General features: G+C 40.3%; 3 protein-coding genes across 12 annotated transcripts in view; 1 reads left to right on the top strand and 2 right to left on the bottom strand.

The window, feature by feature from the left end:
* Positions 1-10,746: 10,746 nt before the first annotated feature.
* On the bottom strand, positions 10,747-25,061 carry ZNF10 (zinc finger protein 10). Of its 4 annotated transcripts, none has more exons than XM_070386398.1 (5): positions 24,875-25,061; positions 21,903-23,728; positions 20,142-20,268; positions 19,780-19,875; positions 10,747-14,894 (listed from the first exon to the last, which is right to left on the bottom strand). In XM_070386398.1, the coding sequence occupies exons 2-5, from the start codon at positions 22,047-22,049 to the stop codon at positions 13,435-13,437; spliced, it is 1,830 nt and encodes a 609-aa protein (XP_070242499.1). In that variant the 5' UTR covers positions 22,050-23,728; positions 24,875-25,061; the 3' UTR covers positions 10,747-13,434. The 4 variants fall into 4 exon arrangements, with proteins under 4 accessions (XP_070242499.1, XP_070242498.1, XP_070242500.1 ...); XM_070386399.1 differs by having other exon boundaries at positions 10,748-14,894; positions 21,903-21,992; XM_070386397.1 differs by lacking the exon at positions 24,875-25,061 and having other exon boundaries at positions 21,903-24,849.
* A 103-nt stretch (positions 25,062-25,164) lies between these two features.
* ZNF891 (zinc finger protein 891) lies at positions 25,165-46,322 on the top strand. The gene is made up of 2 exons (XM_070386401.1): positions 25,165-25,342; positions 34,196-46,322. Exon 2 carries the CDS (start codon positions 34,300-34,302, stop codon positions 35,944-35,946), a length of 1,647 nt encoding a protein of 548 aa, XP_070242502.1. The 5' UTR covers positions 25,165-25,342; positions 34,196-34,299; the 3' UTR covers positions 35,947-46,322.
* A 13,485-nt stretch (positions 46,323-59,807) lies between these two features.
* Positions 59,808-71,548, bottom strand: part of ZNF140 (zinc finger protein 140) — a 12,206-nt gene continuing 465 nt past the window's right edge. For 2 of the 7 annotated variants that reach the window (XM_070386403.1, XM_070386402.1), the window contains exons 2-5: positions 71,274-71,326; positions 69,616-69,742; positions 69,265-69,363; positions 59,808-61,763 (exon numbers count right to left, since the gene is read on the bottom strand). In XM_070386403.1, the coding sequence (XP_070242504.1) occupies positions 60,595-61,763; positions 69,265-69,363; positions 69,616-69,742; positions 71,274-71,282 (1,404 nt within the window). In that variant the 5' untranslated portion in view covers positions 71,283-71,326 and the 3' untranslated portion in view covers positions 59,808-60,594. Of the gene's footprint in view, positions 61,764-62,059; positions 62,120-69,264; positions 69,364-69,615; positions 69,755-71,273; positions 71,327-71,548 lie in introns of those variants that run through there. The other 5 variants (XM_070386406.1, XM_070386404.1, XM_070386405.1 and 2 more) reach the window with 5 other exon arrangements.

Genomic DNA, 71,548 nt, shown 5'->3' on the forward strand with positions numbered 1-71,548 from the left:
GAGAAAGCCAGAGATATATGTATCAGTTCAATGTTTTTAAGATTAAATTTGTATTTTCCATATAAACTAATGAGGTTTAGCATTTCCATTTGAGTCAAATGTCCATTCTTTTTAGGTATCTGTTTCTTATCCATATACAGGCATTTTTATATTTTCTGGATACTACTTCTTTATTGGTTATAATTTTCCCATATTTATTTTTTAGCAGATAACTCGACTTTTCATTTTATTTTGAAGTTTTCGATGCACATAATTTTTAAATTTTAATATAATTAACTATGTCAGTGTCTTCTTTATGATTTATGTTTTGTGTTTTTTAAAATATAAACTTATTTTAAATAGAGGCTAATTACTTTACAATATTGTATTGGTTTTGCCATACATTGACATGAATCTGCCATGGGTGTACATGTGTTCCCCATCCTGAACCCCCTCCCACCCCTCTCCCCATTACATCCCTCTAGGTCATCCCAGTGCACCAGCCCCGAGCACCCTGTCAGTTCAGTTCAGTTCAGTTCAGTTCAGTCGCTCAGTCGTGTCCGACTCTTTGCGACCCCATGAATCGCAGCATGCCAGGCCTCCCTGTCCATCATCAACTCCCAGAATTCACTCAGACTCATGTCCATCGAGTCGGTGATGCCATCCAGCCATCTCATCCTCTGTCGTCCCCTTCTCCTCCTGCCCCCAATCCCTCCCAGCATCAGAGTCTTTTCCAATGAGTCAACTCTTTGCATGAGGTGGCCAAAGTACTGGAGTTTCAGCTTTAGCATCATTCCTTCCAAAGAAGTCCCAGGGCTGATCTCCTTCAGAATGGACTGGTTGGATCTCCTTGCAGTGCCATACATTGACATGAATCCGCCATGGGTGTACATGTGTTCCCCATCCTGAACACCCCTCCCATTCCTCTCCTCATCCCATCCCTCTAGGTCATCCCAGTGCACCAGCCCCGAGCATCATGCTTCAAACCTGGACTGGTGATTCGTTTCACTTAAGATAATATACATGTTTCAATGCCATTCTCCCAAATCATCCCACCCTCGCCCTCTCCCACAGAGTCCAAAAGACTGTTCTATACATCTGTGTCTCTTTTGCTGTCTCGCATACAGGCAAGACATATACAGGCATTTTTATATTTTCTGGATACTACTTCTTTATTGGTTATAATTTTCCCATATTTATTTTTTAGCAGATAACTCGACTTTTCATTTTATTTTGAAGTTTTTGATGCACATAACTTTTAAATTATCATTTAAAGGGTTATCGTTACCATCTTTCTAAATTCCATATATATGCGTTAGTATACTGTATTGGTGTTTTTCTCTCTGGCTTACTTCACTCTATATAATAGGCTCCAGTTTCATCCACCTCATTAGAACTGATTCAAATGTATTCTTTTTAATGGCTGAGTAATACTCCATTGTGTATATGTACCACAGCTTTCTTATCTTTCTGTCTGCTGACGGACATCTAGGTTGCTTCCATGTCCTGGCTATTATAAACAGTGCTGCGATGAACATTGGGGTACACGTGTCTCTTTCAATTCTGGTTTCCTCGGTGTGTATGCCCAGCAGTGGGATTGCTGGGTCATAAGGCAGTTCTATTTCCAGTTTTTTAAGGAATCTCCACACTGTTCTCCATAGTGGCTGTACTAGTTTGCATTCCCACCAACAGTGTAAGAGGGTTCCCTTTTCTCCACACCCTCTCCAGCATTTATTGCTTGTAGACTTTTGGATCGCAGCCATTCTGACTGGTGTGAAACGGTACCTCATTGTGGTTTTGATTTGCATTTCCCTGATAATGAGTGATGTTGAGCATCTTTTCATGTGTTTGTTAGCCGTGTGTATGTCTTCTTTGGAGGAACGTCTGTTTAGTTCCTTGGCCCATTTTTTGATTGGGTCGTTTATTTTTCTGGAATTGAGCTGCAGGAGTTGCTTGTATATTTTTGAGATTAATTCTTTGTCAGTTGCTTCATTTGCTATTATTTCTCCCATTCTGAAGGCTGTCTCTTCACGTTGCTTATAGTTTCCTTTGTTGTGCAGAAGCTTTTAATTTTAATTAGGTCCCATTTATTTATTTTTGCTTTTATTTCAAATATTCTGAGAGGTGGGTCATAGAGGAGCCTGCTGTGATTTGTGTCGGAGTGTTTTGCCTATGTTCTCCTCTAGGAGTTTTATAGTTTCTGGTCTTACGTTTAGATCTTTAATCCATTTTGAGTTTATTTTTGTGTATGGTGTTAGAAAGTGTTCTGAAGTGAAGTGAAGTGAAGTCACTCAGTCGTGTCTGACTCTTTGTGACCCCATAGACAGTAGCTTACCAGGCTCCACTGTCAATGGGATTTTCCAGGCAAGAATACTGGAGTGGGCTGCCATTTCCTTCTCCAGGGGATCTTCCCAACCCAGGAATTGAACCTGTGTCTCCTGCATTGCAGACAGTCACTTTACCATCTGAGCCGCCAGAGAAACCCTGGTGTTCTAGTTTCTAGTTTCATTCTTTTACAAGTGGTTGACCAGTTTTCCCAGCACCACTTGTTAAAGAGATTGTCTTTTCTCCATTGTATATTCTTGCCTCCTTTGTCAAAGATAAGGTGTCCATTGGTGCATGGATTTATCTCTGGGCTTTATATTTGGTTTCATTGATCTATATTTCTGTCTTTGTACCAGTACCATACTGTCTTGATGACTGTGGTTTTGTAGTAGAGCCTAAAGTCAGCAGGTTGATTCCTCCAGTTCCATTCTTCTTTCTCAAGATTTCTTTGGCTATTTGAGATTTTTTGTATTTTCATACAAATTGTGAAATTATTTTTTCTAGCTCTGTGAAAAATACTGTTGGTAGCTTGATAGGGATTGCATTGAATCTATAGATTGCTTTGGGTAGTATACTCATTTTCACTATATTGATTTTTCCAATCCATGAACACGGTATATTTCTCCATCTATTTGTGTCCTCTCTGACTTCTTTCACCAGTGGTTTATAGTTTTCTATATATAGGTCTTTTCTTTCTTTAGGTAGATATATTCCTAAGTATTTTATTATTTTTGTTGCAATAGTGAATGGAATTGTTTCCTTAATTTCTCTTTCTGTTTTCTCATTATTAGTGTATAGGAATGCAAGGGATTTCTGTGTGTTGATTTTATATCCTGCAACTTCACTATATTCATTGATTAGCTCCAGTAATTTTCTGGTGGAGTCTTTAGGGTTTTCTATGTAGAGGATCATGTCATCTGCAAACAGTGAGAGTTTTACTTCTTCTTTTCTAAACTTGATTTATTTCTTTTTCTGCTCTGATTGCTGTGTCCAAAACTTCTAGAACTATGTTGAATAGTAGTGGTGAGAGTTGGCACCCTTGTCTTGTTCCTGACTTTAGGGGGAATGCTTTCAATTTTTCGCCATTGAGGATAATGTTTGCTGAGGGTTTGTCATATATAGCTTTTATTATGTAGAGGTATGTTCCTTCTATTCCTGCTTTCTGGAGAGTTTTTATCATAAACAGGTGTTGAATTTTGTCAAAGGCTTTCTCTGCATCTACTGAGATAATCATATGGTTTTTATTTTTCAATTTGTTAATGTGGTGTATTACATTGATAGATTTGCAGATATTGAAGAATCCTTGCATCCCTGGGATAAAGCCCACTTGGTTATGATGTATGATCTTTTAAATATGTTGCTGGATTCTGTTTGCTAGAATTTTGTTAAGGATTTTTGCATCTATGTTCATCAGTGATATTGGCCTGTAGTTTTCTTTTTTTGTGGCATCTTTGTCAGGTTTTGGTATTAGGTTTGGTATTAGAGGAAAGTTTACTTTCTTCTGTAATTTTCTGGAAAAGTTTGAGTAGGATAGGTGTTTAGATCAGATCAGATCAGTCGCTCAGTCGTGTCCGACTCTGTGCGACCCCATGAATCGCAGCACACCAGGCCTCCCTGTCCATCACCAACTCCCAGAGTTCACTGAGACTCACGTCCATCGAGCCAGTGATGCCATCCAGCCATCTCATCCTCTGTCGTCCCCTTCTCCTCCTGCCCCCAATCCCTCCCAGCATCAGAGTCTTTTCCAATGAGTCAACTCTTCGCATGAGGTGGCCAAAGTACTGGAGTTTCAGCTTTAGCATCATTCCTTCCAAAGAAATCCCAGGGCTGATCTTCAGAATGGACTGGTTGGATCTCCTTGCAGTCCAAGGGACTCTCAAGAGTCTTCTCCAACACCACAGTTCAAAAGCATCAATTCTTCAGCGCTCAGCCTTCTTCACAGTCCAACTCTCACATCCATACATGACCACAGGAAAAACCAAAGCCTTGACTAGACAGCGTTTGTTGGCAAAGTAATGTCTCTGCTTTTGAATATGCTATCTAGGTTGGTCATAACTTTCCTTCCAAGGAGTAAGCATCTTTTAATTTCATGGCTGCAGTCACCATCTGTAGTGATTTTGGAGCCCAGAAAAATAAAGTCTGACACTGTTTCCACTGTTTCCCCATCTATTTCCCATGAAGTGGTGGGACCGGTTGCCATGATCTTTGTTTTCTGAATGTTGAGCTTTAAGCCAACTTTTTCACTCTCCACTTTCACTTTCATCAAGAGGCTTTTTAGTTCCTCTTCACTTTCTGCCATAAGGGTGGTGTCATCTGCATATCTGAGGTTATTGATATTTCTCCCAGCAATCTTGATTCCAGCTTGTGTTTCTTCCAGTCCAGCGTTTCTCATGATGTACTCTGCATATAAGTTAAATAAACAGGGTGACAATATACAGCCCTGATGAACTCCTTTTCCTATTTGGAACCAGTCTGTTGTTCCATGTCCAGTTCTACCTGTTGCTTCCTGACCTGCATACAAATTTCTCAAGAGGCAGATCAGGTGGTCTGGATAGGTGTTAGCTCTTCTCTAAATTTTTGGTAGAATTCAGCTGTGAAGCTGTCTGGTCCTGGGCTTTTGTCTGCTGGAAGATTTCTAATTACAGTTTCAATTTCCATGCTTGTGATGGGTCTGTTAAGATTTTCTATTTCTTCCTGGTTCAGTTTTGGAAAGTTGTACTTTTCTAAGAATTTGTCCATTTCTTCCAGGTTGTCCATTTTATTGGCATATATTTGCTGATAGTAGTCTCTTACTATCCATTGTATTTCTGGGGTGTCTTTTGTGATCTCTCCATTTTCATTTCTAATTTTATTGATTTGATTTTTCTCCCTTTGTTTCTTGATGAGTCTGGCTAATGGTTTGTCAATTTTATTTATCTTCTCAAAGAACCAGCAAACAACCAACAAAACTTCTCAAACCAATAAATCTTCTCAAAGAACCAACAAAGCTTTTGTTTTTGTTGATTTTTGCTATGGTCTTGTTTCTTTTGCATTTATTTCTACCCTAATTTTAAAGATTTCTTTCCTTCTTCTAACCCTGGGGTTCTTCATTTCTTCCTTTTCTAGTTGCTTTAGGTGTAGACTTAGGTTATTTATTTGACTTTTTTCTTGTTTCTTGAGGTATGCCTGTAATGCTATGAACCTTCCCCTTAGCACTGCTTTTACAGTTTCCCACAGGTTTTGGGTTGTTTTCATTTTCATTCATTTCTATGCATATTTTGATTTCTTTTTTGATTTCTTCTGTGATTTTTTGGTTATTCAGCAGTGTGTTGTTTAGCCTCCATATGTTGGAATTTTTAACAGTTTTTCTCCTGTAATTGAGATCTAATCTTACTGCATTGTGGTCAGAAAAGATGCTTGGAATGATTTCTTTTTTTTTTTTTTTTAATTTACCAAGGCTAGATTTATGGCCCAGGATGTGATCTATCCTGGAGAAGGTTCCATGTGCGCTTGAGAAAAAGGTGAAATTGATTGTTTTGGGGTGAAATGTCCTATAGATATCAATTAGGTCTAAACCATCTATTGTATCATTTAAAGTTTGTGTTTCCTTATTAATTTTCTGTTTAGTTGATCTATCCATGGGTGTGAGTGAGGTATTAAAGTCTCCCACTATTATTGTGTTATTGTTAATTTCCCCTTTCATACTTGTTAGCATTTGCCTTACATATTGCAGTGCTCCTATGTTGGGTGCATATATATTTATAATTGTTATATCTTCTTCTTGGATTGATCCTTTGATCATTATGTAGTGTCTTTGTCTCTTTTCACAGCCTTGGTTTTAAAGTCTATTTTATCTGATATGAGTATTGCTACTCCTGGTTTTTTTTGGTCTCTATTTGCATGGAATATCTTTTTTCCAGCCCTTCACTTTCAGTCGTATGTGTCCCTTGTTTCGAGGTGGGTCTCTTGTAGACAACATATATAGGAGTCGTGTTTTTGTATCCATTCAGCCAGTCTTTGTCTTTTGGTTGGGGCATTCAACCCATTTACGTTTAAGGTAATTATTGATAAGTATGATCCCATTGTCATTTACTTTATTGTTTTGGGTTCGAGTTTATACACCCTTTTTGTGTTTCCTGTCTAGAGAAGATCCTTTAGCATTTGTTGGAGAGCTGGTTTGATGGTGCTGAATTCTCTCAGCTTTTGCTTGTCTGTAAAGCTTTTGATTTCTCCTTCATATTTGAATGAGATCCTTGCTGGGTACAGTAATCTGGGCTGTAGGTTATTTTCTTTCATCACTTTAAGTATATCCTGCCATTCCCTCCTGGCCTGAAGAGTTTCTATTGAAAGATTAGCTGTTATCCTTATGGGAATCCCCTTGTGTGTTATTTGTTGTTTTTCCCTTGCTGCTTTTGATATTTGTTCTTTGTGTTTGATCTTTGTTAATTTGATTAATATGTATCTTGGGGTGTTTTGCTTTGGGTTTATCCTGTTTGGGATTCTCTGGGTTTCTTGGACTTGGGTGATTATTTCCTTCCCCATTTTAGGGAATTTTTCAACTATTATCTCAAGTATTTTCTCATGGTCTTTCTTTTTGTCTTCTTTTTCTGGGACTCCTATGATTTGAATGTTGGGGCATTTAACATTGTCCCAGAGGTCTCTGAGGTTGTCCTCATTTCTTTTAATTCGTTTTTCTTTTTTCCTCTCTGTTTCATTTATTTCTACCATTCTATCTTCTGCCTCACATATCCTATCTTCTGCCTCCGTTATTCTACTGTTGGTTTCCTCCAGAGTGTTTTTGATCTCATTTTTTGGATTATTCATTATATTTTGACTCTTTTTTTACTTCTTCTAGGTCCTTGTTAAACCTTTCTTGCATCTTCTTGATCCTTGTCTCCAGGCTGCTACTGCTACTGCTAAGTCACTTCAGTCGTGTCCAACTCTGTGCGACCCCATAGACAGCAGCCCACTAGGCTCCCCTGTCCCTGGGATTCTCCAGGCAAGAACACTGGAGTGGGTTGCCATTTCCTTCTCCAATGCATGAAAGTGAAAAGTGAAAGTGAAGTCGCTCAGTCGTGTCCGACCCTCAGCGACCCCATGGACTGCAGCCCACCAGGCTCCTGCATCCATGGGATTTTCCAGGCAAGAGTACTGGAGTGGGGTGCCATTGCCTTCTCCAGGCTATTTATCTATAACTCCATTTTGTTTTCAAGATTTTGGATCATTTTCATTATCATTAGTCGGAATTCTTTATCAGGTAGATTCCCTATCTCTTCCTCTTTTGTTTGGTTTGGTGGGCATTTATCCTGTTCCTTTACCTGCTGGGTATTTCTCTGCCTTTTCATCTTGTTTATATTGCTGTGTTTGGGGTGGCCTTTCCATATTCTGGCAGTTTGTGGTTCCTCTTTATTGTGGAGGTTTCTTGCTGTGGGTGGGGTTGGATGGGTGGCTTGTCAAGGTTTCCTGGTTAGGGAAGCTTGTGTCGGTGTTCTGGTGGGTGCAGCTGGATTTCTTCTCTCTGGATTGCAATGAAATGTCCAGTAATGAGTTTTGAGATGTCATTGGGTTTGGTTTGACTTTGGGCAGCCTGTATATTGAAGCTCAGGGCTATTTTCCTGTGTTGCTGGAGAACTTGTGTGGTTATGTCTTGCTCTGGAGCTTGTTGGCCCTTGGGTGGCGCTTGGTTTCAGTGTAGGTATGAAGGCATTTGATGAGCTCCTATCAATTAATGTTCCCTGGAGTCAGGAGTTCTTTGGTGTTCTCAGGATTTGGACTTAAGCCTCCTGCCTCTGGTTTTCAGCCTTATTCTTACAGTAGCCTCAAGACTTCTCCATCTATACAGCACCAATGATAAAACATCTAGGTTAAAGATGAAAAGTTTCTCCACAGTGAGGGACACCTAGAGAGGTACACAGAGTTACATGGAGAAGAGAAGAGGGAGGAGGGAGATAGAGGTGACCAGGAGGAGAAGAGGGGAAATCAAAAGAGGAGAGAGCAAGCTAGCTAGTAATCAATTCCCTATGTGCTCTCCACAGTCTGGATCCCTCAGAGGTGTTTATGGTGTTACACAGAGAAGAGAAGAGGGAGGAAAGGGACAGAGGTGGCCAGGAAGATAAAAGGGGGAATCAAAATGAGAGAGACAGATCCAGCCAGTAATCAGTTCCCTAAGTGTTCTCCACAACCCAGAACACACAAAGAGATTCACAGAGTTGGGCAGAGAAGAGAATGGGGAGGGAGGAGATAGAGGCAACCTGGTGGAGAAAAATGAGAGTCCAAAGGGGGAGACAGCAGTCAAGTCAGTAATCTTGCTCCCAAGTAAAAATGGGTAGTGAAGATTGGGTTCTTAAAGGTACAAAATTGATAACAAATAACAAAGAGTAAAGATTAAAAATCTGGAGTAAAGGTTGGATTCTCAAAAATACAATATTAAAGAAAAAAACAAAGTCACAAAAATTATAAAATATATATATATGAAGTTTGCTTTTAAAAAAAGGGTCTTTTTTTTTTTGCAAAGTAATAGTAGGTTATAAAAATGAAAATTAAAGGAGTAATAGAGGACTTAAAATTTAAAAAAAAATTTAATTTAAAAAATGATAATGGTAAAAATATATCTAGGACTTTCTCTGGTGGTGTTGCGGACAATGTGGGGTCAGTTCATTTTCAGATAGTTCCTTGATCCGGCTTATACTTCTCAAGATCTATAGGCCCCTTCCTATGTAGTTGGTGCTAACTACAGGGTTTTAATCTATTACATCTGTCACTTCCAAGGCGGTTCCCTCTGTTTGTTTTAGCTTCTTCTGTTTGCTGGTCTCTTCAGTGTCTAATTTCCACCCTGACAAAAGGGTGCGGTGGTGGTCACTTTTTTAGGCTCACTTGTTCGGTCGTGCTGTGGGGAGGAGGAACACTGCAAACAAATAACACTGGCGTGTGCTTGCAGTGTCTCGGCCCCACTGGGTTTGACCCCGCTCACAGCGTGTGTGCTTTCCGTCTACCCTGCTCAGGCTCTAGGTTGCTCTGCCGGGAACTGTCTGAGGCGGGCCCTGAGTTCTATGCACTTCCCAGGTCTAAGCTGCTCAGGTTCAGGTTCTTGGATACTCCACAGAGGCGCAGACTTGGTTGGGACTGCGTTTTGTGCCCTTCCCCAGTCCGAGCAGCTCAGGTGACCAGGTGCTTGGCAAGCGCAGTTGCCCCCACGTGGGGGCTGCGACTTGTCGCCTCCCCCATCCCTGCCACTTGGTTTTCTGGGTGTACAACTGACGCACCTTCTCAGATGTGCTGTGTGTCTCTTCTGGATAGCTGATCTCTGGATGTGACCCTTCCAGCGGATGTTGACCGTCCAGAATCCCAAGAAGTCTTGGTTAGCAATGAAGCCTGCTTGTAGAGGATGCCTCTCTGTGGCCGCAATTGCCCCCTTCCGGCTCTGGCTGCCCTCACCTGCCTGTCTCCAGCAGGGGATGGGCCGGTCCGCAGCCAGCTAGCTTTGCTCAGTCCTTTGTTCTGTGAGCAGGCCTGGCAGTCTTAGGTTAGGCCTTTTTGCAGGATAGCTATTCCACAGTCTGGGTTGCTATCTCAAGTTACTTCCCTCAGATTGCCCTCGGGGTATTCAGGCCCGGTCCTCACCATAATCAATGCAACCCACGCCTCCGGTCCAGCCCCTGCTTGCTAGTGGCGGATGCTAGCGTCTGCACTGTTTCTCCGCAGGGAGTTGCCATTAGGCATGCAATCTGTGGGTTTTAATTATTTATTTATTTTTCCTCCTGGTTATGTTGCCCTCTGAGGTTCCAAGGCTTGCCACAGACTCGCCAGTGAGAGTGTTTCCTGGTGTTTGGAAACTTCTCTGTTTTTTAAGACTCCCTTTCCAGGACAGATCTCCGTCCCTACCTCTTTTGTCTTTTTATCTTTTACATTTTTTCCTACCTCCTTTCGAAGACAATGGGCTGCTTTTCTGGGTGTCTGATGTCCTCTGCCAGCATTCAGAAGTTATTTTGTGGAATTTACTCAGTGTTCAAACGTTGATGAATTTGTGGGGGAAAAAGTGGTCTCCCCATCCTATTCCTCCACCATCTTAGGACTGTCCCCTAATTTGTCAATTTCTACAAATGCCTCTGAACTTAAAGATCAGTCTGGGGAGAATTACTCTCCTACTATATTGAGTTTTTCCATCCTTGACCACAGTGTATTTTTCCACTTATAATGTGTTTATTACGTGTTTTCTGTGTTCCTGAATGTCTTTCAGCAATGTTTTATACTTTCATTGTATAGATCTTGCTCCATTCATTAAATATACCTAAATATTTCATTTTTGTATCATTGCAAATAGGATGGTATTTCATTTACAAACTGTTCACTGCTTATACAAATCAATTTTTGTATATTGATCTAGTATCCTGCAACATTGCCAATTCCCCGTTTTAAAAGTTCCAGTAGACTATTTGTACATAAGAACTTTTGAAGAAAAAACATTCCATCACTGAAGAGACTGTTTTCCCGATCCTAAAAAGGAATATATATTCTTTGAAGAGACTTTGGAAAGAAAAGTATCAAAAAAAGAGAAAAGCAAACACCAATTCTCCCAATATGTAGGTTAACTGCTATTATCTTTTGACAAATCTCCTGAAAGTTTTGAGTGAGATTCATTTCAGTTGTTTGAAGTTAATTTATTTTACATATCTGAGCTTACTCTATATTGACAATTATTTATCATGCTTTTTTCATAACATCACAACATTTTTCATGTTATCAAGCTTTCTGTTTGTGAAACTTTAATGTCTATAAATAACAACTTTTCTATTATCCATTTTCAATATTGCAAATTTTACATTATTAAAAGTAATGCTTCAGTGATCATCTACAGACGTACATTCCTTAGGGTGTTAATAATAGTAACATTATTATTATTAATAGCTAAACACGTACAGTACTTCCTATGTGCCAGGCACTGCTTCAAGTACTTTACACATTATTTCACTTAATCCACACAACTACCTTCAGAGGTAGATACCAGGAGTATCTCCACTACACAGTTCAAGAAAATTGAGTCATGGGTTATCAGAAATTCTAAGAGGCACAGCTGAGGGGCTCCTCTCTTACACCCACAAAGAACTACTGCTTGCAATCAAAACCATTTCTGGTAGGACTACAATAAACACATGAATGGTGTGTAATCACTGAGGAGTTACTCAGCCATAACTGAGGTGCCAGGAGGTTCTCAAAATGTGAGGCCTGGGCCAACTCACTTCTCCTCAACTGCACCAGGAGGAATGAGCTGTGACCTCTCACTTATGCAGGTCTCAGGTCTCTCAAATCTAAGGAGCATTTCTAGATTTGTCCTGGGAGAGAAAGCAAGGGCGTCGTCCTGTTGTTCTCAATAGTATATCATTCAGCAATCACTGAGCATCTACTATATGTACCAATATGTATCATTTGCTAGAAAATGGCAAATGATGATCAGCCCCTTCTCCCACCTCGGCCCCCTACACACACACACACACACACACACACACACACACACAAAGAGCCAGAATGAAAGAGAATTAAAACAGATTCTCTTTCTAAATCTTTTTTGGGTCATGGACTTAACAGAAAATATGAAGACTAGGATCCTCTCCCTTGAAGGGAAAACCTCTGTATAAAAGAGGTTGCTTTTGCACACAAGATTAAAAGTTGTTTACTGATCCTCATAAATATATCCAAACACCCACTGAGGGTGAGTGATTCCTTGGGTGATAAGTTCTAATGTGGGTAAAAGGGAAGATATGTGTGACTGGAAGGGAAATGGGAACTCAGCCAGTTCTTGCCAGCAATTGAGTCAGTTTAAAGTAAATGACAGACACTTTAGTGGGACAATAAAGTAATATTAATAATCACAGCTAATGTAATGAAGCACTTCATACATGTCAGGCATATTCTGCACTGTTTGTATGTTACTCGTTTACTACTCACCACAATTCCATGAGGTAAGTGATGTCATCCCTAATCTGCAGAGGAGGACATCTGTAATTCAGGCAGAGAGAGGACAAGCAGCATGCCCAAGGTTACACAGCAAGTGATGGACAGAGGTGGGATTTCAACTTGGGAGTCCAGCTCAAATATACACTTTTGACCACTGCTTTCTTTGTAAAGATACGAGACTACTTTGGAAGAAGAGTCGCCTTGGGCAGCACTGTTTAAGAGCATACTTGTGCTAGGTATTGCCCAGGCACCCGCTCTGGATCAAATGGAGACCCTTTCTAGTGTGCCCAAATTTGCCACTCTTTTAGGTCCCAACATCCAGAGAAGCATTGTGTTTAAGCTCCCAGGAGCCTTTGGCAGCTTGTCCCAAGGAGTACAACTTTATGACTCCAAACAACTTAGAAATGATGGGAAAGTTTGCTAGCAGGAGGTTCTCAAGCTTCACTAATAGTGGAATAGAGAAACCAATATCCTTTTTTAATATCTAAAAGTGTCTTCAATCTTTAAATTGTTACAGTGGCACTGGCTAGACTATAAAACTTATTCATAACTCCATTATCTAACAACTCAATTTTGTTCATTTATCCATATACATGTTTTCAGTTCTTGCCCACATGCAAATATATCTAACCTGGGTAGTACTGGTAGTAAACGTGTACTTCCTTCACCATTTTTCATGATAAGATCTTCCCTGCTGCTAGCCAAAGTGTGGTTTATACCAGATGCATAAAACTAACTGAACACTACAAAGTGTCCCAGGAGAAAGGGATGATCACATGAAAAATGGATATTAACTCACTGGAATATAATTTTCTATTGTCTGTTACCATAACTACACCCATTTTTTATTTTCCTCAGCAACAGCTTTCATTTGTCTTTTTGAGGTAGCGCTCTCATTGTTTTACAGCAAACAAAGCTGGATCATTTATCAACAACTCACTTACCTAATGGTTCCTTCTCAGATTTCAGCATTTAAGGTTTGTCCATGAATGCTCCCAGACCAATTACTTTTGTAGGAATTCAGAAAAACAAGACAATCTGACGTACTAAGGTAAAATTTTTGTGTTTTTCCTCCTCCAGGACCAATTCTCTAATGCACAAAAGTGTAGGAACAAGACTGAAAGCAACTTCTCTCCAAAAGGAGCTCTCAAGTGCTAAATAAAGTTATTGCTCTTTGGGAAGTAGTCCATCTTTATGGCCTTAATATGCATTTTCCCTAATAATATTTGTCTGGTATCTAATAACATTAGGGGTATTAACAAGTGCTGTCCCACACTGATTACATGTTAAGAACTGCTCTCCAGTATGAGCTATTTGATACACTATAAGTGGAGAGTTCTGGCTGAAGATGATTCCACACTGATTACATTTATAGGTCTCATCTCCAACATGAACCCTCTGATGCTTAATAAGGTCATTCTTTCTAATGAAGGCTTTCCCACACTGACAACACTCATATGGTTTCTCTCCAGTATGAATTCTCTGGTGCACAATGAGGGCAGAACTCTGGCTGAAGGATTTTCCACAGTCATGGCATTCGTATGGCTTCTCCCCAGTATGGGTTCTCTGATGTGAGAAAAGGTGAGAGCTTCGACTGAAGCATTTTCCACAGTCTTTACACTCAAAGGGTTTCAGCCCAGTGTGAGTTCTGTGATGGACAACAAGGTGAGATCTCTGGCTATAAGACTTCCCACATTCACTGCATTCATAGGGCCTCACTCTAACATGAGTTCTCTGATGCAGAATGAGATGTGTGCTCTGTCTGAAAGATTTCCCACATTCAGGACATTCATAGGGTTTCTCTCCAGTGTGAGTTCTCTGGTGCCTAATAAGCCTAGAGCTGTGAACAAAAGACTTTCCACACTGATTACATGTGTACAGTTTGTCTCCTGTATGAGTTCTCTGATGGGTAACGAGGTGAGAGAACCAGCTGAAGGATTTTCCACATTCTTTACACTCATAGGGTTCTTCACCAGTATGAGTCTTTTGATGTCCTATGAGGTGAGAACTTCGGCTGAAAGATTTTCCACATTCCTTACATTCATAAGGTTTTTCTCCAGTATGAATAAGACGGTGCCTGGTAAGATTAGAACGCCAGCTGAAGAATTTTCCACATTCCTTACATTCATAGGGTTTTTCTCTATGCGCACCCTTTGATATACCAAGGGATGTACCATGAGTAAGAGAATTGTTATCAGGGCATCTGTATGATTTATCTCTTGCTTGAGTTCTTGCAAATTGAATAAGGCGGATGTTCTGACAGAAAGTTTGACTGGATTCATTACCGTTGCTTGCACAGCTTTCCTGATGGCCACTGAAAACCAAATTGTGTTTCAAACCTTTAGGATTTGAGTCATGTTTACAGAAATACTCTTGCAGTACTAGTTGAGAGTGCAGAAAACAGTTTCCCCTGTACTTCCCATTTTCACATACTCTCTCCTGAGGAAGTACTTTCTTTTGGGTGAATGCCACTTGCCTCAGATGTCTCTCCTGGCTGTCCTGGGGCCTGTCCAACTGACCGCCACAAGTCCAGACTTCTTCCAGTGACAAATACCAGAGATCACTCTTTGGCATTCTTTCCATTTTAACATCACAGGAGTATTTATCATTAGAAATGCTCTTATGGGAAGTTGATTTAATTTCAACTGAAGTTTCCAAATCTGAAAGAAATGGAAAAGCTTCTATAACTAAAAGAAGTATTAAGGTCAGAATGGTAGGATGGATGTAGAAAAAAGTATGTTAAGTCCTGTAATGTTGCTTTCAAATATGGTTTTGTAACTGTGATAGAGAAAAAGGGATAGAAGACTCATTGACAGGAAATGTGATGGGCTATAATATGCATATAAAAGGAGCAAAGAGAGTAAGAGAAACCACAGGATTAGCTGTGACATGTGGGATCAAGATATTCAGTGCTGGGGTGGCAGTTTAGGAAACCCACAGAAGGGGCTGCTGCCATTACCTAATTCAACTAATGATGATATAAGAGCCTAATGGGTCTACTTGCTGCCAGGCCCTCCTCTGACATGAATTCTTCACATTCCTAAACCATGAACACAGCTCTGTATCAGGAAATGGTTCTTATGTATATCACCAAAGCAGTGCAGAATAATTCCAGGTGTCTGACATAGTGAACCTTTCAGAAAGGCTGTGTAATAGGCTGGAAGAGCAACTGCACCTAAGTTACCCAGATATGGCTTCTAACCTAAGCTTTGCCACTACTAGCGGTGAATTTAGACAAAGTGCTAAACTTTTCAAAAATCATATTGCTTATCTGTCATCTAAGGACCTATAAGGTTATCCTAAGTATCATATAAGGTGGGAGTTCATCACCAAAGCAGTACAGTTTGTAATGCTCACTGCTGTCATCATTCCTGCCTTCTGCTTTGATTCCTTTGTTCTGAGACATGAAGACTTTATTAAAATTGACAGGACTAACACAGGATATTAACTCAGAACCTGAACCCTAATTCACATTCTCCTGGGCTTTTCACCCTTCTGCTTATACACATGCATACTACTGCAACTTACTTTCCCCGGTTCAGAGCCTGTATTTGTTTCTCAATGCCTTTTGGCAAAAATGTTTGTTTCTGAAATCTAGAAAAAAAGCCACAATTTACCCAATATCACCTCTTCCTATATAAGTGGGGCAATATGTATTCTTACCTGACATACGGGGTGAATTGTGTTCCCCAAAGAAGATATGTTGAAGTCTTAACCCCCAACATTACAGGTTATGATCTTATCTGGAAACAGGATCATTGCAAATGTAATTAGTTAAGATGAAGTATTACTGGAGTAGGAGGACCCTGATCCCATCTGACTGGAGTCCTTACAAGGAAAGGAGAGGAGATACAGAGACAGACACACAGGGGAGCTGACCATGTGAAGATGGAGGTGATGTGTCTATAAGCCAAAGGGCACCTGGGGCACCAAAGTTAGGAGAGGCAGGAAGGATCCTCCCCTGAAGCCTCAGAAGGCACACAGCCCTGCCCACACCTTGGCTTCAGACCTCTAGAACTGTGAGAAAATAAATGTGTTGATTTAAGCCACCTGATTTGTGGAACTAGTTTTAGTTGCCACAGGAAACTAAGACACCTGGCAAATAATCCCTGTGCCAGGCTCCTAACTGCCTTCTTTATACAACCCAATCCCCATTCCCAGTCCTAATTTTCATTCACAACTTTGTTAGTCATTTGTTTCTTCCCCACTCTGATTTCTCTTTTTTTTTTAATTGTGATTAAAAAATACAACATATAATATATGTTATATATATATTATATATATAATATATATACATATAACATATAACATAAAATGTATATATATATAATATATATATATATAACATATAACATAAAATGTGTATATATATATATATAATAATATATATATACATATAATATCTTTATAAAATGTACCTATGGCTGATTCTTGTCGATGTATGAGAGAAAACCACAAAATTCTGTAAAGCAATTATCCTTCAATTAAAAATTTTTTTAAATGCACCATCTTAACCATTTTTAAGTGCATGATTCAAGTATTAAGTATCTTCACATTTTTGTGCAGCCATCACCACCAGCTGTTTTCATCTTGTAAAATGGAAACTCTATACTGTTAAACAATAATGCTACAATCTCCTCTCAACCCAGTGCTCAGCAATTACCAGTATATTTTGTGTCTTTATGATTTTGGCTACTTCAAGTGCCTTATATATGTGGAATGATACACTATTTGTTCTTTTGTGACTGATTTATTTCACCCAGCAGACTGTCCTCAAAGTTCATCCATGTTATAGAAAAGTGCAGTTATTTACTTCCTTTTAAAGGCTTAACAACAGAGTTCATTGGGCTTCCCTGTGGCTCAGTGGTTAAGAATCCACCTGCCAATGCAGGAAATGTGGGTTTGAGCCCAGGTCAGGAAGATCCACCTGGAGAAGAAAGTGGCAACTCACTCCAATCTTTTTGCCTGGAAAATCCCATGGACAGAGGAGTCTGGCAGGCTATAGTCCATCAGGTTGCAAAAGAGCTGGACATGACTAGCAACTAAACAATAAACAGCAACAGAGTCCATTGAGTTGGACTGTGAAGAAAGCTGAGCGCCGAAGAATTGATGTTTTTGAACTGTGGTGTTGGGGAAGACTCTTCAGAGTCCCTTGGACTGCAAGGAGATCCAACCAGTCCATTCTGAAGGAGATCAGCCCTGGGATTTCTTTGGAAGGACTGATGCTAAAGCTGAAACTCCAGTACTTTGGCCACTTCATGCAAAGAGTTGACTCATTGGAAAAGACTCTGATGCTGGGAGGGATTGGGAGCAGGAGGAAAAGGGGACGACAGAGGATGAGATGGCTGGATGGCATCACTGACTTGATTGATGTGAGTTTGAGTGAACTCTGAGAGTTGGTGATGGACAGGGAGGCCTGGCGTTCTGCGATTCATGGGGTCGCAAAGAGTCAGACACGACTGAATGACTGAACTGAACTCAACACTTACAAATACCTCTACCCTGATGAGTTTTGATAGGCACATGCCATCTTTTTCCTCTCCTCTACTTCATGCATCAAAATCCCATGGATAAGTTTTTCAAACTACAAATGCCAGCTGGAAAATTCTAAAATGAACACATATGATGGGGGGTGGAGCTGGGTATGGACAGACAAGTCTGAGTAAAGCAACAGAAAATACAAATGTATTTAAAGTCCTAAAAATATTCCATGTATTCTGTAACATGGGAGATAACCCACGTGAGTTATCTTCAAAATCTGTAGCACCCATTAATGAACTCATTTGAGTTTTTAAAGCCATCACCCATAATACTTTTCATTTTAATAATGAAGTTCCCATGGCTTGTAGATTCCCTCAAATTCCAGGTGATTAAGCACATATATGGAACTTTAGTATTTCTTTGACAATAAATTTTCCACCAAAATGTAAACTGTTGGTTATACAGTTATTTTTGGATACTTGTCAACAGATAGACATCCAGGAAAGCTTGCTAAACTCAACACAGGAATGGAAAAAATACAGACAGGAAAAAATAGGGAAAAAAGAGAAACGGAGAACAGTTTTTCCTGCTATGGCTCCAAAGCAGCTGAGGGATCAAGTACTTTCCAGTGTCTAAGAGACCTTCCCTGAGACAGGTATTTGATACAGTCATCTACAAGGCCCAGTGTAAAAAGGTCTGAAACAATTTATGACATTTAAGAGTAGAAACAGGATTTCCCTAGTGGCACAGTGGATAAGAATCTGCCTGCCAGTGCAGGAGACATGGGTCCAATTTTCGTCTGGGAGGATGCTAGATGCCATGGGCAACTAAGCCCATGCATCACAACTACTGAAGCCTGTGCGCCCTGAAGCCCATGCTCTACAACGAGAAGTCACTGCAATGAGATGCCCGTGAACCACAACTAGAGAACAGCCCCACTAGCTGCAACTAGTGCCAACACAGCAACAAAGACCCAGCACAGCCAAAAATAAATAAATAATTTTTTAAAAGGTATAAACAAAATGAAAGCTCAGAAAACCTTAAGGAACCTGTACTTAACAAGCCAAAAGATTTCACAAAGAACAGGAGGTGAAACTTCTAGGATGACTGAGACTCTGGTTACACCACACGGGAAGCCTGAAATGCAGGGAATGCCTGGTATGTGTGGATGTGTCAGAGGGAAATGGCTGTGGAGGGTTACAGCATGCCTGGACTGCACTGGGCCTGGGGGGCCATGGTGCCCACAAGGGTACAGGGGTCACTGGCACGTGTCCTGGCTTCTCTGCCCCATGTGAAGTTGGCCATTGGCAGCATGATCCAGACCAGGATGGCTGGCCTGAGGAGAAAGATGTCAGGGCACTGAGCTTAGAAACAGAGGTAAGGGAAATGATCACTCAGTGGGAACAGAGGAGGAGGAAGATGGAGGACTGCCTTCTATTTCTTAGCCCAGAAGGCTGATCTGCTCTACACAGGGAAGTTGGGAAAAGGAATGATGCTAGGAATCCTCATAACAATCTGAAAATTGGAGATGTGAAGATTAAAATGAATAGGAGTAAATTGAAAAAGAACATTAAATAAAGCTAGAGGACAGTGAGAAAATAGGTGTTTTTGAGAGCAGCAATTCTGGGAAGGAAGGAGAGTTACGTCAACAAGGACTGGTGAGTTGTTTGTAGCAGTCTTCTACCTGGCAGAAAACAAACCCAGAGCAGGAGCGGGTGATGAGGTCCCAGAGCAGAGCTTACACAAAGCAGCAGAATGAATGCTATGGGAAGGGACACAAGATACGGAAAGGACAGTCAAAGATGAGAAGTAATTCTATGATAAACAAGAGGGTGCACACGCTAGAGCTAGTGGTAAGAATCAAGAAAGCACTATGAACAGGGCTGGAGCCAAGCACATCCACAGAAAGATAATTTTCATGAATGCAAATTGAAGTGTGACAAGACTGAAGAAGGCAGCCGAGCAATGGGGAAACAGAAGGTAAATAAACTCAGTCTTTGTCTTTGAAATGTGGAAAACTAGTGACCAGCGATTCCTTCTCTGAGCAGGGGATTTGGTCCTTACCTGGTTGGGTCTCTTGGTGAATCTCTCTCTCCACCAGCCACGGCTCCTCCCCCTTCTCCAACCGCAGGATCACATCTGGTTTGGGAAGCTGATGCCCTGTTTACAGTGAAAGATAAAGTACTGGGCAAAGGTTAGGAGCTCCAGCCTAGATACAAAGAAACATCCCAGTTCAAGCCCAACTCCTGACCCTTCAACAGTCCTGTGGGGGCTCTGAAGAATAGACAAGGTAGGGCTACAGAGGCAGCAAAATATACACTTCTTAAAATATACAACATATAATTATATATAAAATATACAATTTCTTAAAATTTAACAAATCAAAACAATTCCCTACCCACCACACAAAGAGAGGTCGGTCTCACCTAAAGACACCAGGTTTCTGTAGTTTTCCAGCATCACATCTTTGTACATGATCTGCTGAGCAGTGTCCAGCAGTTTCCACTCTTCCCTGGTGAAGTTCACAAGTATATCCTTGAAGGTCACCAGTGTCTACAACATGAAGCAAATTTGAGCCTGATGTGTATCTCTGCTCCCCCACTTTCCCAAATATTAACAAGAAGACTAGGCAGATAGCCCTTGGGTAGGGAAAGAGAATAGAACATAATGTATTCTAGGAATGAGTAGTATTTATGTCGACTTCTGGACAAGCCCTAAAAGGAATGGTATTAAGTATGCACTGTCTAGAAACCAGCTTCATGTTACACTTTAGGTTAAGAAACTGTCAGAAACACTCTCATTTAAATCAAGTAAGTCGTAAACAGCTAAAGCAAGGAGAATCAGTTAATCTACACGTATGTGAAATAATTAGAACCTAATACAAGGCAGGAAAAGAAGGGAAAAACAGTCTTCAATTCAAGTACAAATTAACACTTAAGAGATGAATGTAGCCATGTTTCATGACCTCAAATAATTTCTAAAACAATTTTCTTAAACATTGGTAGGCACTAAAAAATGGAGAAGAGCTTATATTTTATAGTAACAAAATAACAGATACAGAAGCAAGGTTTTTATTAGCCACATCAAAAAGAACTGTAGATGACACATAGAAGTAAAAAAACCCATTTGAATGATTGGGTGTTTTTCATCAAAGATCTGTGAAGATAAAAAGATAGTAGAATAGTGGGCTTTTTTAATGTTGAAAGAAATGAACTGTCATGCAAGAATTTCAATACTAGGTGAAAATATCTTTCAGGAATGATGAAAAATACATTCTCAAATAAAGTTAAACAGGATTTGTTACCAGCAGACCAGCTCTAAACGTATGCTAAAGGGAATTCTTCAGGCAAGGAAAATAATTCAAGAGAGAAACTTTACATCTAAAGAATGACAGATAAGAAAGACAAAGAGCAAATATTTGGGGACTTCCCTGACGGTCCAGTGATTAAGACCCTGGGCTTACAATGCATAGGGTGTGGGTTCCATCCCTAGTCAGGGAACTAAGATCCCACATGCCATGTGGCGTAGCCAAATAAAGAAAAAAAAAAAAAGGGAATATCTAGATAAATACTGTAGATTACTTTTCTTAAGTCCTTCAAAATATGTAGGACAGCCCAAAGCAAAGGCTATGTTCTCTGGTAGGGTTTTCAATACACATGAAGCATGAGGGGGTCATCTAGGAGAGAAGCTGAGAGAGGCTGAAGAAGGGTTCCCCACCCAGTCACTCTGTCCCCAGAGGACCCACCCTCCCCCAGGCTCTTCCTGTCTTCATTTTAGTTACTCCTGGATAATTACACAACGTATCCCCAAGGTCCTCCAAACAGGCAGTCCCCAGCCAGGAACTAACAAGCCAGCCCCACACCCAAGACCACCAGGGACCAGAGAATCCCTCAAAAAGGCACCAGTATCCCCAGTTCTGTCATCATCTTTGAGGGAGAAAGCTTGCTGTGTGCTCAGTTCCTCACTATGGACAAACAGCATCTCATCAGAATCCTTGATAAGCCACACATTTCTGTTCAAGCTGTGTTTCTTTGATATGAAAGGAAATAAAACAACTATAAATAAAGCAAACAAAATAGTGCCAGTCTTCAGGGGGAAGTGTCTGACATATGGATCCCTTAAGAACCCTTAACCAAAAATGGATTCCCAGTTGGAAAACAAAAAAGAATGAAGGCAGCCCAACTTACGTGGGACCGGACAGTTAGCAACTCAGCCTCCATGCCCTCCTTGTTCCTGACAGAACTTCCTGAGAAGCAGGAGATATCGAGCAAGTGAAGCTGTGGGAAAGGAAGAAACTTGAGGAGAGGTGCTGTGATCAGGGGCTTGTTAATCATGAGCCTAGATTCCCTCAGACCAGCTGCATGTACCTACACACCCACATAGACGACATCAGACTGTTCCAGAAATACATGCACAGAGACTGAAATCCCCAGGAGTAGGAAGAAAAGAGCTCCAAAGACTGCCTCCCCTCCACAATCTCTAGATTTCTGTGTTAAGTTTTATCTGGAATTGAATGGTTCTAATACTATATTGAATCCTCTCTCTTTTTAAAAAAAATCTCTTTTACTATTCAAGTATAGCTGATTTTCTATGTTGTGGTAGTTCCAAACGTATAGCAAAGTGACTTAGTTATATGCACACACACATATTCTTTTTCAGATTTTTTTCCCTTATAGGTTAAAAGGAAATCATACTATAGTTGATTCAAATCATATGTCTGTGTCTGGTTTATTTCGTTCAGTGTAATATTTTTGTCAACTACAAATTGGCACTTGTCATCTACCTCTATAAGGACTAAGTCATCTGCTGCTGCAGCTGCTAACCTTCAACACTCCCTGAAAGGAGTTCAGGGTGGAGAGCAGAAATGAGGTACTCTGTGCTCGGTGGGGGCAAAAACTGACAGGATACATCTTCAGTTAGATATTTTTCAGGAGCAGATTTAAGGAGCCCAATTCTTGTTTCTCTTCATATCTAGAAAGCACTGAAATCCTTCATGTTGATGATTGTTCCTCGTGACAAGCAAAAGCTTCACCAGACTAGCAGAAACCTTTGGGAGTATATGTACTTGATTGTATGCATTCCCCCTTCACCAAAATCACAAATATACTGACTTTCTCCCCTGCCTCTTTGGATCTCAGATGTTGTCTCCTGGGCTCCAGTCTTCGTTTTGCCCCAAATAAAGCTTAACTCACAACTTTCATGTTGTGTATTTTTTCAAGTTGACATTTTGGTTCATACAAGTTGTAGCCTGAACCAGCATTTCTCTTTTTAATGGCTAAATAATACTCCTCTGAATAGATCCACCACATTTTATTCATTCATCTGCTGATGATTATACCTAAGAGTGGAATTGCTGGCTTATATGGTAACTTTATGTTCAGCTTTTTGAGAACTCACTGATCTGTTTTCCATAGTGACTACATCATTTTACTTTCACACAAGCAACATACAAGGGATGCAACTTCCCCACATGCTTGCCAACACTTGTTATACCATCTTTTAAATTATATACCATCCTAGTAGACAGTTAACTTTAGTCAACATCCCTAATGTGACTAACACTTTTTTAGCTAGCATTCTGGATGGGCTTTCTTAGGTGGCGAAGGGGTAATGAATTAGCCTGCCAATGCAGGAGACATAAGAGATGTGGGTTTGATCCCTGGGTCAGAAAATCCCCTGGAGTAGGAAGTAGCAACCCACTCCAGTATTCTTGCCTGGAAAATTCCATGGACAGAGGAGCCTGGCAGGCTACAAAGAGTACAACATGACTGAGCATACACACACATTCCGGATGACAATCTGTCTTCCCTCTTCTTTTTTTTTTCTTTAACAGTATATTCTGTATATGAAGTATAGATAGAACTTATATTTGTCACCTTCTCCATATACTTTGGGTGAGATCTATATAATTTTGATGTCAATCTTTTTGTCAGCCTCTTGAGAAATGCCAACCTCTTCTTTGACATTCATACCAGATGTTAGATTATGTACAAATTTGATTGCTTTAAGTGCTCTAGTGTCAAGAGAAAACAAAAAATATAATTATGAGATGAGTCTGAAAAATAAAGCTAGTTTAAACACATACACACTTCTAGTTAAACTATTTGATTCAAACAACAAAAAGAGAAAACTCAACAACTGAGGAGAAGGCGATGGCAACCCACTCCAGTACTCTTGCCTGGAAACTCCATGGACGGAGGAGCCTGGTAGGCTGCAGTCCATGGTGTCGCGAAGAGTCGGACACGACTGAGCGACTTCACTTTTCACTCTCATGCACCGGAGAAGGACATGGCAACCCACTCCAGTGTTTTTGCCTTGAGAATCCCAGGGACGCGGGAGCCTGGTGGGCTGCCATCTATGGGGTCGCACAGAGTCGGACACAACTGAAGCGACTTAGCAGCAGCAGCAGCAGCAGCAACCACCACCGAAGGAGCTAGAGATGCAGTTTTTTTGTTTTTGTTTTTTTTTAAAGACCAACACAAACTTGTTCTATTTTAAACACTGAAAATACTAATATGACACGCAATTCTGAAGAAGATAAATGATAAAATGATTTCAATACGTAAAAAGTTTTTAAATGAATATTTCAGAGTAAGAAATAGAAATCGGTCCAGCTCTTTTTGCCACAAAACTTATTAAATGAAACTTATTTTATCAACGCTTGGAGCATATAACTTTTACAGTATCCACGACTAGAATACGGTCGTGTATATATATATATATTTCAAAACCAGTATAACCACGTTGGATTTCTTTTATGAACGTTAACACATTCACAGTTAAGACATTTCCTGCTCTAACAAAAAAAGAGCATGATCAGATCACGTTTAGCAGACGCTGGAAAGGCCAGATGCAAAAATTTAAACCTCTGGCCTCAGTTGGGAAGAAAAAGGAAACAGGAACAGAAGAATCCTTATTTCTCATGGGTGAGACTATGTGGCTCGGACTCCCCAGCACCGTCCGGCGCAGCGGGCATCAGGGTCCAATCCCACCAGCACGACCGCGCGAATCCAAGGGGCTCCGGGGATAGCTCAGCCCAGGAAGACCATAGGGAAGAACCCTTGTTGGTGAAACGATCGTCCACCTCAGGGAAGAGGTGAGCAAACAGCGGTGCCCGGTCCGCTAGGAAGCAAACCACGTCCAGCCCTCCCGTGCATACCTATGATCGGCACCTGCAGGCGCAAAATAACCGTCACAAAGGCAGCGGCTCGGCGAGCTAGCCCACAGCCGGGCTCTCGCGCCTCGCGGGTCCACAGGACAGGCGGCTGCAGCGTGGGCCCCGCCCGGCCTTCTGCTCCAGCCCCAGCAGCCCACGCCGCGCCTCAATCCCTCGCGCACGCGCTCCACGTCCACTCACGACCAGCCGAGAAGCGTTATCCGAACGCAAAACCCAGAGACGCTCCGCAGGGTGGCGCGGGGGCTCCTGGTAAATGTAGTCCTGGCCCTGGCTCCGCGGCCAGGCGAGCGCGCGCCTCTGCCCTGCTGTTCTCGGTTGAGAGCATAGGTTCGGCTACCTGCACCTCGTGCTCGCTGCTTCCTTTTCACCGCGGCCTGGTGGTTCCGACCCGAGGGCCGTGAACCCTGAGGACAGGTGAGCGCGTAGGCTCACGGACGTCAAGGAGATGCGGTAGGGAGAGGGGACAAGGGGCTGGCGGGTTCTCCAGGCTGTCGGCCGTGGGTAGGGGGCGGCGTTCTTGCGGCCCGGGTTTCCTGGGACGGACTCAGGCTCGGGGTGGGTGTTTTGGGGTGAGCAGCGCCAGGCGCTGGGGAAGAGTCTGACTTTCTTCCGTGAGTGAGAGGAGCAGAGGTGTCCAGCTTGTACTTCTTACTTTATTCTGGTGCTTTTTTTCAGTCTGTCTTAACACCTGTCAGTTGAAAAAAAAAAAAAGAAAAGCATAACCTAAAAGTTGAGAATTATGTTTTTTTTAGGGGGTGTATTGTTGAGCAATTAAGCCAGGGAGCAGCCTCTCAGCTTTGAGGAACCTTCCCAAGAGGTAAGGGGGAGCCAGGATATACAGGAGATTTGCGACAAAAGCCAGGTAGTTAGAACATAAAACAAAATTACGTTAAAGAAAACCAAACATCAAGTTAATTTTTTTAGCACATTTCTATGTATGGGGAGATGTAAGAGTCTGGGCTTATTGAAAGCATTCCTCTGATAAGGATTTTCACTCTCCAGGGACAGTATCCTATGTTTCTCCATCCTGAATCCCTTCAGGGTGCTGATCTGCAGTGGCCAGATCACCTGAAGGCTGCAGCATTCTTTGCTGATATGGCAAATGACATTCTTGTAACACAGTGCCTCCTCTTGGTCATAACATTTCATGAAAATTTTTTTTTTTTTTTTACTATGTCGTGGCATGTGGAATCTTAGTTTCTACACCAGAGATAGAACCTGTGCCCCCTAAAGTGGAAATGCAGAGTCTTCATCACTGGATCATTGGGGAAGTCTGCATGACCAATTTAGTCCACTGTGCTGGGAAGGCTCTCATTCCTAAATCAGGAAAAGATTCTGTTGATAGGCCATTTGATGTGCTGAGGATTTTTGTTTGGTCCTTGGTGGCTCAGATGGTAAAGAATCTGCCTGCAATGCAGGAGACCCAGGTTCAATTCCTGTGTCGGGAAGATCCCCTGGAGAAGGGAATGGCAACACACTCCAATATTCTTGCCTGGAGAATTCCATGGACAGAGGAACCTAGCAGGCTACAGTCCATGGGGTTGCAAAGAGTGGGACAGGACCGAGCGACTAACACTTTCACTTTTTCACTTTATGTTTTTTTTTTGATTAGACACTGTTGATCGTCTGAAATTCTCTGGATTGCTTGTATTACTCGTTTATTATGATCCAGTAGACGTTTTCCCTTGTTGCTTCTAACCATATTTGGAGTTGTACTATTACATTAATTATGTGTAGAGTTATATATATGATTAACTGTTTTGAGATATTAATTTTGTTGGAGGCCTAGTAACACAATTTGTAATGCAAGAGACAACAGTCTTGTAAAACAGAATATAATGCAACTGGTAACATTAATACCATAGCAAACAGAGACACAAGGCATAAATAATTTGAAAATGAGAGAGAGCAAATTAAAACAATGATTAGTATAACTAGTTGTAATCTTGACATAATAGGCCAAGTCATCTGGAGTCAGCTGGAGAAGCCAAATTATGGAAGGATCAGGTAGAGAGAAAAAGATAAATGTTTTATCTTTGTTTACAAAAGTATTCTTAGAATGACATGGTCAAAGTTCTAATTACAAGGCAGTTGCCAAGAAACTTGCGTATTTCTGTGACACAAAGCATTTCAATAACTAGAATTATGACTGGTAACATTATACCAGGACATACCATATTTTTAGAAATGCCAAATAAGTTTTGGAATATCTGTATTAATGACATTTACCGATACAATATAACCTAAGATTTATCTCCAATCACCCGACAATGCTTCTCAAGTAATTCAACATACCAAGTAAGCCTAGTTTAATATTCTTCTGTCAGATGTCTCAGGGCTCCTTTGAAGCATCTCAGAGTTGGCTAAAGGTCAAAAGAACTCTTTTTAGTTAGAATTTGACATATACAAAACTACTTTTTCGGGGCTCCTTTTCTACAAACTTTCCAAAACTTTCTGTATCCATATTAGGTTGTCCCGTATTTTTTTTTATCAAGAAATAACCAACTACAGGACAAAATCACCCTTATTTACCCAACAAATTCACTTCTATTCTTCATACCTTCGTTTACCGAAAACATAAATTCTAATCCCCTTGCACATTAAAATGCTTTCCTTAATATTTATTAATTATATTTCAGTTTTAACCCTTCAAACCTTAATCTCTAGGGAAAACAGACGTGCAGCATGTAGTTGTGAACTGTTTGTTATTGCAGCATTTCCTGGTTGGCAAACTTGGAATTTTCCATAACCCCTAGTAACATGTATTTTCTGATTTCTTTCTTCAGTGTCTTACAAGACATGTGTCTAAAAATCCCAAACATCTTTAGTTTCTGTCTCATAAGGAGACAAAAGGAGGTAAATTTAGACCTGTTTAAGCAATTAATGTTCATGTGTTTTATCTTACCTGAAATGACCTGGCTATTTAATGAATTCCCATCATTTAACTTAGAAAAACTCAAGTTACTAAAAATCAGGAGAAACTATTTTAGATATATAATTATTCCTAAAGAGTTCACTTGAAAACTCTTACCTCATTTACTTTTATAAGTTATGAAAATACCATCCTACCAAGTTAATTTTTTGCTGACAAATCTGCAACAGAAATAACATGAACATATTGACCTTCAATAAACCTAGGTACAACAAAAATAAGACCTGTCTATATTGAATAAACCAGCAAGCTTATAAGCTAGCTTTAATACTGAATGTTAATTAATATTGAGTATTTCCTCTAGATCATGTGAGCCTGGGATTCATCCTGACCAGTTTTTTTTTATATTTTGAAATATTTAATTTGTAAGTGCTTACTTATAAGCCAGTTAAATAGAACTCTTTATAAGTTTAATTTTGATAATATTTTCTGAAGATAGAGACATCTATATGTATAATGTGTACACACACATATAAACAGACAGTCTAGAGATCTCATAGCATCACTTTAAAAACTTAGTTCTGAATGAGGTATTACAATATAAATTTAGTTTATAATTAACAGTGGGAATAAATTAAATTTACTTGCTTAGATGATTAAGGCTTTATTATTTGTGGAAACATTTTTTAAGATTTCTATTTGTCCTTAATAAACCTTTAAGTGGGCTATGAATCAGATTTGGGGTGAGATGATTTCCAAATAAACTGAAAATTAAGAGTTCTGTATACTATTCATAGAACTTTAGGGTTCACTGTCTTCAAAAGCTTGAGTAAGGCATTCAATAAAGGCCCTCTGAGTGCACAGATTAGACCCAGAACAAAATCTGTTATTAACTTTGTTAGCAATGGCACCCCACTCCAGTACTCTTGCCTGGAAAATCCCATGGACGGAGGGCCTGGTGGGCTGTAGTCCATGGTGTCGCTAAGAGTCGGACACGACTGAGTGACTTCACTTTCACTTTTCACTTTCATGCATTGGAGAAGGAAATGGCAGCCCACTCCAGTGTTCTTGCCTGGAGAATCCCAGGGACGCGGGAGCCTCGTGGGCTGCTGTCTATGGGGTCGCACAGAGTCAGACATGACTGAAGCGACTTAGCAGCAGCAGCAGCAGCCCCTGAATATTGGTCCCAGTTTTTACTTTATATTGTATGACTCTATTGGTTTCCTTTAGTAAGTTTAATTAAGATTTCTTGAGGGGCATATCTACATGTTGTCTTATAATAAAAGTACCAAGCAGGAGACATAGTACCAATTGGTCCCCAACAGTAAAGGAAGCCTATCAACAAGTCTTGGTCTTACAAGGAGTCATGGAAGCTTTGCCTTCTTTTATCCCCTGACCTTTTATCTATTTTATGTCAAATGCTCTGGGGTCCCTAGTAAAGGGTTGAACCAAGGGACTCAGGCCTTTTTTTGTCAATCTTTTAACTTGGTTAACTGGCCTGTTGCCCCAAGTAATTGTTGGTCAGCTATCTCAGTGTAATTTTTTCCAGCCCTTTATGTGTGTGTGTGTGTGTGTGTGTGTGTGTGTTTGGTTTGGTCTCGGTGGCCTTGGGCTGCAACAGCTTCAGTTCCTGGACAGAGATTGAGGTTGAGTTGTGGCACTGAGAGCACCGAATGCTAGGGACTAGACCAGTGGTCAGTGGCAAGGCCCTGGCGTTTCAGCTTTGCAGAAAATAAATGCCACAAAGATGGAAAGTAGTGAAACAAGTAAAGTGTTTATTAGGAGGAAAAAGAATCCATTACTTGTGTATAGACACACGGGTGGACTCAGAGAGTTGCACCCTTGGGGCAGTTTAAATCACTTACATGGGGCATTTCTTCTGGTTTTCCTTTGGTCAGTCCTTTTTGATTTGCCTGATTTGGAGTACATATTTGGTATGTCTCAGGATCCTCCCATGCATCTCTTAGCCAAGATGGGTGTTACAGCAGAGGCCTATGGGTAGTTAGCATCATTTACTATGGGATGGCGCCCCCTCGTTTTTGTTCCCTAAGGAACTTCTCTGTGTTTGTGTACTTGGGGAATCCTCCTGACTTTAAGACTGAAAAATAAGTGGTCACTTATCTTTTGTCTGGCCAAGGCCCAGCCTCCTCAGTTGTCCTGCTGTTTTCATCTTGGAGTATGGATCCACAGAGAATGAAACTCCAATTGTTTGCCCTGAGGGCCATCTATCTCCTGCCTCAGGGTAAATAAGGTGGACTTGTTTGGGGCCCTTTAATGTTGGGGACCAATGGGTGTCCCTTTGGCCCATCCAACCTGAGATAGTATTGCATCAAAACTTTTTGTTTTAATTCCCTTAATGTCTGTTTTATTTATCCCATTTCTTAATAACCACTGAGAGATTTATCTTTGTGGGGATGAGTCACTTTAAAATTTCCCCTTGTTAGGAAAAAGTTTGTAGACTTTCCTTCAGTTTTTTAAAATTTCCTGTTGACTTACCTAATTAACATTAATTTGTTTTTATTAGCATCTGTAAGATCCATTGAGGGGAAGCAGAGGCCACAAATAAGACTTCGCAAACTGTTTTTTTTTGTTTGTTTTAAATTAAAAGAGTTCTTAGGTTAATTATTTTATGTGTGTGTGTGCGTATAAATAATTTTATAATTCTTCCATCATTTAATGTGGTTTATTTCCCCCCATAAGTACCAAGAAAACAACTGTTTATAATGAGAGCTCTCTAAAAATTTACCAGTTTAGAAGTTTCTTCCATTTGATGGCTCCATCATCTGGCCATTAATGAAATATATGATAGTAGTGACCCAAACTAATAAGATGCAAGAGGCTTCCCTACAAGACAGTGTAAAGGATGCCACCTAAGCAAGACCCAGAAGGTTTACTCCCAAAAAGAGTTTAAGAAAGTGAAGGTCTTCATTGTACAGACTGACACAATGAAGGTTAAGATGGCAAAAAGCCCCAAACAGTTGGTACAGTCAGACAGATATTTGTCATCAAATGAACATGATATGTGTGCCTTTTGGATGGCAGAGACCAAGTTCTCAAGTCACACACACATATACCACACAAGAACAGGTAGAACATTTAGTCTCAAAGACACAGGAAAGAGAAATGCAGGTTCACCGTAGAAGGGCTTTTATCGTTAAGGTCAGAATTCTGAAAAGATGTTTTATCAAGCTAACTTTCTCTAACTTGACTGTGTATGCAGAAAAAGGGCCCCATCATAGTCATTTTCAGGGTGAGATTTCCTTTAATCCCCAATTAGGTAGGTTCTTGCAAGTATGAGCTCTGTATGTACATAAATCTAGCTAGGGTGTTAGTTGGAGGTTGGCTTTCTGATTCCCCTAGCTTACCTGAGAGAATCTATTTCCCATTTTAAAATTGAATTTGTTGAGGATAAAATTTGCCAGTGAAATTATGTGGTGGACCAGTGTGCTGCTTATGAGCTTAATTCCTCTAGGTTTTTACCCTAGAGTCTTCTCTGCTCCTCTAATGTGTTTCAGTTATCCCTCTGGTAGTAGAAGACCATCATGGTGCTTTGATCACATAGTGTCTAGTTCTTATTTCTGTCCCCAGGAGAGTAAGTTTTTAAAGTTAAATTGAATGGATTTCCCTATAGGGATAGCTGGACACTATGAAGATTTGCCTTTAGCACTCCTGCAAGTTTCTCAGTTGCCTGAGAAAGCCATTGCTGGCCCTGAGATGTCCCTTCTTCAGAGCTGAAAGCTATTGCAATGTTTTCACTTTTATTCTGACAAATTCTTGCTAAGGTAGCCTTTTGAGGAAAAACATCAGGTCAACCTCCTACCTAACCACTCAGCCCAGATTACTCAGTGTCTTTCTTAGTTTTTAAAGTGTCTTTCAATTGAACAAATCCTGCTGTCTTTCATCCTGGGTCCCCCAGGATCTTCCAACTGTGTATGTGAAGTAGGGTGGTGGCAGTGGTAACTTTTTCATAGTGTCTGTCAACCAAGCGCCCCTAGTATCTTTCACCTGGTGAGCCAAGTACCTGTTGTACACCCTCAAATAAAATGCGGTATCATCAGCAAGTAGTTGGGAGAACCAGGAGAAGCAAGAGAGATTCACCATATTCATTTGAACTCTTTGAAGAGGCAGATGGGCACAGGAGGCCTGTACTAAGACTCTGGCTCATTGTAGAGTTCATGTGAAGGAGAGAAGTCAACTCTGGGTCCCTTAGTTGGTTGCCAGAACTGTTAACTGAAAAAAAATACACAACCTGAAAGTTGAGAATTATATTTTATTCTGTGAATTTTCTTAATAGCTTTGAGAGATTGCTCCAAAGAGAAGGGAGGAGCCAGGATATATAGGAGTTTTTATAAGAAAGAACTGGTAGTCGGAACATCAAAAAAATACTGTTAATTAAAGAAAACTAGATATCTCAGGTTAATGAATTTAGCACTTTTTGTGTATGGGAAGATGCAAGAGTCCGAGTTTATTGTAATTATTCCTTTGCTATGCGCCTTATCTATCTAGGGTCAGTATCCTGTGTTTCTCCATGCTGAATCCCGTCAGGATACATAGTCTAGGGTGGCTGTAGTGGCTGGATGGCTTGAAAGCCACAACATCCTTTGTTGTGACATCCTTTGTCCGCACACCTTAATCTGTTACTGAGCTGTATCACAGTAATGAGATATCGTTTCTCTGTGGCAAACTTTAAATTAAAGAATGTAAGATTGTATGAACGTTATTTCAACCATGAGTCAAAGAAACAAGGTGGGAGTGGAGTTAAACATTTATGAGATAACAGAAAATTTTGAAGACTGCCTGGTGTATTTGACATTAAGGAATTATTACTAGTTTTATAGGTGTGATAATAATATCTTGGTTAGGAGTTTTTAATTTCAGAGATAAATTCTGAAATATTTATGAGTAATACATCATTCCCAGACAGATCTGCTTCAAAACAAGAGTGATGGATACAAGAGTGTTCATTATACCCTGACATTATAATAACAATAATAGTTTTTCTGCTTTTCAGCCATTCCTGCATTCCTGGTTAAACCCTGCTTGAATGTGACATTGTATTATTACTTTAATGCACTGCCATATTCAATTAACTAATATTTTACTTAGAACTTTTTCAATGTTCATAATTAAGATTGCACTTTAATCTTTTTTTGTACTATCCTTGGAAGATTTTACTAGTCTCATGAGTAATTCGAGAAGCACAGATTTTTTTCTTCTATTTGGTAAAATGATTTTTCCCTTGAAAGTTTTGGGCTCAAAATCTTTTGGGATAGATACTGGACTTCTGTTTCAATTTTAAATGGTAGTGATTAATTTCAGTTTGTAGTTGTTAATTGAGTCAGTTCTGGGCATGTATGATGGGGAGTGTTCTGGATACTCAGGATACCTGCAAGGAACAAATCAGATGTATATTTCTATATGATTTACATTAAAATGACAGTCTTATGTACACTTCTGGATTAGGTACATAAAATCTACCTGTTGAAGATCTTTGTCTAAATAAAAATGTGAGTTCTCTAATTTTGTCCATTAAACTTGAACTCTATTAGAGTATAATACTGAGATAGAAGTCTTATATTTGAAAGTTATCAACTAACCTTAAAAAAGTGAGATTTGTAAAAATATTAGCGTAATATATTATTGCATGATTTGTTGTGATCCTTAAAGTTTCCAAGCATTCCTCATTTCTATTCACACAATGTGTCAGTTGTTTCAATATTTATATTATAAAAATTATTCAGGAAGTATTGTACCATCTGAAATTTAAAGGCCTCAGTCTCAAAACTTAGAACATAGTTCATGCCTCTTTGTTAATCCCATTCAAGTTTTAGATAGAATGAATTATCATAAGGAAATATGGACTTTGGGGACAGAGATTAAATTGAAGGTAATCAAATGAACATTTGTTTCAAAGTCACGTTTACCTTTAACAACTCCAATAAAATTCTAAGTAGGGTAGCAGCCAAATCATTAGTCCTATTAATTACGTGTGAGGTTGTTTAGGTAAATACCTAGTTACATATACAATAAATAAATTTACCTAAAACAGTTGTGATTAGCAGGAAAATTATTTTTTATTTTAAACAGTGAACTGAAAAAGTAGTAAGGTATGCATGAAATTCAAGAAAATGTGCCTTTTTTAAACTGATTCTCTTTGACTTCAATTTTTAAAAATCTTGTTTTTCTACCCAGAGCTCAGTAGTAGTCTACAGGAGAAGCCAGTATAAATAACCAAGGCAGCAGTTCTAGAAGGGGGCCAAAGATGACTATGTTGCATATCAATACAAATCCCAATAAATGTTTTAAATTGATGAGACCTTGCTGGAAGGTACAGGGGAGGGTCTACAATTGTTTGTTTTTTTTACCTTGCCTCCCATGGAACCCTGTTTTTACCTTTCTTCTTTTACCCGAACCTGCCTCTTTGGCTACAGGGAGGACACCCAGTGAAATGCATTCCTGACCTGATTGGACCAGAGAAACAAAAAAAAGTATCCAGATCTCTCAGCCCTGTTGTGCAGGTGGATGTCACATTCAGATGCTCAAGATGGCGGCCACTGACCTATCCTCAATATGGGCTCTGCCTGCACAGGACTCTGCCTGTTTCTATATGAGAAATACTAAGGGGGAAAGGATAGTGCCAGGATTCCCAGCAACTTGGTTACAGGGACCAATGTCTTTTAAAGATGTGGCTGTGGAGTTCACCCAGGAGGAGTGGATGATGCTGGACTCTGCTCAGAGAAGTATGTACAGAGATGTGATGTTGGAAAACTATATAAATCTCACCTTAGTGGAATATCAATTATGCAAGCCTGTGATCTCCCTGTCGGGTCAAGAAGACATAAGAACTGTGAAAAGCAGAATTCCCCAAGGCACCTGTCCAGACTGGGAGATTCAATTCAAAACCAAAGAGTCAACTTCTAATCAGAATATTTTGGGTGAAAAATCATCTGGTGGCATGAAAATAATAAGATTCACAATGGATGATTGGTCTTCTACATTAAAAGAAGACTGGGAATGTGGTAGAATCAGAAAACAGCACAAGATCCCAGAGGGAATTTTGAGGCAAGTGACATTTACTCAAAAGAAGACAGCATCTCAGGAGAGATTGTTTGACTATCATGAATTAGAGGAAAACTCTAAACTTAGATCAACACTTGTTTTTTCAAGGAGAGTTTCTACCAGTAAACATTGCCATAAATGTTACTTAAATATTGAGTGTTTGAAGCATAATCCAATCCTAAACAATTTTGAAAATATCTCTGTAAGTGAGAGGCTCTCTGAAAGTCATGAATTTGACAGAACTCTGTGGCATCTTGAAAGAACTCAAATAGCACAGAGAGTGTACACATATTGCAAATGTGATACACACTTCAAACATAATAATATGCTTCCTATATGCAACAATTTTCTCATGGTGGAGAATTCCTATGAATGTAATAAAAACAAAATCTTTTGTCATCATTCATCCCTTGAGCAACAGGAGCAAACTCCTACTGACGAGAAACATGAATGTAATCAGTGTGGAAAAACTTTCAAAAGGATTTCTAATCTTATTTTGCACAAGAGAAGTCACATGAGTGAGAAACAATATGAATGTAAAGAATGTGGGAAAGTCTTCAATGATTCCTCAACCCTAAGGAGACATGTAAGAACTCACACTGGTGAGAAACCTTATGAATGTAATCAGTGTGGAAAAGCTTTCAGTCAAAAAACATCTCTTAAGGTTCATGTGAGAACTCACACTGGAGAGAAACCTTATGAGTGTAATCATTGTGGAAAATCCTTTGGCACAAGTTCTTACCTTATAGTGCACAAGAGAATACACAGTGGGGAGAAACGCTATGAATGTGATGACTGTGGAAAAGCCTTCAACACAAGCTCTCACCTTAAAGTTCACAAGAAAATACACACTGGAGAGAATCTTTATGAATGCACTGGCTGTGGGAAGGTTTTTAGTGGTCTCTCATCTCTTAAAATGCATGTGAGAACTCATACAGGGGAGAAACCCTACGAATGTAAGGAATGTAGGAAAACCTTCAGTGTTTCCTCTTCTCTTAGAAGACATGTGAGAACTCACACTGGAGAGAAACCCTATGAATGTATTCAATGTGGAAAAACCTTCAGTCAGAGTTCTTCACTTATTATACATAAGAGAATTCATACTGGAAGAGAAACCCTGTAACAGTTAAGAATGTGAGGCTGCCTTTTTCATTGTCTTAAGGTGGATTTCATGGCCATTGTTTCAGTGTTTGTTCTCTAAAATAAGCATTTGAGGCTATCAATAGTCCTATAAACACACCTTTAGCTATATAACACATTTTGGTCTATGATAATTTGTTTTGTTTTGTTTTAAATCTAAGTGTTGTCTAATATCCACTATGACATTAAGTCTTTTTTGATCCATAAGTGTTTAAAATCATGTATTTTTAATATGTTTGCAGTTACCTTATTGATTTTTAAGTTAACTGTATTAAGTTCAAAGTATCTGAACTATATGATACTACTTTACTAGCTTTTTTTTGAGAGTTGCTTTCTGGCCTGGTGTGACAGATACTGCTAGTAGCCAAATGAATATTCACTTCATCCCTCCCTACTGGCAATCCTATTTTAGCTTATATCAACACGTCTAATTATAGAACTCTTTTCAGCAGCTTTGCTGCCATGCGGAGCCATTCCCCTCATTCCTGATGAATCAAATATAGACAGTATTACTGGGGACAGATCTATCTAGTGTTTTCTCTTTGCCTTTTGCACTTTGTCATTCTATCTTCCCTAGTCTTCTCCCTTTGGATATTGCACTCATAAAGCTGAATGAGTCATCTTGTGACCAGGAGGATGACAAGCATGGCCTAAATAAGGATGATGTCAGAGAGATCCTGGTTTCACAAAGATATCTTCAAATGGTTGTACCAGCACTACACTGCCTATATTTGGACATATTTTTATATGAGAAAAATAAGCTTATTGGAATAGAGTCAATACAGTAATCTTACTGTCTTTTTTTTTTTTTAAAGACAAAGGTCACAAGGTTTGTAGTTAAATATTTTATGCTGACTGTACAAATTTGGATAATACCATAGAAAAGGGAGGAATGGAAATGGATAATACCATAGAAAAGGGAGGAATGGAAATGATGTGTTGATAGAACTTTTGGGCTTAGTGTAGAGTGGATGGAGCTGAGGTCATTGAAAGCAGGTGTCAGAGAAGCAGGAAGGAAATCCCAACATTTCAGCATGAGAAAACCAGTGAGTCTTCAAGTAAAGGGGAAGTTACTGATTTTAAATGCTGAGTGAACCCTTGAGATTTGCTACTTGGTCTTACAGATACTGACCAGAGTAGCTCTAATTTATTAAGAAACAAAATACAGAAAGAGGAACTTATGATGGAAGTAAAAAGCAGTAGTTACAATTTGTCTTACTCATGTTATATGAGACATTAGATGAGCAGGCTTATATGTTGATCTGGACCTGAGGAGATGTCTAGGATGGAGATACAATTTTAGCAACATCAGGAGATAGACTGGGTAATGGGTTTTGTGGAGGTTACTAAAATTGCACAGGGAAAATGGATAGTGTGAAAAGAGAATGTCTACCACGGACCAAGGAGACCTATATCTAAAGTAAGTAAAACTAGAATTTTACTAAACCAGAACAAATTAGTGTTTGAAGAAGGAAGGTAAAATCAGTTGTTTAAATGCTACTATGAGGTTAAACTAAGATCATGGCATCTGGTCCCATCACTTCATGGGAAATAGATGGGAAAACAGTGGAAACAACGTCAGACTTTATTTTTTTGGGCTCCAAAATCACTGCAGATGGTGATTGCAGCCATGAAATTAAAGGACGCTTACTCCTTGGAAGGAAAGTTATGACCAACCTAGATAGTATATTGAAAAGCAGAGACATTACTTTGCCAACAAATGTCTGTCTAGTCAAGGCTATGGTTTTTCCAGTGGTCATGTATGGATGTGAGAGTTGGACTGTGAAGAAAGCTGAGCACCAAAGAATTGATGCTTTTGAACTGTGGTGTTGGAGAAGACTCTTGAGAGTCCCTTGGACTGCAAGGAGATCCAACCAGTCCATCCTAAAGGAGATTAGTCCTGGGTGTTCATTGGAAGGACTGATGCTGAAGCTGAAACTCCAATACTTTGGCTACCTCGAAGAGTTGACTCATTGGAAAAGACCCTGATGCTGGGAGGGATTGAGGGCAGGAGGAAAAGGGGATGACAGAGGATGAGATGGCTGGATGGCATCACCGACTCGATGGACATGAGTTTGAGTGAACTCCAGGAGTTGGTGATGGACAGGGAGGCCTGGCGTGCTGCGATTCATGGGGTCGCAAAGAGTCGGACACAACTGAGCGACTGAATTGAACTGAACTAGGTGTAAATACTGAATGGTATATTGAGGATGGGTGGTAGATTGGGATGAGTTTAATGATAAAGGATGAGGAAGTAAAGAATAAACATGGACGAATTTGGATAGTAGGAGAAACATAGGGAAGTTGCTGAAAAGGGATTTGGTCAAGGTGTTATAGCCAAACATTCCAGAAAGAAAACTCAGTCAGAAGGACAGTGTGGATAGTGGAGTGCAGTTTATGTATTTATTTATTTTTTTTAACTTCATTAATTTTGGCTGCCCCAGCTCTTAGTTGCAGCACTCAGGATCTTATAATTGCAGCATGTGGGATCTTTAGTTACAGCATGTGAACTCTTAGTTGTGGAATGTGGAATCTAGTTCCCTGACCAGGGATTGAACCCAGACCCCCTGCATTGGGAGCTTGGGGGCTTAGCCACAGGACCACCAGGGAAGTCCCCTGAAGTGCAGTTTATTACACCAGTGGGTCCGAGACAGAGTTTCCTCCTTAGCCAAGGACCCCAACCGATTTTTGTGACAACCTTTTATACCCAAAGTGTACATGTCCAAGCCCACATCCTCAGATTCTCCAAAGTCCACTCTGGACAATGTTAGTAAGAGATACAGTCAGGTTACAGCCATGAATTTACATTCTAAAGCTATCTGGACATACAATTTGGTCTACATCAATAAGTATTATTAAGATTATGTGGTGGATGTTGCATTCCTTCTGGCTCCAGGAGGTCTAGCTACAGGGTCTGCTTGGCCTGGTTTTTATCCACCTGGGAGACCTGCTTAGCCGCTGACATTTTATCTCTATGGCTTCCCAGGTATGCAGTCCAAAGTTTGCCAAGAGTGTAAGATGGAGTACCTTTTCTTTTAAAGATAGATTCAGTCCAGTCAGGGCAACCTGCTCCTTTGCTTTTTCATTCCCCCTCCTTGATGCTCTCAACTTCTAGTATGAGCATCACTCATAGGGATGTATTGTACATTAGCTCTTTTGGCATATATTTGGGTGAATGCAGCCAATCTCAGCGACACCAACCAGACAATATACTGGAGAATACAAGGTCCACATAACAAAATTAACAGAGCAACTACAACAAGATTAACATAGCCTTCCACCAATTGCCCTTTATCCATGGCCAAACAGAAGTCCAAAAAGGAGGGTTATCATTAAACATAGATTTTACCTGGTTTTTCATGTTATCTAGAGCAGCTGATACATTGCCAGATAAATCAGGAATATACACACAACATTCAATTTTAATTACAGCACAGGTCCCTCCTTGGGTGGCTGTAAGTATGTCTGCTGCTAAGTCGCTTCAGTCGTGTCCGACTCTGTGCGACCCCATAGACGGCAGCCCACCAGGCTGCCCCGTCCCTGGGATTCTCCAGGCAAGATCACTGGAGTGGGTTGCCATTTCCTTCTCCAATGCATCAAAGTGAAAAGTGAAAGTGAAGTCGCTCAGTCGTGTCTGACTCTCAGCGACCCCTTGGACTGCAGCCTACCAGGCTCCTCCATCCATGGGGTTTTCCAGGCAAGAGTACTGGAGTGGGGTGCCATTGCCTTCTCCGGTAAGTATGTCTAAAGCCATCCAATTTTGAATCACTTCCCTTCTTATTTGTATTTGTTCTTCATTTAAAGCTTGGATAGCCTTTGTGTTGTCCAGGAGGGCCTGTTTCTTGAAGTTAGTTAGAGCTTCTACTTTAATTATAGTATCTGTTGTTCCTATAGATGGTATGAACAAGGCAGCTCGATAATCATACCATTGAAATACATACCTTGCCCACCACACATGTAAATACAGCAAATTTACTGGGACTTGTTATAAGGATGGCTTAATACTTCCATGAGCAAAGGCAAATCCTAAAGTGCAGCGGCCGACCCAACCAACTGGAAGCCAAGACCATAAATTTGACCCGCACAGCCATTGAATGTTGTTAGGGGCCACCCATCGGATCCCAGGGTTGTTTTTCCAGTCTGAGCCAGGCCAGCGAGCTGGTAAATCTTGGCAATAGGTGACCTCTAATATTTGGTTACATTGCTCAGAAGATAAGTATCCCATGTATTTCAATTCTTTTGGATCTATGGGATAGTCACCAAATCCAATCTTTTGCTCCCTTTGTTCCCAGCAGATAGGGGTAGGGACAATAGGCTGGGCTTTTTCTGGAGTCATCCAAAAATATTCACCCCATATCTGGTAAAGTTGTTCAAAGTACCTGATGGATTGGCCCCTTTTATTGGCCATAGAGTTCTTATCTTTACTATTTTTTTAAGTAAAAACTATAGGCTTAAACTATAGGCTTTTGTCACTTCTGTAAAGCTTGCATTTACTTCAGATGTCACCCCATGGCCTTGATCAATCTGATTAGATTTCAGTTTATACCAAGAAAGAAGTGACAGATGGTGAGTTACCAAAGAGATTGTTGTTTCTTTGTTGTCTCAAAAAGGAACAGAGGGGGCTAAAGTCCTCTCTATGGAGGGGAGACACCCACCAAGGGAATCTATCTATTACTGACAAAGGCATTGCCCCACAAACCCAACAGTTAGAAGTGTTATGGAAGTTCGCATAGGAATGTGCCATGAGATAAAAATGTTTTGTGTTGAAATTATGGTTAGTCCCAAGATGATACAGGAAAGTCCATGTATCAGGAGTTGATTGCAGAGCTTCATTTTTACTTTTTTATTTTTAAGATGATCTTGGTTTCATGGGGATCAGTGGGGTCCTTCTGTGCAGTCCACTCAGCATCCTCCAGGTCTGCGTGGTATGTCCTCTTCACCCTTGTGTGATGGATCCAGGGAGTGACACCTGCGATTTTAACTGCTATAGGTGTAGTTAGAACAACAGTGTATGGACCCTTCCAGTGTGGGGCCAAGGAATCATACTTCTAGTCCTTGACCCACACTTGATCACTGGGCACAAATTCATGAATCTGTTCCCCAAGGGGGAACGGCACCCTTTCTTGGACAAACTTAGTTACCTGGTTTATTACCTTACTTAATTGTTCCATTTGCTGTGAAATCCCATCCCCTCTTACCTGTGGCAAATTTGCTAATACCTGTCTTACTATGGGAGTGTGTTTCCCATAGACAGTTTCATAAGGAGAATAACCATGGGAATGTGGGGTCACTCTTAATTTGAGCAAGGCCACTGGAAGTAAGTCCATCCATGAATAATCAGTCTTTATAATCCATTTTGAAAGTGTTTCTTTAAGGGTTCAGTTAGTTCTTTGCACCATTCTGGAACTTGGGCTTATATGCTGTATGTAATTTCCATTTGACATTTAGAGCTTTATATACCAGTTGAATTAAATCAGCTATGAAAGCAGGGCCATTGTCTGATCATATACTTGGTGGGAACGTGAATCTGGGGATTATTTCCTGAGGCAGACAGCAAGCCACTTCATTTGCTTTTTCAGTTCAGGTGGGGAAGGCCTCCACCCATCCTGAGAAGGTACATACCATGACCAGTAAATAACGATCATGTTGGCAGGGTTTCATCTCAGTAAAGCCCACTTCTAAATGTTCAAAGGTCACAGTGTCCTTTAACTGTATTCCTGGAGATTTCTGCTTATGTCCGGGGCAGCATTGACCTCTGAGCAAGCAGAACAGTTCTGGGATTCCATTTTACACAGGGAAGAAAGCCGTGGTATTAAGAAATATTTCCAAATTAATTTTTACATTTTGTCACATCCCAAGTGGGTAGTCTGGTGTACCTGAGACACTAATGAAGGGGCTAATGCCTCGGGAACTAGCAGCCTGTGATCCAGCAGTTCCCACAAACCCTTTTCACTTTTGGTGGCCCTTTCTGTTTCTGCCAGCTGGTCTTGGGGCAGGGTATACTGTGGGAGAGTTGAAGTTAACTCCGGCATTGGCATTCTCGAGAGCACAAGAGTCTTAACAGTCCCACCCCCAGCGCCTCCAAATTCCTCAGCCACTTGTTTTGCGGCCCTATCTGCCAGTCGGTTTCCCCCGCCATTGCCGGGTGGCCTCTTTATTCTCTGCAACCAACAGCAGGTCATCTATGTACTATTATAGCCAGCATCTAAACCTTTCTGGGTGGAATGAGTCCAGGTTGGAAGCCAAGGCTCCCTGAAAATGGTCGGGGAATTCTTAAATCCTTGCAGGAGGTGAGTCCAAGTGAGTTGTCATTTGGTGCCCCCTGCTAGATCTTCCCATTCAAAGGCAAAAATGGGCTGAGATACTGGAGTAATGCAGATACAAAAAAAAAAAAAAAATGCGTCTTTTAGATCCAGGCAAGTATAGATCTTAGCACTAGGTGAGAGGAGGCTGAGCAAGGTATAGGGGTTAGAAAAAGTGGGGTATAGGGTTACAGCTGCTTGTTTGACCAGTCTGAGGTCCTGCACAGGCTTGTAATCTAGACCCCTTCCTTCCTTACAGGTAGGATTGGTGTGTTCCAGGCTGACTGGCATTCAATCAGGATGCCCGCCTGTCATAGCTTATTAATATGTGGCAAGATGCCAACTCGGGCCTCCAGAGGTAGCAGGTACTGACGTTTCCTGACTGATATGGCATTGGGTTTGAATTCTCCTACTACCGGAGCTTGATATTGGGTGAGCCCCGCCAGGGCGGGGGGTGGGGCGGGGTATATTCTGCCCAAACCTCAGGGAATTGTCAGATCTGCTCTCTCTCTCATGATTGTTTAGCCCATCTGGTTTCCCTTCCAGAGGGTCATACAACCTCCATTCATCTTTAGGGGTTTTTGAGAGGGAGAGTAAATAGGTGGTTGAGCCCACCCGGAGAGTGGGCCTGTCTTGGGGGGAAAAGGTCACTTGTACCCCCAATTTAGACAACAAGTCTCTCCCAGCAGAGGTACTGGGCATTCAGGAATTCATGAGTCACTTGATGTCCCCCCATCTGGCATTTCCAGGGTAAACATTTAAATGGTCTGATCAGCTTTTCCCCAGTTACCTCTTCTATAGCATTGGCCTTTTCTGAGAGGGGTGCCACCGGTTTGGTCACCACTGACATTTCTGCTCCAGTATCCACCATAAAGTTAATAATTTGGTCCCCCACTTTTAGTTTTACCACGGGTTCTTCATAAGGGACCTTGTGTCTTTGAGCCCTGGCACCCCTATTCAGTCTCTAGTCTGGCCAGCCCTATAACAGCCGATACCAGTTCGTTTCCTCTGTTATTCTGGGGGCATTAATTTTTCCAGTGACCAAAGCCCTAGCATCAGGCACATTGGTTTGGTTGCAGGGCTGTCCTGGGCTTCCTTGCAGGAGGCTTGCCAGGAGAACAACCCCAATTTAGAGAGGGTGGAGGTTTGGGGGAAGACCCAGGGAGGGGTCTTCCCAAGGCTGTGGCCAGTACCACGGTCCTCTGGTCGGCTCTCTTGTTACCTTCTCTCTGTTCTTCATCAGCCTCCTTTTCTGCCTCCACATCTCTGTTTCTGAATACCTTATCAGCAATCTCAATTATTTGTGAGCTGGTCATGGCTAATACTCCATTTGCCTTTTGGAGTTTGTCTGATATCAGGGTAGGCTTGAGATACAAATGCTGTGTTGTAGCCAAACACTCCGAGAAGCAAACTCACTCAGAAGGACAACATGGATAGTGGAGTGCAGTTTATTACACCAGTGGGTCCGAGACAGATTTCCTCTTTAGCCAGGGACCTCGACCGACTTTTGTGAAAATCTTATATACCTTAAGTGTACATGCTCAAACCCACATCCCCAAATTCCTTAAGCCTAGCCTGGGAAATGTTAAAGAGAGATACAATCATGTTACAGTCATGATTCATAATTTAAAAGGTCAGCTGGTTATACATTGTAGTTTACATCAATAGGTGCCGTAAAGATTACAAAAGTGATTGACTACATAGGGGATGGAATTCCAGTTGAGCTAGTTCAAATCCTGAAAGATGATGCTGGGAAAGTGCTGCACTCAATATGCCAGCAAATTTGGAAAACTCAGCAGTGGCCACAGGACTGGAAAAGGTCAGTTTTCATTCCAATCCCAAAGAAAGGCAATGCCAAAGAATGCTCAAACTACCACACAATTGCACTCATCTCACACGCTAGTAAAGTAATGCTCAAAATTCTGCAAGCCAGGCTTCAGCAATACGTGAATTGTAAACTTCCAAATGTTCAAGCTGGTTTTAGAAAAGGCAGAGGAACCAGAGATCAAATTGCCAACATCCACTGGATCATGGAAAAAGCAAGAGAGTTCCAGAAGAGCATCTATTTCTGCTTTATTGACTATGCCAAAGCCTTTGACTGTGTGGATCACAATAAACTGTGGAAAATTCTGAAAGAGATGGGAATACCAGACCACCTGACCTGCCTCTTGAGAAATTTGTATGCAGGTTAGGAAGCAACAGTTAGAAATAGACATGGAACAGTGGACTGGTTCCAAATAGGAAAAGGAATATGTCAAGGCTGTATATTGTCACCCTGCTTATTTAACTTCTATGCAGAGTACATCATGAGAAATGCTGGGCTGGATGAAGCACAAGCTGGAATCAAAATTGCTGAGAGAAATATAAATAACCTCAGATATGCAGATGACACCACCTTTATGGCAGAAAGTGAAGAACTAAAGAGCCTTTTGATGAAAGTGAAAGAGGAGAGTGAAAAAATTGGCTTAAATCTCAACATTTAGAAAACTAAGACCATGGCATCTGGTCCTATCACTTCATGCAAATAGAAAGGGAAACAGTGGAAACATTGGCTGACTTTATTTTTTGGGGCTCCAAAATCACTGTTGATGGTGACTGCAGCCATGAAATTAAAAGACACTTACTCCTTGGGAAGAAAGTTATGACCAACCTAGACAGCATGTTCAAAAGCAGAGACATTACTTTTCCAACAAAGGTCCGTCTAGTCAAGTCTATGGTTTTTCCAGTAGTCATGTATGGATATGAGAGTTGGACTGTGAATAAAGCTGAGCTCTGAAGAATTGATGCTTTTGAAGTATGGTGTTTTAGAAGACTCTTTGAGAGTACCTTGAACTGCAAGGAGATCTAACCAGTCCATCCTAAAGGAGATCAGTCCTCAGTGTTCATTGGAAGGACTGATGTTGAAGCTGAAGCTCCAATATTTTGGCCACGTGATGCGAAGAGCTGACTCATTTGAAAAGATCCTGATGCTGGGAAAGATTGAAGGCAGGAGGAGAAGGGGATGACAGAGGATAAGATGGTTGGATGGCATCACTGACTCAATGGACATGAGTTTGGGTAAACTCCGTGAGTTGGTGATGGACAGGGAGGCCTGGCGTGCTGCAGTCCATGGGGTCGCAAAGAGTTGGACATGACTGAGCAAGTGAACTGAACTGAACTGAAAGTCTACAGGTCTTGCATAGTGTTTCATAAAACTCAGTAGGTGTTTTCAGTTTCCTTTTGGATTACTTCGGTTAGGTTTTGCCATATTAACAAGCTTTCGGGCCCCCCTCTTGAGACATTGCAAAATAGCCACCCCTTCCTTCCCTCTATGTTATAGTCCTAATCAGGCCTTTCATCAGGGGTGGCTAATTCTGCCCACCACTGTGGGTTCATGATACCCTCAGGGACCATTTCTCATAGCAATTTTCTAGTCTCAGTATGGATCCTGTGTCTTTCTTCAGTGCTGAAGAGGGAGAGTAGCAACTGAATTATGCCATCTCATGTAGGACAGTGGGTTGGAAAAATAGTCTCCGTCAGCCTGATTATGCCATGTGGCTCCTCCGAGTACGGTGGAGTGTGTTTCTGCCAATTTAATATGTCCATAGAGGAAAACGGTTGGTAATGACAAGCTACAGGAGGTTGGTGGTAATGTCCGTCTGCTCCCTGAACTGGGGCTGTTGAAGCTCTCTGAGGGGCATTTGTAGTGGAGCCCTTTCCCCTTGCTCCTTGGCGGAGTGCAGCCTCTGTTAAATTCCAGTGTTTCCTTCCCCCTTCCCTGTCAGTACTCACTGGGAGAGGTGGGTATAGTTTAGGAGGTTCGTCTGGGGCTGAATCCTGTGGGTGTTGACTAGAAGCTCCTTTGCTGGGATTGGAGCTTGCCAAGATGGCAGCTCTATGATCTCTGGGGGAGCTGGTGGGAGGGCAGCTGCGGGAGCCCCAGCAGGCCCTGGATTGGGCAAGGTGGCCTCCGGTCCAGATGGAGCATTGGACGGCAGTGGGTCATCCAGTATGGGGGAAGGTGCAAATCGTCCCTGTCTGGATCCTGCAAAATTTCTTTTTTGTCATCAATTTTTGTACCATTAATATTTTCCGTTTCCCTTTCTGAATGTAGAGCCTTGCCCAAGGAGGAGGATCTCGAGTCAACCATAGCTACGAGTCAATATATGGATATTGATCCGAGTGTCCTGGCTCTCCTGTGACTACTGTATAGACTGCTTCCACTATTTTGAAGTACATGGTGCCCTCTGGTGGCCATTCCTACCCCATAGTGGGCCATTCGACCTCAGAGTATGCGGAGGTGGTTAGGCACCATCTTTACCCCATAGTGAAAGTGAAGTCGCTCAGTCGTGTCTGACTCTTAGCGACCCCATGGACTGCAGCCCTCCAGGCTCCTCCATCCATGGGATTTTCCAGGCAAGAGTACTGCAGTGGGTTGCCGTTTCCTTCTCCAATGCATGAAAGTTAAAAGTGAAAGTGAAGTCGCTCAGTCACGTCCGACTCTTAGCGATCCCATGGACTGCAGCCTACCAGGCTCCTGCATCCATGGGATTTTCCAGGCAAGAGTACTGGAGTGGGGTGCCATTGCCTTCTCCATCCTACTAGCACTACACATCTAAAACAGGAAGTGGTGTTTTGCTGCTGCTGCTGCTGCTAAGTCACTTCAGTCGTGTCCAACTCTGTGCGACCCCATAGACGGCAGCCCACCAGGCTCCCCTGTCCCTGGGATTCTCCAGGTAAGAACACTGGAGTGGGTTGCCGTTTCCTTCACCCCAGAGTCTCCTCCAAATCCCTTCTTAAAATTTTAATCATGCACTCCAATACAGTTGCTTTAGATTCACTTCCCCCCATCTTGCTTACCTTCTTGGACCTTCTTCTTCCTTTTCTTTTTGTTCTGTCTACAAAGTTCTCGGTACCCTATGCACTTCTGCTGTTTCCACTCAATGAAACACTTAAATTGCCATTGGGGTGAGAAGAGCCTTACCTGCCGGATCCCAGAGGGAGAAGGGGGATCGGCGTGTCTTCACCTGCTGGTTGGATGGCCCAACCAGAACACCACATGGTCTAAGTCTGTTCTACCTTGGTGGGCTTGATCAGGTGCAGATGAAAACACAGATGGGTTAAATATCCCATGTTCCAGGCCATCTCCGGAAAAGCCAATTCATACTCACTTATGTATCCCCCTCCTTCTAGCCTGACAATTCTGAGGGGATCAAGAATTTCACAACAGATGGGACACCTTCTTGAGGAGGGCAGAATATGAGCACACAAAGACCAAGTTTCTTTCCCCAAAATCTCTCTCACAATTGCCTGGTAATAATTCACCCCAAGACGATGCGGACACCACCTTCTTTGTGACATTCACCCAAGTTTTTCCTTCAAAAGCCCTCTCACAATCGCCTGGTAATAATTTACCTCAAGACAATGCGGACAGCACCTCCTTTACAACAGTCACAGTCAGTGTCTTCCCCATTCCCTCCCAGGGGTTTGATCAGGCCCCCTCTTCCACCCTGCTGGGTGGGAACCTCCTTACCCAAGTGCTCAACTCCCTTGCTGCTGTTCACTACCCACTAATATGAAAGATCCAGGCCTCGGGAAATGGAATCTTTCCAGAAGGGAGAGGTGCCTTGCCCCCTCTAGAAGATCTGAGTCTCAAAGTCTCAGAGTAGCCCCAAATAGGACTTGTCTCCTCATAGTGAGGAGCTTCCCAGCCAATGCATGAAATGTTATAGCCAAACGCTCCAGGAAGCCAACTCAGTCAGAAGGACAGCGTGGATCAGTCAGTTCAGTTCAGTTCAGTCGCTCAGTCGTGTCCGACTTTTTGCGACCCCATGAATCACAGCATGCCAGGCCTCCCTGTCCATCACCAACTCCCTGAGTTCACTCAGACTCACGTCCATCGAGTAGGTGATGCCATCCAGCCATCTCATCCTCTGTCGTCCCCTTCTCCTCCTGCCCCCAATCCCTCCCAGCATCAGAGTCTTTTCCAATGAGTCAACTCTTTGCATGAGGTGGCCAAAGCACTGGAGTTTCAGCTTTAGCATCATTCCTTCCAAAGAAATCCCAGGGCTGATCTCCTTCAGAATGGACTGGTTGGATCTCCTTGCAGTCCAAGGGACTCTCAAGAGTCAGACACGACTGAAGCGACTTAGCAGCAGCAGCAGCAGCAGCAGCAGCAGCAAGAGCTGTCTTAAGAGTGAGCTGTACAATACAGCTTGTTTGGTTCCTTAAGAACTACTTTTTGGCCCAGAGAAGCAGATAACTGCTAATTGCTATGTTTCCTCCTTCTCTTTTACTAACAGTACCCCAGTTTTGCTTAGAAAACATGTGTCCAGTTACAAAATTCCTTATCCCAGGTAGGTTGCATGGCCAAGATGAGTCATTCCCCCTGTTCTTGGCCAGCAGAAAGAATATAGAAATGAGACTATAGATTTCATGCCAAGATAATCTACCAAGAGTGAAATGAATGAAAGACTGGTCAGAGGCTTTAGAGAAGAAGACTATGTATGTGAAAGCGACCCCCCGCCCTCCCCCTCCCCCTGCCACCTCACTGTGCTCCAGTTACCAATAGGCCTCCTCTGGAGAAGACAGTAAAACAAATAGGAAAGTCTAAGTGAATGATGAGAGTCCAGTTGAATAGAAGGTAACAACAAAGAAGAGAGAAAGTTGTAACTAGCTGGTATGAGTCTCAAATAGTTTTTTCGTTTTGGGCGTTTTTGTTTTTGTTTTTTTACAAGAGGTAGCAATTGATTAGAACAGCCTATAGATACAGAGTGCATGGGAATAAATAGCCCTTTCGTGTGAATGTTGTTGAGTAAGTTTTTTCCAAGCTTCCCTGGTGGCTCAGTGGTAAAGAACCTGCCTGCCAATGCCAATGCAGGAGATGTAAGAGATGTGGGTTTGATCCCTGGGTCAGGAATATACCCCGGAAGAGGGTATGGCAACCCACTTCAGTATTCTTGCCTGGAGAATATCCCATGGACAGAGGACCTTGGTGGGCTACAATCCATGGGTCTCAAAGAGTCAGACACCACTGAAGCAACTTAGCATGCACACAGAGTTTTTGTCAGGGGGTAGCCAAGTTTGCTAATACAAAGAAATGAAGGGAATTTGTAGGGAAGTTATTGAGGAATAAAGGAGTTTTCTTTATCACTCAGGGAGATCTCAGAGGGCACCATGGAAAGTTTCCAGAAGGGTATGAATTTGGAGTTTATGACTGTGGCATGAGGAATACAGAAGATTGTCATGATGGCTATATAGACAGAAAATATCAGAGCTGAGGGTAGGCTGATACTGGGCTGTGACCAGTGAAAACAAAATTTAGAGGGGCCTAGATTAAATCCCAGCAGGTTCTAAGATGAGGGATATTCTAATAGGATTCACACGTAGCTTGGAAATGTCAGGTCCATTTATTTCTCTCCTTTGGTTCTTGTCTCATCATAACAAAGATTTGGAATGTCAAACTAATTATAGCTCAGGCAGGATTTCTCGGCTCCTATCTCATCATAGCAAGGATTTGAGACAACAGACTGGTTACAGCTCAAGCAGACAGATCTTTTATTTAACAGACAGAGGATAGTACACTCCCTAGATGTGAGAACAGGCCAGCCCTGAAGGATTGGCCACAAGCCCTCTTGACTTCCCTTTTTATTCTCCCCATCTCCTCTTGATTCTGCCCTGTACAAAATAGGGTTTATATCCGCCACCAGTCAGGAAAGGGAATGCAAATGGGCATACACTCAAGGCCAATTGACAGTTGCAAGTTACACAACAACAGACTCTATTGTGCATATCTTTCCCACAACTCAGTCTGCTATAATCAGATGTATGTATATTTAAGATATTTATGAATCCTTAATCAGAGAAGGCAGTGGCACCCCACTCCAGTACTCTTGCCTGGAAAAATCCCATGGATGGAGGAGCCTAGTAGGGTGCAGTCCATGGGGTCACGAAGAGTTGGAAACCACTGAGCGACTTGACTTTCACTTTTCACTTTCATGCATTGGAGAAGGAAATGGCAACCCACTCCAGTGTTCTTGCCTGGAGAATCCCAGGGACGGAGGAGCCTGGTGGGCTGCCGTCTATGGGGTCACACAGAGTCGGATACGACTGAAGCTACTTAGCAGCAGCAGGAGCAGCAGCTGCTGCCTAAGGTTACTTGAGGACACAGCTGCCATGTGCAGGAGTTGGAGAAGCCCCTGTGGTTAGTTTGCATCCACCATGTGCCTCTGCCACATGTCACTGTGGCTTATTTCTGTAGCATATCTGTGAGTTCTCCTTGCCATGCCTGGGGTGGGGTTTAGAAATCAGCTTGCATCCTTTTTGGCTAGGCCACCGCTTGTTGCTTGCTCATGCTTAACTTCCTACGTAACCTTTCTAGGTGCTCCTGGAAAGGAGCACCTGCATCCATGCTATGGCTCCAAATATTCCTTTTGTTCATTAGGTGTTTGCAGCCCTCCAGGGTATAGCAGTAGCAGGCAGCAGTTAGAAAAGGATCCCAAAATGCATGTGGTCCTTGCATGAGGAGATCATCTTAAATGATGTTCAGCAAAGGAGTTGTGGTCTGCTTAAATGGCGGTTGGAATTTATGTATTAGTTTTGGCTTACCAATAACTTGGTACACCAGAAGCTGTGGACTCAGGCCCAGTCTCACCCAGCATATTTCACCTTGGTTTTTCCTTTTTATAAAGATTGAGTCATAGCTTTCATTCTATATCTTTTTAAAAAGCATATCTTTCTATGTCAGTGCATGCTGTTTCATTCTTTCATTGATTTCATCCAAATAGCTTAGTATTTGACTATGTGGATATATTATAATGTATACTTAATCCATTTTATCTTCCAGATACTTTGTAATAACAACCAATACTGCATGAATAAGATTGTTAATATATTTTGCTTTCCTTTCATCTGTGCTCCACACTGCTCCCAGGGTGATTAGTGTAAGGCACTAATCTGATTATATTACTTTTCACTTTTAAATCTTCCACTGTCTTTTCCCTCCTTTTAAATGTTTTACAAGACCTTTTATGCTCAAACTTTTACCTGTCTTTTCAGGCCACATCCCTTGCTACTCCATCTCTTCATTCTCTCTGGACCTTAACCTGGCCTGTTAATCCTTTAGGTATTGTATCCTGTATCTGCTCTAACATACTTTTCAAACTTTCACAGTATTTCCTATTTAATTATGTATCTTACCATCTAAACTTTAAGCTTTTGTAAGATGGGAACTCTAACTTGTTAATTGTTTTATTTCTAGTACTTGGCCCATAATAGGTACTCATTTAAATATTTGTATTTCCGTCCCCCACCCCCACCCCGCCCCAAATTATGTGTCTTTTGTTTACTTAGTGTTTCAGTGGAGGATGAACTTAAAATAAGAATTGGGTTTTAAGTGATTGTATAAGGCAAAAATTGCATGGAATCAAAATGTCTTTTCTCTTTAAGCACGAGAGTCACAGTCAGGATAGCAAGATATTCCAACAATTGACAGGCATGCAGAAACTAAGACTGTTAAGAGAACTGTAGTTTAATTATTCATGTTCCCTCCCCCTGCCTCCTACATCCTCAAATTCGTATACTTTGGTCACTGTTCATAGAAAAGGAGTGAAATGACCCAAATACTTGTGTCGGTGCTGTGTTCTTTAGGCTACTGATGGAAGCAAAAATTCATAAAACCTTTCTGGGAGACAAGTAAGCAGTATATGTGCAGAGTGAGAATATTCCTAGCCTTTAACCTAGCAATTTTTTCTTAGCTTTTATAGAAGAATCCTTCATTCAAACATGTATAAGTGCTGGAGTCCAGCTCCAGCAGCCAGGGAATCAACCTGAAGAGATGGTCGGTGTCAGCGAGTAATGATGTAGCCTCTCATTTTTTTTGGACTGAATATTTATTTCAAGCTTAAGATTCTCTTTTATACTTTCACAAAAGCATTAGGTCAGAGGTTTGGCATTTTCAGTTCCCCCTGACCCAGATTTGTTGTCTCCATAAATCATTGTTGCCCCTCAAAAGGAGTTCCTGCCTCAGCGATTCTCTTATCTACTTCTCATGAGTCCTTGTGAATACATAGTAACTCATGCTAATGTCTGGGCTGCATACCACATTCCTCAGTTTATTTCTTATCTTTCTAAATCCAGTTTGCCCCTAGTATCCTGAGCTCACTTTCTCTAAAAGGCTTCTAACCACTAATATCTCCAAAATTCCTAATCTCTACAAGCTATAGTAAAATATGCTAACATTACAACATTCCTTAAATCTTTAGCTTCTAACTATTTTAATTATTCCTAAGCCCTAAAATTCAGCAAACTCCTTTGCCATAAACATTTCCTTCACAAATAGGTTTCAGATAGCAATCCCTCCCATGGCCTCAAGCTGCTGCCTATGTGCTCATCCTGGAACACTCTTCTGTAAAGGTCCTTGAACGAATGTCAATGATTAACCCTATGAATTATTCTCTGAGCACAGCTGCAGAAGGCTTTGTGCCTTCTCATGTTCCTCTCAAGACCAATAAGCACCTTAATATTCTTGTCAGTCAACTCAGCCAAGGAGAGGAAAAAACAAGTCAGAATCACAAGGCCTAACTCCTTCATCCCAGGTCTGTGCCTGTGGGACAAGGAGAGGGAGTTGGGGCTGTGCCTCCATTTTGTCAGTAATGCCTAATGTGGCTCTCGACATATAAGTAACAACAGTTACCTGAGTTTCATACTGTAGTGAAAAACTAAAATTCTTAAATTCCCTCTAATAGCTAATTGTTTTTTTAAAATTATGTATTTCCATAAAATGGAATATAATATGCTCATTAGAATGTTCTGTGTTTATTGACAGCTGGAAATATACTGTATTTTGATTTTTAAATTATTGCTGTTGTTCAGTTGCTAAGTCATGTCCAATTCTTTGCAACCCTATTGACTGCAGGATGCCAGGTTCCTCTGTCCTCTGCTCTCTCCCAGAGTTTCCTCAAATTTATTACCATTGTGTGAATGCAGCTATCTACCATCTCATCCTCTGCTGCCCCCTTCTTCGCTTTCAGTCTTTCCCAGTATCAGGGGGCCAAAGTATTGGAGCTTCAGCTTCAGCATCAGTCCTTCTAATGAATATTCAGGGTTGATTTCTTTTAGGATTGACTGGTTTGTTCTTCTTGCAGTCCAAGGGACTCTCAAGAGTCTTCTCCAGCACCATAAAGCAGCAATTCTTCGGTGCTCAGCCTTCTTTATGGTACAACTCTTACATCCATACATGGCTACTGGAAAAACTGTAGCTTTGACTATACAGCAAAGTGAAGTCTCTGCTCTTTAACACACTGTCAAGGTTTGCCATAGCTTTCCTTTCAAGGAGCATTCAAGCATCTTTTAATTTCATGGCTGCAGTCACCATTCTCAATGATTTTGGAGCTGAAGAAAATAAAATGTCACTGTTTCCACTTTTTCCCATTCTGTTTGTCATAAAGTGATGGGACTGGATGCCATGATCTTAGTTTTTTTAATGTTGAGTTTCAAGCCAGTTTTTTCATTCTCCTCTTTCACCCTCATTAATAGGGTGAAAAGTTTTCACTGTCTGTCATGAGAGTGGTATCTTCTGTGTATCTGAGATTGTTGCTATTTCTAATGGTAATCTTGATTCCAGCTTGTGAGTCATCCAGCCTGGCATTTCACATTTAAGTTGAGTATGACCATGTTTTTGTTAAAATATATATTGTAAATATGTATGTATATATGTGCATTGAACTATCCTAGAGGAATATATTCCAAAATATTATCAGTGGTTATTTCTGAGTCATAATTTTTTTTGTTTTACTTCTTTGTTGTTAAAGTTTCTAGGTTATGTAGTAAATGGAGCTAAGTTGTGTATTTTTTTAAAATAGTAAACAATTCCATCATAAACTACTTAATTTTCAAAAGCATGATTTTAATATCTTCAGAGTTATAAATATATTTTCTCAGGCTATTGTTGAATATATAAATTCTAGCCATTTAAAAATATCAGATAACTTTTTTAAAAATATATTTTAAGCCAGCTTTTCTGTCTACAGTTTTTTAAAGGCACGTTTTGAAAATGTTGCTAAAGGGCCTGGGCTCTTTTTAGACTTCATCTAAATTGACCTCTAGGCAAAATTCATAATATAAGGGAAACAAATGAGATGTAATAATAAGGAAACATATGTTAGATAAGGCAGCCAGGAAAGGCTTCCATGAGATGGTGACATTCAAGCTGAAACCTGAAGGAAAGGAAAGGAGTCATCCATGGGGAATTGGAGAGGTGGAGGGACAGAATAGCTTTGTAAGTAGAATAACAAGAACAAAAGTCCTCGTTTGTTTATTTAAATAAATCATAGGTCAGTGGAACATGGACAGGCAAGGGGGTAAAGAGAAGAATATATGAGACTGGGTTGGAATGTAGGCCACATACCAGCTCCAGCATGAGTGTATATTTTATTTGAAGAGCTATCAGTTCTTTAGAAATCTTTCCTCAGAGGTTGAAATTATTGCTTTTTTAAAAATTACACTGGCTATTGTAAAAATCCTGGGAAACTAGGAGTCTACTGTAGCAGTTCTTGTGTGAAATTTGAATTACAGAAAATTGTCATTTACTTAGCATAAAGAGTTCTATTAAGACAGTAATTAACATATTTAACATCAGTAGGAAATTCACAGACTAATAAATGTAATGACATAAACTGTCCTATAGTTTAAGAAAGGCATAGCAAACAGGTAAAGTTATATTTTTCACCAGTCAGCAAAATTTCACATTGAATCTGAAATTTCTATTTTCTGATCAATTTCCATTTTTATATATAATGTTTTCCTCTGTGATATTGAGAGTATTGGTGATAGAGAATGTAATACTTTAAAAAATAAATTTTTAAAAAGTTTTAAAAGTATAATAAATTTACTACCTTTCCTCTCTCCTACCCTTTAAAGGTAGACTTTTTGAAAGTGTTACTGAAGACTTGCTCTCTTTCTCCCAAGTCATTAACACCCAGTCTCCAAGGTCTGCTGCCTTTTTGCTTTGAAATTTCTTTGAAGGACTGAACAAGTTTCCTGTCCTGAGACGTGCTGTATAATGTTCAATAGAAAGTTATTTGGAGTCATTTCTCAGTAACAAAACTTGATCCAGCCTTAACTCTGTGTGGGTATCTTAAGTCCCGTGAAGCATTGGTTGCTGCTTTCTAAGACAATATGGAATTCTGGTAGTAACTTCTTGTTTTAAAGTTGAAGCTTAATACTTTTTTGGGAGACTTATAAAAACTCTTTTTTTTTACTGAAACATAATAGAGAAATGTGTATAGCTTAGTGAATTTTCTCAAATAGAATATACTAATTAATTGGCCCCTAGATCAAGAGAGAGCCAAACAAGTACTTTTACCACTTTCCCAATGCTGGCTCCATCCATCCATCCCCTCTTACCATGTATTAATTATCATGCTTCTCTAGTTTCATGTATATTTTAAACTACCACAAACTACTGTGTCAAATTCATTTATATTTCTTGCATATTCATCTTTAAAGCAACCATTTAAAATATTATCCATTGTTAGCTCACTGGCCTTGATTTGGCCCATAGGCCTTAGTTTCCCAATACTTGTGTATTGCAAGTTTCCATCTAGGATCAGTTCATACTGCCTGAAGAGCTCATTGTAGTATTTCTTTTAGTCATAGCTGTGCTACACAAATTCCCTCTGTTTTTGTTTATCTGAAACATCCTTATTTCAACGTTGAAGGTTTTTTTAGTTGGTATAGAAATCTAGACTGGTATCAGTATCAGTTCAGTAACTCACTTGTGTCTAACTCTTTGTAACCCCATGGACTGCAGCATGCCAGGCTTTCCTGTCCATCACCAACTCCTGGAGCTTACTCAAACTCATGTCCATAGAGTCAGTGATGCCATCCTCTGTCATCCCCTTCTCCTCCTGCCCTCAATCTTTCCCAGCAACAGGGTCTTTTCCAGTGAGTCAGTTCTTCACATCAGGTGGCCAAAGTACTGGAGCTTCACCTTCAGCATCAGTCCTTCCAATGAATATTCAGAACTGACTTCCCTTAGGATTGACTGGTTGAATCTCCTTGCAGTCCAACAGCCTCTCAAAAGTCTTTTCCAACACCACAGTTCAAAAGCATCAATTCTTCGGTGCTCAGCTTTCTTCACAGTCCAACTCTCACATCCATACATAACCACTGGAAAAACCATAGCCTTGACTAGATGGACCTTTGTTGGCAAAGTAATGTCTCTGCTTTTTAATATGCTGTCTAGGTTGGTCATAGCTTTTCTTCCAAGGAGCATGCATCTTTTAATTTCATGGCTGCAGGCATCATCTGCAGTGATTTTGGAGCCCCCTGCCCCCCCCACCCCTCCCACCAAATAAAGTCTCTCACTGTTTCCACTGTTTCCCCATCTATTTGCCATGAAGCAGTGTGACCGGATGCCATGATCTTAGTTTTATGAATGTTGAATTTTAAGCCTACTTTTTCACTCTCCTCATTCACTTTCATCAAGAGGCTCTTTAGTTCTTCTTTGCTTTCTGCCATAAGGGTGGTATCATCTGTGTATTTGAGGTTATTGATATTTCTCCTGGCAATTTTGATTCCAGCTTGTGCTTCATCCAACCTGGCATTTCACATGAGGTACTTTGCATATAAGTTAAATAATCAAGGTGACAATATATAGCCTTGACATACTCCTTTCTGTTGTTCTATGCACATTTCTAACTGTTGCTTCTTGACCTGCATACAGATTTCTCAGGAGGCAGGTCAGGTGGTCTGGTATTCCCATCTCTTGAATTTTCCACAGTTTGTTGTGATCCACACAGTCAAAGGCTTTGGATAATCAATAAAGCAGATGTTTTTCTGGAACTCTTTTGCTTTTTCTATGATCCAACTGATGTTGGCAATTTGATCTCTGGTTTTTTTCCTTGTCAGCACTTTAAAGGCATTGTTGCATTATCATCTGACTTCCATCATTTCATTTGAGCAGGAAGTTTTCAGTCTTATTGTTGCTCCTTTGAAGGTAATCTCTCCTATCCCATACCAGTTTTAGATAACCAGGTTTTACTTTTTATTACAATGTGCCTGCTTGGAATTTGCTCAGCTTTTTGAATCTGTAGATTATCTTGCATCATTTCTAAGATTCTTGAGTGAATTCCTCAACTATTTCTTCTGTCATTCTCTCTTCTTAAAAGACTGTAACTACACATGTTAGAACTTTTGAGTTTGTCCTAAATGTCTGTGCCTTACACTCATCTTTTTTCCCTTCTCTCTCCTCTGTCTCTGTTTTAGTATGGATAATTGGATAATCATGACAACAGAGTCATAAAAATATTGCAACTCTTTCAGAGCTACAATGGTTTCCTTCTGGTGTTTCACATCTTTTGAGTATGCAAACCTAAAATACTTGTATATCTGAAATACAAACTCCTTATACTACATAGATTAAAATGTTCATATTGGATGTTTACCCTTTCACATGTATTGAGATGGTCACACTATATGTCACTATTGTTTCTTTGTCAAACAAATTGGAACTGAAATAATATACGAGTAATTTAAAGTACATCATATACTTTATTTCTGCCATTTTCTTTTCTATCTTGTATTTGGCTGGCCATTGTTACTGAATTTCATCTTGAAAAACAAGAAGCTTTTCTTTTAGTCTTCTGCTACCTCTGCAATAGCTTATTTAAAAAAACTGTTATGTTAACCATGGAAAGATGTACTACAGATTTCTGTACTAAAATTGAGTGAAAGCAAAATTGCCAGCACTGCACTGCTATGACAAAGAAAGCATACTGTATAAATGAAAATATCCAAACTTTCACTCTTTTCAGTGTTTTGACGTATCTTTTATTGTATAATTTAGGAATTAACTATATTTTAATGTATTTGATGCATTATCTGTACTTTAATTAAATGAAAAACAACAACATAGTTCTTATTTTCTGAAGTATTTTACCACAAACGAACAAGAGGAACTTTGGGTGAATTATGTAGTTCAGAATGATGCTGCATGAAGTAAATTTTAGGGGAAAGTTCTTATTTTTTATAAAATTATCCAAGCAACATATCTGGTGAACTGACTTTGTGGTGGCCTGCAAAGACACTCTGTTCCTGAGTGCCCCTCACTCACCTGAGCATAGGCCTGTTCCCATTTTTTCCATCATTCTTCATTCTCCCTTGCTCCAATAAGGAGACCACATTTGGTTTAGAAATAGAAAGTCCTGCTTATAAGGAGAAAACAGATAATTCAACATATTATGTTTTTCCTAGATCCTAGGGAAGAGAAGCAGTAGAAGAACCAAAGCAGAATGCATGCCACTTCCAACTTGTACCAATTTAAAACATTACTTCAAGAACATGGACTACAAATTCAGCCAGGCAACTTGGAGCTTATGTCCTGATATTTCCTATGGAGAAGGCAGATTCCTAAATTCAGATTCTGAATTTGGAGGAATAGTACCCACCTTAGACCAGATTCCTATAGTCCTCCATCATTACATTCCCATACAAAAATTTGGGGCAGAGTTTAATCAGCCTCATTCCTCCTGGGAGAAGTTTATGGTCATACCTCTGAATGTAACAAATATATTTGAGATGATAAATATATTCTTGTTCATCAAAGATTGCCACAGGATGCAAGGGAAATTAATCATATTGGCCACCACTATAGGAAAATGGGGTTTATAGAGTGGAGCTGTTCTAATAGTTTGAGGCTTTGAATGGTTCTAGAAAAGTAAATATTAGCTGCTATGTGTTTTGTTGTTACATTGAGTGGAAAAGAAATATGTTAGCTTTCACCTTGTGAAAGAACATGAAAAAATATGCATTAATGAAGCACTTACTGCTGCTAGGTCGCTTCAGTCATGTCCGACTCTGTGCGACCCCATAGACAGCAGCCCACCAGGCTCCCCCGTCCCTGGGATTCTCCAGGCAAGAACACTGGAGTGGGTTGCCATTTCCTTCTCCAATGCATGAAAGTGAAAAATGAAAGTGAAGTTGCTCAGTCGTGTCAGACTCTTCTCGACCCCATGGACTGCAGCCTACCAGGCTCCTCTGTCCATGGGATTTTCCAGGCAAGAGTATTGGAGTGGGGTGCCATCGCCTTCTCCGAAAGAAGCACTTATCCAAGTGCTAAATCATGTATTTCGTGTACTAAATGCAAGAGAAGTTCTTTAAAAGGAGCAGTCAGATGCCTCAAAGATAAGACAATCTTTAAAATGGGAGAATAAAGAATGGGCAGGTATATGTAGAGATGAAAACATAATTGATTTGACAAATATGTGATTACAAAAGAAATGTTCTTGAGCAAAAGAGGAAAACAACCTTGGCATTTTCCTGTGATGTACCTTATTTACAGTTATTTCAGACTGATTAAGACAACTAGTCAGATTCAAGTGTAAACATGAATTATCATAACCTTAGGTCCAAACTGTGACTCAAAGTTAAAACCATAAAATATCTAAAAATGCTTCTGTATCTTTATGTTTACAAAAGCACGCTACTCTTGATATCAATATTATGATAGTTGCAGTTTAAGAATCACACTTGCTGTGAAGAAACAAACTCAGCCAGTACCACATTTAATTTACTATAAATCAAAAGATTTATTCATAGCTTTTATGAATTTGCTTTTTAAAAAAGCCAAAACATTCCCATAAAAAAAAAAAAAAAAAACAGAAAACTCCCACATCAATTTTGTCCAGTATAACTTCTTAGAACTCTAAGATTTTGCCACACTCATTACAATGGTGGTTTTTCCCCAGTATAATTCAGTAGGTTTGAAATACTGAAGAAAGTCACCCTGTGTTAAGTTCATTTATAGGGTTGCTTTTCCCCCCTTAGGAAGAGTATTTTAAAATTTCTCATTGTGTTTGACTTTTCTTCATTATGAATTTTCTAATCTCCAGGAAAAAGTACAGGCTTCCCTGGTGACTCAGCAGTAAAGAATCTGCCTGCAATGCAGGAGATGCAGGGTTGATCCCTGGGTCAGGAAGATCCCCTGGAGAAGGAAATGGCAAAGCATTCCAGTGGTCTTGCCTGGGAAATCTCACGGACAGAGGAGCCTGGCAGGCTACAGTCCATGGGGTCGAGCTGGACACGACTTAGTGACTAACCCACCACCACCACCACCATCAACAGATGAAGAATCTTCTCAATACTGATTGATTTCATCTTCTATTGTTACAAAAGAGAATGAGCAGCTATTAATGGCTTTCCCAAATATTCCTGGGGGTTTTCTCCAGAATACTGACTACAGCATAGACCACATTTTAATCACAACATATTCACATAAGGCTTCTTTTCAAGAGTTCACTGAAGTCAAAGTAAGGCATTAACTACTTTTTTTTTTTTTAACCTATACATTCTTAGGTTTTTTCTATTGTGTGAATTCCCTGGTGTTCAGTAAGGAATGAGTGGTAATTAAATGAATTTTCATATTCATAGGGGTTCTCTAGAGTGTGTGTTCTCTCATGTTTAGCAAGGTTTGAGCTCCAGCTGAAGGATTTATTGCATACCTTACATACATAGGGCTTCTCCCCAGTATGAGTTATCTGATGTAGAATGAGGGAAAAGCTCCTACTAAAGGTTTTGTCACATTCAGTACATGCGTAGGGTTTTTCTCCAGTATGAATTTTCATATGTTGTGCAAGGGATGCATGCCATGTGAAAACTTTACCACATTCATCACATTCATATAGCTTTTCTCCAGCATGAATTCTCTGATGTTTGATAAGGAAGGAGTGGCAACGGAAGGCTTTACTGCATTCATTACATTCATAGGGGGTTTTGGAGGTATGGACACTCTGATGTCGGGTAAGATGTGAAGAACGGCGAAATGCCTTTCCACACTCAATGCATTCATAAGGTTTCTCTCCAGTGTGTGTAATCTGGTGACGAATGAGTTCAGAGCCACTGCTAAAGGCCTTCCCACATTTCCTGCATACATACTGTTTCTTTCCTATGTGAATTCTCTGATGTCGAGTGAGGTTTGAGGCACGACTAAAGGCCTTTCCACATTCAGTACACTCATAGGGTTTCTCCCCAGTATGTGTTCTCTGGTGTTCAATGAGGAAAGAAAGGTAACTGAATGTTTTATTACAGTCTTTACACTCATGGGGTTTCTTTCCTGTATGTATCATCTGATGTTTTACGAGGTTTGAGATCTGGCTAAAGGTTTTCCCACATTCCTTACATACATATGGTTTCTCTCCAGTATGAGTTCTCTGATGTAACACAAGGGAAAAGCGCCGACTGAAAGTTTTTCCACATTCATGGCATCCATAGGGTCTCTCCACAGTACTGACATTCACATGCTGAGACAGGGCTTCTTGATGTGAAGCTGTCACTTGCCTGATGCATCCCTGATTTCCCTGCAGCATCTCAGTATCACCCTCACATTTCCAGCCTTCTTTAAAACTGGAATACTCAGAGCCTTGGCTTAGAAATCTTTCCATTATCAAATACTGGGATGAATCATCTTCAAATATGACATTTTTTGGAGAAAACTCTTTGATCTCACCATTTGACTTTGAAGCTGAAAAAACAAAGCAAATTTTTTTTTTTATTTTTTGTATTGAGTAACAAACGTCATTCTTCCATTTTAAAATGAGAATTACATTGAAAAACATATCTTAGCATTGCATGACTTTTATAGTTGTCATGTCTTTGAAATCTGAGCAGTATATCCAGAAATCCAGAAATTCAGAAGACATTAAATAAGAAAGATGTAGGTGAATTAGGAGACTAAAAATAAGTAATTGAAGGTGAGGGAAAAACAAAACTATTAGTAAGATAAATAATTGTAAAGGATAGGTGGTTAATCATCCTCACCTCTATTTAAACTTTATTTGCTGTCAGAATGACTTGAAAATGACAACTGCATCTGCAACTCTGGAAGTTTAAAATTATTTCCAACTTGGTATACAGATTCAACAAAATTCGAATCAAAATCCCAGCAAGTTATTTCACAGATCTCAACAAACTGACTTTAAAGTTTATACAAAAAAGAAAATGACCTAGAATACTTAACATAACACTGAACAAGAGTCAAAGGACTGACTCTTGACTTCAAGACTTCTGTAATGCTATAGTAATCAGTATAGAGCAGCACTGGTGCAAGACTAGACAAGGAGATAAACAGAACAGAGCAGAGAGTGCAGAACAGATCTGCATGATTAAAGTCAACTGATCTTTGACAAAGGAGCAAGGACAACATAAGAAGCAAATACAGCCTTCTCAAAAAATGGTACTGGAACAACTAGACATCCACATGCATAAAAATGAACCTAGACACAGATTACATTGTTAACAAAAATTAACTCAAAATGGATCACAGAACTAAATGTAAAATACAAAACTATAAAACTTCTAGAAGATAACAAAGGAGAAAACCTAGATGATGTTAGTTATATTGATGACTTTTTAGATATAACATCAAAGGCACAATCCATGAAAGAAGTAATTGATAAGGTGGACATCACTAAAATTAAAAACCTCTGTTCTGAAATAGCCAATGTCAAGGGAGTAAGAAGACAGGATGAAAAGACTGAGAGAAAATATTTGCAAAAATACATATCTGACAAAAGTTACTACCCAAAATATACAAAGAACTCTTAAAACTCAACAATAAGAAAATGAACAACCCAATTTAAAAATAGGCAAAAGACATGAACAGACACCTCACCAAAGAAGATATATAGGTGGCAAGTAAGAATATAAAAAGATACTCAACATCATATGTCATTAGGAAATTGTAAATTAAAATGATATACCACTACACACCTATCAAAATAGCCAAAATTCGATTCTCTAACAACATATGCTGGAAGGATGTGGAAAAACAGGAAATCTTATTCATTGCTGGTGGGAATGAAAAATGGTACAGCCACTTTGAAAAACAGTTTGTCAGTTTCCTATAAAACAGAACATCCTCTTATCATACAATTCAGCAATCACATTCCTTGGTATTTACATAAATAATTAAAACATGTCCACACAAAAACCTACACATGGAAGTTTACAGCAGCTTTATTAATAACTGTCAAAACTTAGAAACAAGATGTCTTTCAGTAAGAGAATGGAAAACCATGATACAGCCAGACTATGAGATATTTCTCAGCACTAAAAAGAAATGAGCTATCAAACCATGAAAAGGTATAAAGGAATAAGCCTTAAATGCATAATATTAAGTGAAAAAAGCCAATCTGAAAAAGCTAAATACTATGAATTCAACTATATGATACTCTGGAAAAGGAAAAACTATGGAAACAGTAAAAAGATCCATGGTTGCCAGGGGTTGGGGGAAGAGAGTGATGAATAGGCAGAGAATAAGAATGTTTAGGGCAGTAAAACTATTCTGTATCATACTAACATATGGATACATGTCATTAAACATTTGTCAAAATGCACAGAATGTACAACACCAAGAAAGAACCTTTAAGGTAAACTATGGACTTAGGGTGATACTGATATGTCAAGGTATGTTCATCAGTTGTGAAAAATGTAATACTGTGGATGTTGTCAGGAAGACCAAGCAAGGGTGGGAATGGGCAGGGGAACTCTGTACTTTCCACTCAGTTTTGCTGTGAACCTAAGACTGCTTTTTAAAAAAATAGTTTATTAATTAATAGAAAAATCATTATATTATTTGCAGGGAAGGTTTAAGATATTATTAAAATGCTAAAGACTGAGAGAGATAAATATACAAAGTCATTAGCATTCCTATAGAAAAGCAATATAACTTCTTAGAAAAGAAACTTTAAAAAGTTTCTTAAGAATAAATTCAATAACAGGGGTACAGAGATTTTACAAAGAAAATTCAAAATCTTGAGAAGCTGTACAGGTAACTCCTAAAAGTGTACTTTAACTCAGCATCAGTATCACGGGGGCTTGTTAAAAATGTAAATTCTTGAGTTCTACTCCACACCTAATCACTCAAAATTTCTGGAGAGGGGCCTGGAAGTATGTTTTAAAACAATCCAGAGGACTAAAATTTGAGAAGCACTGTGATCTCTCTCAAGATCTAGAATATTCAGTTGCCTACTGAATTTATATACTTGAGTATCCCAAAGATCCAAAATTTAGTAAGTTACAAATTGATATAATCTTTCTTTTTTCAAACTTGCTCATCCTTTTTTTCTTCCAAGAAATAATACCACCAGCAAAAAAAGTGATGTCAATCACAATTCCTCAGTCATCGTCATGTCATTTATCTAGTCAATCACCAGGTCTTTCTGAGTTCACGTCCTTACTTTGTTGCCATTTGCATACCTTCTTCCATTTCCTGGACACCTCCATGGTTCAGGTGATGATTACATCTAGATTACCTTATGGAAATAACTCTTAAATGGCTATCCTGTTTCCTAGGCTTGCTTCCAATAAATCTGTTTCCCAAACTTCAGCCAGAAGGATGTCACTAAAGTGCTCGCCAGCCTAACATCTTTGGATGACTTCCTATTAGCCTAGGGATGAACTCTAAGTTCATTAATACGGCCTGTAAAATACCTGTATGATCTGACCAGTCAGTGCTTTCCAGAACCATCCTTAATTCTCACCATTTTCCTCCTACACTTTATACTTTTGCTCAGTCTAAACTGAACCTCATCCTCTCACTTTATTAGCATGATCTTTATGCATGCTGTAACTCTGAGGTTTTTTTTTTCCCTTCACTTATAAAATATGAATGGCTCCCAGCGTGTACAGATGGAGTAAGTACACTCTGGCTGCTCTCCCACTAAGTACAAGTGAAAACCATGAACAGTGCATAAAGGAGCTAGCTGAGCACTCTAAAAAGGTAAATGGTAGCAAGCTGACTGCAGAAGGAAGTCAGAACACAAAGTAACACAACTGGTGGTGAGTTTCTTGTATTTTTTCCCATCTCCACTCTCTCCAGGCCTAAAGTTAAATGCAATCTGAAAGCAAGAACTGGGCAATAGGTAAAGAGCTCCAAGAGAAGCCTCTATTTCTGTCTTATAAATGGGAAAGGGGGTCGATACAGAGAAATCTTGTTTGTTCATTTCCCATTCTCTTCTGCTCAAACTCAAAGCACGCTGCAGCAGGGATGGCCATATAGGCAATTAACACTCCAAGGCAGGGTAACATTTCCTCCCTCAGCAGAAAAACCTATGGTCCTAAGAGTACAGGGGTAATACCCCTCACCCTGTTTTTTCTCTCCGTCCCCTTGTTGCATGGCTACAGAGGCAGACAAAGTTACAGAAGTGCAAAGAGGAACCTAAAGGTCTACCTTTCTATCCAGAAGACCTGAAAGAGGGGGCCCTGCGAGCCAAAAAGGAAAGGGGAGATTGTGAAAAAAGGAGCTCAAGAAAGTGATCTCATAAAGTTGTGTATGAAATTCTGGGCTCATCCTTGAGCTGTGCATGCATGGATCTGACCCTAAATAGCACACCTAAAGCTGAACCCACTGTCTAAGTTCCAGAAAGGCCACTAAGAGGTGCTTATGGGGACAAATAAAATAGACCTGCAAAGGCTTTGAAAACCAGACTGTCGTTGGAACCATGTACAGAGAAAACAGGTTAGAACTTATCCATATTGACAGCCTGCTTAAATAAAGTTAATATCTCAACAGGATTTAAATAAGACCCAAAGTCTTAATATTTAAAAAAAAGTTACAACTCAGAGTTACAGGACATAGAGGAATATTTCATCATCCCACAAGGAAAAGATAATCCAGTTATAAACACATTTATGAGTCATTTATATATGGATAGTGCATTAAAACAAAATTAGGGAAAACTGTTATTCTGATGTGAAAATATTCCAATTGTATAGAAAATATCCCTATACTTTATACATGATAATGAAGTACTATATAGTGAAGTGTCAAGATGTCTGTAAATGACATTATTCAGCAAAAAAAGGAATGAGGTGAGGCAAATACAATCAAATGTTATCCAGTATTAAATCCATAACTGACTGTATTGATTTATGCAAAGATAGAAAAATAGAAAAAAAATAGGGAACCCAGAAACATACACAAAAACTTAACTTTCTGAAGACTGTTTTGGCTATTCGGGGTCTTTTGTGTTTCCATATGAATTGTGAAATTTTTTGTTCTAGTTCTGTGAAAAATGCCATTGGTAATTTGATAGGGATTGCATCAAATCTGCAGATTGCATTTGGTAGTATAGTCATTTTCACAATATTGATTCTTCCTACCCAGGACACAAAAACTTAATTTATGAGTAACCAGTGAAGGAAAGGACAGACATATCAGTAAATGGTACCTTGAGAAATGGAAGACAACAAAGAAGACACCAAAATTGACCACTAAGTCATGTGATACACAAAAATAAATCCAAAGTGAACCATGGATCTAAATGTGAATGGCAAAACGACTAGGCTTTTAAAAAAGAAAATCTAAGAAAACATCATCATGACCTCATGGTAGGGAAATATTTCTTAAACACATCCAAAAAAAAAAAAAAACCTCATAAAGGGAAAGACTGATGAATCTGACCACACTAGAATTAAGATTTCTGTTCATTAAAAGAGGTTTTAAGGGGAAAAGTAAGTCACATGTAAGAGAAGATATTTGAAGTGAACAGAATTGCAAAGGATTTGTATCCAAAATTTGTAACTCCTACAAAACAAAAAAGGAATACAATAAATGAGCAAAAACTAAGAGGCACTTCATAAATGAGGGTAAATTTATAAAAATTTTAATTTATAAATTATTTTATAATTTTATACTTATTTTATAAATTTATAAAAATACTGCACAATAAACATCAGCAAAAATGAAAAGGTAAATTTATAAAAATTTTAATTTATAAATTATTTTATAACTTTATATTTATTTTATAAATTTATAAAAAATACTCAATAAACATATGAAAAGGTGCTCAACTTCATCAGTAATTGTAGAATGCACATTTAAACTATATTAAGCTCCCACTGCACACACTCCTGACAGGTGTGCTATCTCCTGACAGGTGTGAAGATTATGATATCTAATAGTACATGGTGTTGGTAAACATGGGGAGCAAGAGGAACTCACTTATGGTGTCTGTGGAGTGCAAAGTCAGTAAAAACACTTTGGAAAACATTTTGGCATCATCTAATGATGTGAAAGAGGCACATCATCCTCTGGCTCAGCAATCCCAGTTCTAGATATAAACCATAGGAACCCTGTGCCAGGATGTGCCAGGACCCAAGGACAACAGCAATGTTACTTACAACAGCCCTAAACTGCAAATAACCCAAGAACCTGTCAATAACAGAATGGATAAACTGGGTTGTATCTACTTGTACAATGAAACAAACTCGTAGATCAATATGCAAAATACCTGAATACTATAATAATTTTGAGAGAAGTAAATTAGAACATACATATTATGATTATCTGTATAAAAAGTTCACAAACATACAGATGTAAACAAGTGACTAGAGACACAAACAGTTGAAAAAACTATAAGAAAACCAAGGAAGTTACTATCATTAAAGAAAATTAATTACCTTTGCAGGGGGTGCAGTGGGGGTGACTGGGATGAGCACCCAAAGAGCTCTTAGGGACTCAGGACTTCTGTGTTTACTGACCTGAGTGGTAGTTACATGGGTGTCTTATAATAATTTAAGCTGCATGTTTATGTTTTATGCCTTATTTCTGTGAGCTATTTCACCTTTCAAAAAAGTTATGGGGGAACAGTTCCTCAGAACTATCTGAGGTGCTGTCTCCCGGGCTGCAGTGCTCATTTTGCCCCAAATAAAATTTAACTCGCCAAAAAAAGGGGGTACTGGAAGGAGCACACAAAAATTTCAAGAGCTATATTAAAGTAGTGGTATTCGAGGCTTTTTATTCAACTCATTCTTTGATGAGGAAGTTTCTGGGCACTTGTCCCACCTTGTGACTTTCAGCCATACGGGACTCTGTTTCCATGTCCTTATTCCTGAAAGTCTTGCTCTCAAAGTCAGAACTCTGTTTTCAAGGCATCTTCTGTCCTGTCACTAGTCCTTCCATTAGCTTCTTCTCTTTAAATGTAAATGTTCACCTGTTATCTCCAGAGGACCACTCTCTAAAGGCCAGTATATTTCCAACAGAGGTTGGCTTCAGAATCAACTACAGAACTTATGCAAATTGTCATAAATACATACAATTTAGGCTCCAAAGGTCGTCTATGTCAGAATCTTAAATGGCGGAGCATGGCCATATTGATTTTTAAAGAGCTTCACCAGCAATTTTATTTCAACCTAACATGAAGAAGGCTTTCAAAGCCCTTCTCAATCAATCTCATTGCTTCTATTTTTTCCTTCTTAATACAAGATTCCCACTTTTACATTCCTAATTTGAATTCTTTTCTAAGACATATTCCAGTAGTCTGTTGCACCTCTCTACTTGGAAATACCGTCCTCTACTCACACCATGCATATCTCAAACTAATTCACCACATTTTCTCAAAAACTGACCCTTTTTCTGTCTTTTCTATTCCTGTTATTACTATCCCTATTTCAATTACCCAGGTTTTTAACACCAACTGGAAATTCCTTTCTTCTCATTGTTGAACTGCCAACTTGAGGACCTCTAACCAAGTTATTTACAGACCCACTATCTCACTATGCCATGCCTTCTACTCTCTGAGGCATACTACCTAAGAGAAAGTCTTAATGAGATTAAAAAATAAATATTGTTAATATATTAGTGAAGGAATAAACCCATTAATTAACCAAAGCCTAATGAATCACTTAAGAGGGTTAGAACAGCAATATAAAGGAAAAAATATACACCTTTTAACTTAAGACAATAAAAGCACATATGTCAATTTTTGAAAGAAAGAGAAGAGAAATAAAGTGAGAAAAAGGATGAGAAGAGAACTGAAGGCAGACAGGTAGGTAGGTGTGAAGTGATCCCCTTCACAGGGGAAGGCAAGACTGTGAGGGCAAGACCTCACAGTTCCCTCCCGTATCTCTGGTACCTTTCAAGGAAAACTTTCTATCCAACATATAAAAAAAGTACTGCTTTCTCACTGACTGGTTGGGTTGTTATTTTAAAAAACTTCATTACCAGCTTCTCACTCACTCACCTGGAAACAGCTCTCTGCTTACATCTCCATTCCCCAGCCAGGGCTCTTTCCCTTGTTCCAATAAGGAAACCACATCTGGCTTAGACATGTTAAGACCTGCTTGTGGAAAATGAAATACATTCAAAATTAGTCCTTGAATCCTTACCAAAAAAGAGGCCATTATTAGAAATGCCAGATATAAATATGAAAGATGTCAAAACACTAGTTGAAGTTATAATCCTCCTCTTGAAAGAAAAAAAAAAACAAAAAAAACTTTCCTTCCTTGGGAATATTCAGTCAGATAATCAAGATTCACAACAGTCATCCTAAAGGTCAAGTTCTGCATGAGAGGAGATGAGAGGAAATACCTACCCAGTGACACCAGGTGGCCATAGTTCTCCAACATTACATGTCTGTACAAATCTCTCTGAGCAGGCTGGAGCCATTCCCACTCCTCCCGGGAGAAGTCTATGGACACATCTCTGAATGTCACTGACCCCTGAAATGACATACATACATCTGTACAACCAGCATCTATGCTCCCAAAGGCCCTGATCAAGGAGTGAAATGAGTCCACTGTGGAGGGTGGACAGTGTACGTAAGTAGTGCAATGACAGTTTTCAGTATTCTGAGTTATTATTAAGAATATAAGTAAGAGCTTAGCTGTTTTGTTTTATTCTGTAGTTGAAGAAAAAAAATATGCTTTGTCCTGAGATAATTTATAATTTTGTGACTGTACATGTGAACAACATGTAAACATTCTTAAGATCTCACAACACTTTATGAATAATGAAGACAATCCCTTTATGTTTAATAAGGGATGTATATTTTCCTTAATACCAGCCTACTTTAGCGGGGGCTTCCCTGATGGCTCAGCAGTAAAGAATCCGCCTGCCAATGTGGGAGGCACAGGCCACATGGCTTCGGTCCCTAGGTTGGGAGGATCCCCTGGAGAAGGAAAGGACAATCCACTCCACTAATCTTGCCTGGGGAAATCCCATGGACAGAGGAGCCTGGGAGGCTACAGTCATGGGGTTGCATAGAGTTGGATATGCATTAGTGACTAAACCAACAACAACATTTTAAAATGATTTGACAAGAATTTCTTCATAGTCACTACTGGCTGTAGCATACAGCAGCAGCACCTGTTTAAGGGACACACACCCAGGTTTATCCCAGGCATCCCCATTTCTGAGAAATAGCTGTGAAACTTGGAGACAATTTCAGCAAAGTCATGGAACAAGAGAATAAAGACTAAAGTATAAGAACATTCCAGGGTGGAACCTAAAGCTTTTTCCCTCAGGGTTGGGGGAATAATAAGCCCCTGCTTTGCAGCACTGGAGTGATCCACATAGCCATTAGGCATGAAGGGGATTTTTAAAAGTCCCAAACTAGTAACAGTTCCAGAGGTATGACAGAGTTATATTTTACAGTTAAAAACAAAAATTCAAGTCGCTATAACTTGTTATAGATTATTGGCTAATAAAGGAAGCTGTTTCCTAATATAATATACTGCACTGGGATCTGCAGTACAGAAGGAAACTGGACTCCCAGCAAAAGTTGGAGAGCCTCTGGATTTGGAGACAAGCATGAAAAAAAAGCAGGACAGAGAAATGAAACTGCATCCAGACGGAATAATTTGGACTGGATGGCCTTCTTGTCCCCCACCTCTGTGGAGCACAACTGCCTGCCAAGCATTTAGCCTCAACTAAAACAATCAATAAAATAATAATAATAAAATAATCAATAAAAACAGGACGAATAAGTGAAAGAACGGCAGCGGGAGAGAGAAGCCTAAAGCACTCCTCATTCCACCCAATTTGTTTGGCAAAAGGAGAACGGGACAGCCAGGTCTACGTTCAGACCCCGCCCACATCGGGACAGCGCCCCCAGCGCCGAGCCCTCAGCGAACCCTCTCACGTCCTCTCAAGCACAAGAGAGGGAGGCAGGGCAGGTACAAGGGTAGGGGTTACAGGAGAAGGAAAGCCTGTGTAAACAGCTGCATTTAGAAGAAAGGAAACACAATTTACCTGCGACATGGCTCAGGGTAGGGCCGGCTGAGAACGTAGCGTGGAGGGCAGAGCTGGGGGAGAGAGAAAGAAGCTGAGGCACTGCCCGCGGCGCCGTGCGGGCGAACCGGGCCGGGCTGGGGGCCAGTCGCTCCGCAACCACCGCCCTCGTCACGCAGGATCAGGGGCGTCCACGACAGCTCCCTCCTCGCCGCGGCAGGGGCACCCAGCCTGGGCCGGACCCGAGGCCGCAGCGCCGCAGCCTTTAACGGGGCCGCAGCTGGGGCATCTCCTCC

This window comes from Bos mutus, chromosome 17 (assembly GCF_027580195.1).
Source record: "Bos mutus isolate GX-2022 chromosome 17, NWIPB_WYAK_1.1, whole genome shotgun sequence".
NCBI lineage: Eukaryota > Metazoa > Chordata > Mammalia > Artiodactyla > Bovidae > Bos > Bos mutus.

Bases quoted from the DNA above. Each gene is read 5' to 3' on its own strand.
- ZNF10 (XM_070386398.1), bottom strand. From the start codon at position 22,049: ATGATTAACAAGCCCCTGATCACAGCACCTCTCCTCAAGTTTCTTCCT. The intron at 20,269-21,902 runs GTAAGTTGGGCT...TTCATGTTGTAG, and splicing joins TGCTAACTGTCCGGTCCCAC to ACACTGGTGACCTTCAAGGA. The intron at 19,876-20,141 runs GTGAGACCGACC...CACTGTAAACAG, and splicing joins CAGAAACCTGGTGTCTTTAG to GGCATCAGCTTCCCAAACCA.
- ZNF891 (XM_070386401.1), top strand. From the start codon at position 34,300: ATGCTCAAGATGGCGGCCACTGACCTATCCTCAATATGGGCTCTGCCT.